The sequence below is a fragment of the Bufo bufo genome, chromosome 4, assembly GCF_905171765.1.
Source record: "Bufo bufo chromosome 4, aBufBuf1.1, whole genome shotgun sequence".
NCBI lineage: Eukaryota > Metazoa > Chordata > Amphibia > Anura > Bufonidae > Bufo > Bufo bufo.
The window spans coordinates 627,408,176-627,480,264 of NC_053392.1; the positions used below are offsets into that span (position 1 = coordinate 627,408,176).

Consider the following 72,089-nt stretch of genomic DNA (forward strand, 5'->3'; position numbering starts at 1 on the left):
CTGACAAGTCCTTGCTGGCACTGGTAATTACGGTGTGTGGTGCTCTACCTCTACAGTACAGGAATGAGGGTGAGTGTAGTGTCCCGCTCTATTTGCGTGGGCACTACACAAGGGTCAATTGGTGTGTGCGTTACTCCTACTCACAAAGGACAGGAATGTCATATGTAATTGTGCAATCAATGTATTTTCTAATGTGTTTTTATATGCAATGTTCCCCTGTATGATGCAATAGCAGGCCTAGTTGGGTGCAGTTAGACATCCCGGACACTAGAGGGAGATAGGGAGCCCCTAGTATAAATGTCCAGGCCCAGACAGGGAGAGGGAGTTCAGAGTCAGGAGTCTGCAGTGACAGAAGTTAGAAGGCACCAGCTAGTGATATTCTGAGGGCCTCCTCCTGACATGCAGCTAGACAGCCCAGGCTTCTAGTTGGTACCAGGGGGCTAGTAGAGGAATCCTAGCCTACCTGCGGATCAAGAGAGCCTCAGTTAGCTCTGGAGAGACCCCAGTTGCAGGACGTCACCTCCTGGGAGAAATCACAGCCTTTCAGCAACAAAGCAAGTATGTCACAGGCAAAGATTAGTAACCCTGATAGGCAGATGCTTTAGAGAGAAAAGCAAGGATTAAATACCAGAGGAAGATATATATATACCAAGGATATACGCCACCACTTAGGCATTCGGGCCTTGGGATTGTAAACCAGACAGGGGTTCTAGAAAAGAACAGTGTACACTATTTCCGAGGAAAGGTACAACCTGATTCTGCGTGCATTGTGGATTTGCCCTCTGAGTATCTTGCATAACTTATACCTGCCATCTTGTGGAATAGCCTGCTTGCAAAGTTGTAGTACAAAGGACTGTACAACTACCTTATTGTCTAAAGTTGAACTGTTCAGTAAAGAAACGTTTGGTTCACGATACCACCTGTGTACCTCCATTATTCCCACTATAAATCGGTGTGCCACCGTTACAGGCACTGGCGTCACGAATCCAAAAGGGACCTTGCCCCAGGCACTCAAAATACCTGTAACATCCAGGGCACCTCATCTACCATCAGGCCTGGTCCCCACATACGGAGTGTGCCCCAGAGGAACTGTGTCTACCTCTCCTTCACTGCTGTATGCCTGCCCAGGGTTTCCCTACAGAACTGTGAGTAACCCTCGCTTGCCATAACCGTGACCTCACAATCGCAATACCCTGCAGGTCTGGCGTACTGCATAAATTGGCGTCACGAACAGGATCCGAGCATATCTGCGCCATTGTTGGATTACAAAACTGTGTGCCATTATCCACCTAAAAAGTGACTAAGCCCTATTGCTTTATTTAAACATTGCTGGGCCAAAGAGAACTGTAATAATTTGCGGTGTGAAGATTATAGTGCATGGACTGTCTGCTGCTTGTTTGAGCCACCGCTTGCTGTCAGTGAATAGACAGCGTTTTGCTAAAGATGGCCGCTGAGCTTGCTTGAATATTACTGCTGCGTCATCTTCCTCCTGAATTGGCGGTAAAAGTTGGCGCCCTTTTTGCTGAAAAGAGCGGGAAAGGCTCTATGTCGGCGCCACCGCCCTGTCTGGACATTTGCATGTCTGCAGAAATGGACTCCGCCTTCCCCATACTGGAGTACCTGGGGGGCGGCCTCCCAGTGCAATGGGAGGATCTGTCTGAACTTATTGGCGCCACCCTGTCGCTCTCCAGAGAAGGATCGAGCATGCTGCAGAGTGAAGACTGCTCTGCTGAGATGTCCGCGCCTGATTTGTTGGAAATGGATGATGTTGGTGTAGAGCCAGAGGACGCTCCACCGGCCTACTCTCCGGGACCGGAGAAACCCGCCTGCCCGCCACCGAGTACGCAACCGGAGAACTATTATGGCTCCTGGAGGGACTTCTTCCAGCCCTCGTTCAAGTGGTCAGCGTTAATGGCAGAGATCCGGGAGGCCGCCATAAAGAAAAATACAAAAACGAAGATATTCTATGAGGAACTGGCAAAGTCCGTTCACGAGCGCCACACAGACACCCAACCCCACCTGGAAAGGAGAAAGGGGTTGGTTGTGGCTTTTGACAAAAACCGTGGCTACGGTTTCATACAGGACTATACTACCGGCAGAGATTTATACGTGAACCGGAGATCCGTCAAGCGGGGTTACCTCCCCGAGCATATGCATAACCTCCGCGAGGGAGAGGAAGTGGAATTCACCCCTGCCGAGGGCCTGCGGGGCCCATATGCTACTGCCGTGACCCGTCCCAAGAAAGAACCAGAGGACTGGGAGGTAGATGAGGACTACTCTGGCTGCGAGTGCAAACCAGCGCGCTCTCCAGAACCGGCCCATCACGCATTCCAAGAGCGGGGCTCTTTCATTGGCCCGAATGTTTTCTGGCAGCCCACAGTATTGGAGAAATGGGTGAGTCCCTATCCATCCCCCGAGCTGCCTCGCCGGGAGAAAACGATCCAAGAGATGGAGAATCTGAAAGGACTCCGCGTTACCCTGGAGAATATCCGGAGGGGTAAGAGACCTGATGCGTCACCGGAGCCTGCAGCGGCTGCGTCCGATGCACCATCTACTGTACCTGGGCCGGCGGCGACAGCGGAGGACAGCGATCCTGAGACCGAGAGAGCCTGGACGACCAGATCGTCCGTCTGGAGGAAAAGTTGCGGGAGTTACGCAAGATTGCCACCGCCAGGATCCAGACGCCGCCTAAGAAGGAAGAGGTAAGGGTGCCTGTCCCTACCCGCCGGCCACCTTCTGCTACCACAGCTGCGTTGAGGCCCCCAAGAAGGCCCTCTCACCCTGTGACTTGCTGCGCAGAGCCCCCCGGACCGCTTGCGGCGGCGGTACCTAGGCAAGCACAACCTGCGATTGTTATCCCTGCACCGGTGCGGTCAGCAACTGTTATCACCCCTAGGCCTATGGGGCCAATACCTATTAGGGGTCCCTTCATGCTGCAGCTGCCCCCTAATACCGTGTTGTGGGCACATCCGCCTGTGGAGGATTATTACAGGCCTCATTTGCCAGCAGAGCCAGGGTGCACCACTGAAGTACCAGGTGATTATGATATGCCCCTGTAAATTAGCCTGCTAGGCCCTTGATTTATTTTCTTTGCCAAGGGATTACTTCTGAAAATTTAACCCTTCCAGGACAGGAGTCCTTTGTTTTGGTCCTTTGTTGCTGCTGCCAGTTACCCACGGCTCAGTGGTAGTGGTCACCCACTGAAATAAAAATGTCAGCAAAACCATCTTGTTTCCAGGACCTCCTGCCTGCTTCTACTCTACTACACCAAGTTGTGCCTGTTCCTACGTTGCACCTTTAACCCTTTAACCCCCTTTTCAGGTTGAGTAAGGGTATTACAGCACTTGTTTTATATTATGCCATTTGAAAAGTGTGGGCTATTTTTTATGTGCTGTCATTTTATTGTGCAACTGAATTCTAAGGAAACGTGCCCAGTGATAGACTCAAAAGTACCTGAGCCTCTGAGATATTGCTCTTTTAAAGAAATGTGCCCAGAGATGGACTCCACTGTAAGCGAGCCTCTGTGATTTGCTACCTTTGCCTGGCTGGTGAAAGACACTCACTCAAAATAAGAAAGGAACCTGGGTACGGACTCATATTTGTTCCTTGAGCCTCCAAGAACTTTTAAATTGTTTACATTTTTCTGCTGTTCTATTAAGGACATTTTGCACTTATGGACTATCCTGGTAATAATGCTACGCTGCACCAGGTCAGCGCCCCTGTTCCCTCACACTATCCTGAGAGAAGAGAACGTCGCCCCTTTTCACCGTCACTTGGTCCTTAAGCCAGTGGAACTGCCTGATTTATACATATAATGTATTTCTGCAAATGTAGATGTATTTTTCCTGCTTTGCATTGTTTTCTCTTTTTCAGGTGCAGTATCCAGCTGGGCAGGGCCCCTCCATGTTGCGCCGAGGTCGGGCAACGTTATAGCGTGGGGGTATGTAGTGTCCCGCTCTATTTGCGTGGGCACTACACAAGGGTCAATTGGTGTGTGCGTTACTCCTACTCACAAAGGACAGGAATGTCATATGTAATTGTGCAATCAATGTATTTTCTAATGTGTTTTTATATGCAATGTTCCCCTGTGTGATGCAATAGCAGGCCTAGTTGGGTGCAGTTAGACATCCCGGACACTAGAGGGAGATAGGGAGCCCCTAGTATAAATTTTCAGGCCCAGACAGGGAGAGGGAGTTCAGAGTCAGGAGTCTGCAGTGACAGAAGTTAGAAGGCACCAGCTAGTGATATTCTGAGGGCCTCCTCCTGACATGCAGCTAGACAGCCCAGGCTTCTAGTTGTTACCAGGGGGCTAGTAGAGGAATCCTAGCCTACCTGCGGATCAAGAGAGCCTCAGTTAGCTCTGAAGAGACCCCAGTTGCAGGACGTCACCTCCTGGGAGAAATCACAGCCTTTCAGCAACAAAGCAAGTATGTCACAGGCAAAGATTAGTAACCCTGATAGGCAGATGCTTTAGAGAGAAAAGCAAGGATTAAATACCAGAGGAAGATATATATATACCAAGGATATACGCCACCACTTAGGCATTCGGACCTTGGGATTGTAAACCAGACAGGGGTTCTAGAAAAGAACAGTGTACACTATTTCCGAGGAAAGGTACAACCTGATTCTGCGTGCATTGTGGATTTGCCCTCTGAGTATCTTGCATAACTTATACCTGCCATCTTGTGGAATAGCCTGGTTGCAAAGTTGTAGTACAAAGGACTGTACAACTACCTTATTGTCTAAAGTTGAACTGTTCAGTAAAGAAACGTTTGGTTCACGATACCATCTGTGTACCTCCATTATTCCCACTATAAATCGGTGTGCCACCGTTACAGGCACTGGCGTCACGAATCCAAAAGGGACCTTGCCCCAGGCACTCAAAATACCTGTAACATCCAGGGCACCTCATCTACCATCAGGCCTGGTCCCCACATACGGAGTGTGCCCCAGAGGAACTGTGTCTACCTCTCCTTCACTGCTGTATGCCTGCCCAGGGTTTCCCTACAGAACTGTGAGTAACCCTCGCTTGCCATAACCGTGACCTCACAATCGCAATACCCTGCAGGTCTGGCGTACTGCATGAGAACCTCAATCATTCGGTATTAATTACTGACTGCCTTTTAATTAGCCTGATATTATGTGATAGTGTCAGCTGAGGAGAGCAGAAAGATAGCAGCTGACATTGAGACAAGAGGAGAAGGTGTCTGATTCCTAACAGCCAACACAGTCATAGGCTACTTGCTACAGCCCCAACAAGAGGGAGCTCAGGAGATTACTACATACAGATATATACAGCCACCACTAGAGGAAGCTCAGGAGATTCCAATATACAGATATATACAGCCCCCACAAGAGGGAGCTCAGGAGATTACTACATACAGATATATACAGCCACCACTAGAGGGAGCTCAGGGGATTACTACATACAGATATATGCAGACACCACTAGAGGGAGCTCAGGAGATTACTACACACAGATATATACAGCTACCACTAGAGGGAGCTCAGGGGATTACTACATACTGATATATACAGCCACCACTAGAGGGAGCTCAGGAGATTACTACATACAGATATATACAGCCCCCACTAGAGGGAGCTCAAGAGATTACTACATACAGATATATACAGCCACAGCTAGAGGGAGCTCAGGAGATTACTACATACAGATATATACAGCCCCCACAAGAGGGAGCTCAGGAGATTACTACATACAGATATATACAGCCACCACTAGAGGGTGTTCAGGAGATTACTACATACAGATATATACAGCCTCCACTAGAGGAAGTTAAGGAGATTACTACATACAGATATATACAGCCACCACTAGAGGGAACTCAGGAGATTACTACATACAGATATATACAGCCCCCACTAGAGGGAGCTCAAGAGATTACTACATACAGATATATACAGCCCCCACTAGAGGGAACACAGGAGATTACTACATAGAGATATATACAGCAATCACTAGAGGAAGCTCAGGAGATTACTACATACAGATATATACAGCCCCCACAAGAGGGAGCTCAGGAGATTACTACATACAGATATATACAGCTACCACTAGAGGGAGCTCAGGGGATTACTACATACAGATATATACAGCCACCACTAGAGGGAGCTCAGGAGATTACTACATACAGATATATACAGCCCCCACTAGAGGGAGCTCAAGAGATTACTACATACAGATATATACAGCCACAGCTAGAGGGAGCTCAGGAGATTACTACATACAGATATATACAGCCCCCACAAGAGGGAGCTCAGGAGATTACTACATACAGATATATACAGCCACCACTAGAGGGTTTTCAGGAGATTACTACATACAGATATATACAGCCTCCACTAGAGGAAGTTAAGGAGATTACTACATACAGATATATACAGCCACCACTAGAGGGAACTCAGGAGATTACTACATACAGATATATACAGCCCCCACTAGAGGGAGCTCAAGAGATTACTACATACAGATATATACAGCCACCGCTAGAGGGAACTCAGGAGATTACTACATACAGATATATACAGCCCCCACTAGAGGGAGCTCAGGAGATTACTGCATACAGATAGATACAGCCACCACTAGAGGGAGCTCAGGAGATTACTGAATACAGATATATACAGCCACCACTAGATGGAGCTCAGGAGATTACTACATACAGATGTATACAGCTATCACTAGAGGGAGCTCAGGAGCTTACTGCATACAGTTATATACAGCCACTACTAAAGGGAGCTCAGGAGATTACTACACACAGGTATATACAGCCACCACAAGAGTGAGCTCAGGAGATTACTACATACACATATATATAGCCACCACTAGAGGGAGCTCAGGAGATTACTACATACAGATATATACAGCCACCACTAGAGGGAGCTCAGGAGATTACTACATACAGATATATACAGCCCCCACTGGAGGGAGCTCAAGAGATTACTACATACAGATATATACAGCCACCACTAGGGGAAGCTCAGGAGATTATTACATACAGAAATACATAGCCACCACTAGAGGGAGCTCAGGAGATTACTACATACAGATATATACAGCCTCCACCAGAGGAAGCTCAGGAGATTACTACATACAGATATATACAGCCACCACTAGAGGGAACTCAGGAGATTACTACATACAGATATATACATCCACCACTAGAGAGAGCTCAAGAGATTACTACATACAGATATATACAGCCACCACTAGAGGGAGCTCAAGAGATTACTACATACAGATATATACATCCCCCACTAGAGGGAGCTCAAGAGATTACTACATACAGATATATACAGACACCACAAGAGGAAGCTCAGGAGATATACAGTCACCACTGGAGGGAGCTCAGGAGATTACTATATAGAGATATATACAGCCACCACTAGGGGGAGCTTAGGAGATTACTACGTACAGATATATACAGCCACCACTAGAGGAGCTCAGGACATTACTACATACAGATATATACAGCCACCACTAGAGGGACCTCAGAAGATTACTACATACAGATGTATACAGCCACCACTAGAGGGAGCTCAGGAGATTACTACATACAGATATATACAGCCCCCACTAGAGGGAGCTCAGGAGATTACTGCATACAGATATATACAGCCACCACTAGATGGAGCTCAGGAGATTCCTACATACAGATGTATACAGTCATCACTAGAGGGAGCTCAGGAGTTTACTGCATACAGATAGATACAGCCACCACTAGATGGAGCTCAGGAGATTACTACATACAGATGTATACAGTCATCACTAGAGGGAACTCAGGAGCTTACTGCATACAGATATATACAGCCACCACTAGAGGGAGCTCAGGAGCTTACTGCATACAGATATATACAGCCACCACTAGATGGAGCTCAGGAGATTACTACATACAGGTATATACAGCCACCACTAGAGAGAGCTCAGGAGATTACTGCATACAGATATATACAGCCACCACTAGAGGGAACTCAGGAGATTACTACATACAGATATATACAGCCACCACTAGAGGGAGCTCAGGAGATTACTACATACAGATATATACAGCCACAACTAGAGGGAGCTCAGGAGATTACTACATACAGATATATACAGCCACCACTAGAGGGAACTCAGGAGATTACTACATACAGATATATACAGCCACCACTAGAGGGAACTCAGGAGATTACTACATACAGATATATACATCCACCACTAGAGGGAGCTCAAGAGATTACTACATACAGATATATACAGCCACCACTAGAGGGAGCTCAGGAGATTACTACATACAGATATATATATCCCCCACTAGAGGGAGCTCAAGAGATTACTACATACAGATATATACAGACACCACAAGAGGAAGCTCAGGAGATATACAGTCACCACTGGAGGGAGCTCAGGAGATTACTATATAGAGATATATACAGCCACCACTAGGGGGAGCTTAGGAGATTACTACGTACAGATATATACAGCCACCACTAGAGGAGCTCAGGACATTACTACATACAGATATATACAGCCACCACTAGAGGGACCTCAAAAGATTACTACATACAGATGTATGCAGTCATCACTAGAGGGAACTCAGGAGCTTACTGCATACAGATATATACAGCCACCACTAGAGGGAGCTCAGGAGCTTACTGCATACAGATATATACAGCCACCACTAGATGGAGCTCAGGAGATTACTACATACAGGTATATACAGCCACCACTAGAGAGAGCTCAGGAGATTACTGCATACAGATATATACAGCCACCACTAGAGGGAACTCAGGAGATTACTACATACAGATATATACAGCCACCACTAGAGGGAGCTCAGGAGATTACTACATACAGATATATACAGCCACCACTAGAGGGAGCTCAGGAGATTACTTAAAAAATAAGGAGTTCTAGAGCTGTGTGTGGTTTTGTGGGAGTGATTGCAGGTGGCTGAGTGTGGATTGCAGCAGAGAACATTGAAAGTTAAGTGTTTGTATTTTGTACTTGCATTTAAAAGCGTTTTTTTTTTTTTTTTTTTTTTTTTCTCTGCTTAATTAAGGCGAGTGCCTGGGGCAACCAGGTGCTATAAATTGAGCCACTTATACTCTTCAGAGCCTGCTCTTTCTGAGGCTTGCTCTACTAAGTGGCTTCTTATTAAGTGGAGTTAAAAAATAAGGAGTTTAAGAAAAGGAGTTTGGAAACTAAGGTTGGATATAATTTCCTTGTGTGTTGTTGGCTTAATTTTACGTGGTCCTTCAACTACAGCAGACAGGGTCTAAATCATTTATACTGTTTTACTTTTTTACTGTTGTAATCCCCATTTAGTATGTGTTGCACAATTTACAACGCAGTCCAGTGCACATCTTGCATGATGTATGCAGTCCTGGAACAGCCGTTCGAGGGTGTATATCTTTGTTCTAGATGTGAGCAAATTACCCGTTTGGAATCGCAGATCGAGTCTCTAAATGGGCAAGTTGCAACACTGAGAGGCATTGATAATTTGCAAAAGAGTTTGCTTCTCACCGAGCAAGCACTCTTTGGGGTAGATGAGGGGGAGGGTGACAGAGAGGAGGCTGAGGAAAGTGAGGTAGCTAGCTGGGTAAAAGTTAGAAAGCGGGGTAGAGGGAAGAGTGCCAGGGAGGCTAGCCCTGATCTGACACACCCCAACAAGTTTGCACGTTTGGCAGATGAGGGGGATGTCAGTCCGGGGACGGCACTGCTGCAGCCAGACACTTCCTCTGCCAGTCAGGGGAATGTCAGCTCCAGTAAGCAGGGAACCAGGAGAGCAGGGCAGGCCAGACAGGTGCTGGTAGTGGGAGACTCCATTATTAGGGGAACAGATAGGGAAATCTGTCACAAAGACCGTGATCGCCGAACAGTGTGCTGTCTTCCTGGCGCTAGAGTTCGACACATCGCGGATCGGGTTGACAGATTACTGGGAGGGGCTGGAGAAGATCCAGCGGTCATGGTCCATATCGGAACCAATGACAAAGTTAGAGGTAGGTGGAGAGTCCTTAAAAATGATTTCAGGGATTTAGGTCAAAAGCTGAGGGCAAGGACCTCTAAGGTAGTATTTTCCGAAATACTGCCTGTACCACGAGCCACACAAGAAAGGCAATGGGAGATTAGGGAGATTAACAAGTGGCTCAAGAACTGGTGTAGGATGGAGGGGTTTGGGTTCCTGGAGAACTGGGCCGATTTTTCTATCGGCAACAGGCTCTATCGTAGGGACGGGCTGCACCTCAATGGGGAAGGGGCAGCTGTGCTGGGGAGAAAGATGGCTAGAAGGTTGGAGGAGTGTTTAAACTAGGGACTGGGGGGGAGGGTAATTACAATATAGAAGGGGAAGATAGTGCAGATAGAGACCGGGGGCAAGGTAGTGGGACTGGGGGAGGAATGGAAGGAGGGACTAGAACAGTACAGAAGGAAAGGTGTAGGGTAAAAAATATACATAAACCTCTCAAATGTATGTATACTAATGCCAGAAGCCTGACTAATAAAACTGGTGAACTGGAATTAGTGATGTGTGAGGAGGACTATGACATAGTGGGAATAACTGAGACATGGCTGGATGATAGCTATGACTGGGCAGTTAATGTACATGGTTACAGTCTGTTTAGAAAGGATCGTCAAAACCGGAGAGGGGAAGGGGTTCTCCTTTATGTAAAGTCCTGTCTAAAGCCCACAGTCCGAGAAGATATAAGTGAGGGACATGAACATATGGAGTCACTATGGGTAGAGATACATGGAGCTAAAAACAACAATAAATTACTAATAGGAGTTTACTATAAACCACCTAATATACCAGAGTCCACAGAAAATCTACTACTAAACGAGATAGACGAGGCGGCAAATCATAATGAGGTGGTTATTATGGGGGACTTCAACTACCCAGATATAGACTGGGAAACTGAAACTTGTATATCTCATAAGGGAAACAGGTTCGTGGCTATAACCAAAGACAATTACCTCTCCCAACTGGTTCAGGACCCGACTAGAGGGACGGCCATACTGGACTTAGTATTAACCAATAGACCTGACAGAACAACAGACGTGCAGGTCGGGGGACACCTGGGAAATAGTGACCATAAAGTAATAACCTTCCAATTATCATTCAAAAGAGCGTTTCTACAGGGAGGAACAAAAATACCAAACTTCAAAAAAGCTAAATTTAGCCAACTAAGAGAGGCCATAGGCCAAACTAACTGGGACAAAGTCCTCACAAATACAGACACAAAATGGGATATCTTTAAAAACATCCTAAAAACTCATTGTCAGAGGTACATACCGTATGGTAATAAAAGGTTAAGGAACAAAAAGAAACCAATGTGGATAAATAGAACTGTAAAGAAAGCAATAAATGACAAAAAGAAAGCATATAAAACACTAAAACAGGAGGGTAGCACGGAAGCACTGAAAAACTATAAGGAAAAAAATAGAACATGTAAAAAACAAATAAAAGCGGCCAAACTAGAGACCGAGAGATTAATTGCCAAAGAGAGTAAAACCAACCCTAAAATGTTCTTCAATTATATAAATGTTAAAAAGTATAAAGCTGAAGGTGTTGGCCCTTTAAAGAGTAATGAGGGGGGAGTCGCAGAGAGCGACGAGGAGAAAGCAAAGCTGTTAAATATTTTTTTCTCCAATGTATTCACTGAGGAAAATAAATTGTCAGATGACATGCAGAATGCAAAAATAAATTCCCCATTAAAAGTGTCCTGTCTGACCCAGGAAGAAGTACAACAGCGACTTAAAAAGATTAAAATAGACAAATCGCCAGGACCAGATGGCATACACCCCCGTATCCTAAAGGAATTAAGTAATGTCATAGCCAGACCTTTATTTCTGATATTTGCAGACTCTATACTGACAGGGAATGTCCCACAGGATTGGCGCATGGCAAATGTGGTGCCAATATTCAAAAAGGGTCCAAAAACAGAGCCTGGAAACTATAGGCCGGTAAGTTTAACATCTGTTGTGGGTAAACTGTTTGAAGGTTTTCTGAGAGATGCTATCTTAGAGCATCTTAACGGAAATAAGCAAATAACGCCATATCAGCATGGCTTCGTGAGGGATCGGTCATGTCAAACTAATTTAATCAGTTTCTATGAGGAGGTAAGTTCTAGACTTGACAGCGGCGAATCAATGGATGTCGTGTATCTGGACTTCTCCAAAGCATCTGACACTGTACCACATAAAAGGTTAGTATATAAAATGAGAATGCTCGGACTGGGAGAAAACGTCTGTATGTGGGTAAGTAACTGGCTGAGGGATAGAAAACAGAGGGGGGTTATTAACGGTACATACTCAGATTGGGTCACTGTCACTAGTGGGGTACCTCAGGGGTCACTGTCACTAGTGGGGTACCTCAGGGGTCAGTACTGGAGGGGTCACTGTCACTAGTGGGGTACCTCAGGGGTCAGTACTGGAGGGGTCACTGTCACTAGTGGGGTACCTCAGGGGTCAGTACTGGAGGAGTCACTGTCACTAGTGGGGTACCTCAGGGGTCAGTACTGGAGGGGTCACTGTTACTAGTGGGGTACCTCAGGGGTCAGTATTGGAGGGGTCACTGTCACTAGTGGGGTACCTCAGGGGTCAGTATTGGGCCCTATTCTCTTCAATATATTTATTAATGATCTTGTAGAAGGCCTGCATAGTAAAGTATCAATTTTCGCAGATGACACTAAACTGTGTAAAGTAATTTACACTGAAGAGGACAGTATACTGTATATATACTAAAGAGGACAGTATACTGTATATATACTACAGAGGACAGTATACTGTATATATACTACAGAGGACAGTATACTGTATATACACTACAGAGGACAGTATACTGTATATATACTACAGAGGACAGTATACTGTATATATACTACAGAGGACAGTATACTGTATATATATACTACAGAGGACAGTATACTGTATATATATACTACAGAGGACAGTATACTGTATATATACTACAGAGGACAGTATACTGTATATATATACTACAGAGGACAGTATACTGTATATATACTACAGAGGACAGTATACTGTATATATACTACAGAGGACAGTATACTGTATATATACTACAGAGGACAGTATACTGTATATATACTACAGAGGACGGTATACTGTATATATACTACAGAGGACGGTATAATGTATATATACTACAGAGGACGGTATACTGTATATATATATACTACAGAGGACAGTATACTGTATATATACTACAGAGGACAGTATACTGTATATATACTACAGAGGACAGTACACTGTATATATACTACAGAGGACAGTATACTACTACAGAGGGATCTGGATAGATTGGAGGCTTGGGCAGATAAGTGGCAGATGAGGTTTAACACTGATAAATGTAAGGTTATGCACATGGGAAGGAAAAATGCAAGTCACCCGTACATACTAAATGGTAAAACACTCGGTAACACTGACATGGAAAAGGATCTAGGAATTTTAATAAACAGCAAACTAAACAGCAAAAACCAGTGTCAGGCAGCTGCTGCCAAGGCCAATAAGATAATGGGTTGCATCAAAAGGGGCATAGATTCCCGTGATATGAACATAGTCCTACCACTTTACAAATCGCTAGTCAGACCACACATGGAGTACTGTGTACAGTTCTGGGCTCCTGTAAACAAGGCAGACATAGCAGAGCTGGAGAGGGTTCAGAGGAGGGCAACTAAAGTAATAACTGGAATGGGGCAACTACAGTACCCTGAAAGATTATCAAAATTAGGGTTATTCACTTTAGAAAAAAGACGACTGAGGGGAGATCTAATTAATATGTATAAATATATCAGGGGTCAGTACAGAGATCTATCCCATCAGCTATTTATCCCCAGGACTGTGACTGTGACGAGGGGACATCCTCTGCGTCTGGAGGAAAGAAGGTTTGTACACAAACATAGCAGAGGATTCTTTACGGTAAGAGCAGTGAGACTATGGACTCTTTACTGTAAGAGCAGTGAGACTATGGACTCTTTACTGTAAGAGCAGTGAGACTATGGACTCTATACTGTAAGAGCAGTGAGACTATGGACTCTTTACTGTAAGAGCGGTGAGACTATGGACTCTTTACTGTAAGAGCAGTGAGACTATGGACTCTTTACTGTAAGAGCAGTGAGACTATGGACTCTTTACTGTAAGAGCAGTGAGACTATGGACTATTTACTATAAGAGCAGTGAGACTATGGACTCTTTACTGTAAGAGCAGTGAGACTATGGAGTCTTTACTGTAAGAGCAGTGAGACTATGGACTCTATACTGTAAGAGCAGTGAGACTATGGACTCTTTACTGTAAGAGCAGTGAGACTATGGACTCTATACTGTAAGAGCAGTGAGACTATAGACTCTTTACTGTAAGAGCAGAGAGACTATGGACTCTTTACTGTAAGAGCAGTGAGACTATGGACTCTATACTGTAAGAGCAGTGAGACTATGGACTCTTTACTGTAAGAGCAGTGAGACTATAGACTCTTTACTGTAAGAGCAGTGAGACTATGGACTCTATACTGTAAGAGCAGTGAGACTATGGACTCTATACTGGAAGAGCAGTGAGACTATAGACTCTTTACTGTAAGAGCAGTGAGACTATGGACTCTATACTGTAAGAGCAGTGAGACTATGGACTCTATACTGTAAGAGCAGTGAGACTATGGACTCTATACTGTAAGAGCAGTGAGACTATGGACTCTTTACTGTAAGAGCAGTGAGACTATGGACTCTATACTGTAAGAGCAGTGAGACTATGGACTCTTTACTGTAAGAGCAGTGAGACTATGGACTCTATACTGTAAGAGCAGTGACACTATGGACTCTTTACTGTAAGAGCAGTGAGACTATGGACTCTATACTGTAAGAGCAGTGAGACTATGGACTCTTTACTGTAAGAGCAGTGAGACTATGGACTCTTTACTGTAAGAGCAGTGAGACTATGGACTCTATACTGTAAGAGCAGTGAGACTATGGACTCTATACTGTAAGAGCAGTGAGACTATGGACTCTTTACTGTAAGAACAGTGAGACTATGGACTCTTTACTGTAAGAGCAGTGAGACTATGGACTCTTTACTGTAAGAGCAGTGAGACTATGGACTCTATACTGTAAGAGCAGTGAGACTATGGACTCTTTACTATAAGAGCAGTGAGACTATGGACTCTTTACTGTAAGAGCAGTGAGACTATGGAGTCTTTACTGTAAGAGCAGTGAGACTATGGACTCTTTACTGTAAGAGCAGTGAGACTATGGACTCTATACTGTAAGAGCAGTGAGACTATGGACTCTTTACTGTAAGAGCAGTGAGACTATGGACTCTATACTGTAAGAGCAGTGAGACTATAGACTCTTTACTGTAAGAGCAGAGAGACTATGGACTCTTTACTGTAAGAGCAGTGAGACTATGGACTCTATACTGTAAGAGCAGTGAGACTATGGACTCTTTACTGTAAGAGCAGTGAGACTATAGACTCTTTACTGTAAGAGCAGTGAGACTATGGACTCTATACTGTAAGAGCAGTGAGACTATGGACTCTATACTGGAAGAGCAGTGAGACTATAGACTCTTTACTGGAAGAGCAGTGAGACTATGGACTCTATACTGTAAGAGCAGTGAGACTATGGACTCTATACTGTAAGAGCAGTGAGACTATGGACTCTATACTGTAAGAGCAGTGAGACTATGGACTCTTTACTGTAAGAGCAGTGAGACTATGGACTCTATACTGTAAGAGCAGTGAGACTATGGACTCTATACTGTAAGAGCAGTGACACTATGGACTCTTTACTGTAAGAGCAGTGAGACTATGGACTCTATACTGTAAGAGCAGTGAGACTATGGACTCTTTACTGTAAGAGCAGTGAGACTATGGACTCTTTACTGTAAGAGCAGTGAGACTATGGACTCTTTACTGTAAGAGCAGTGAGACTATGGACTCTATACTGTAAGAGCAGTGAGACTATGGACTCTATACTGTAAGAGCAGTGAGACTATGGACTCTTTACTGTAAGAACAGTGAGACTATGGACTCTTTACTGTAAGAGCAGTGAGACTATGGACTCTTTACTGTAAGAGCAGTGAGACTATGGACTCTATACTGTAAGAGCAGTGAGACTATGGACTCTTTACTGTAAGAGCAGTGAGACTATGGACTCTATACTGTAAGAGCAGTGAGACTATGGACTCTTTACTGTAAGAGCAGTGAGACTATGGACTCTTTACTGTAAGAGCAGTGAGACTATGGAACTCTCTGCCTGAGGAGGTGGTGATGGTGAGTACAATAAAGGAATTCAAGAGGGGCCTGGATGTGTTTCTAGAGCTTAATAATATTACAGGCTATAGCTACTAGAGATCCAGGGAGTTATTCTGATTGGAGTCGGGAAGAAATTTTTTATTCCCCTAAAGTGGAGAAAATTGGCTTCTACCTCACAGGGTTTTTTGCCTTCCTCTGGATCAACTTGTAGGATGACAGGCCGAACTGGATGGACAAATGTCTTTTTTCGGCCTTATGTACTACTATACTATGTTACTACATACAGATATATACAGCCACCACTAGATGGAACTCAGGAGATTACTACATACAGATATATACAGCCACCACTAGATGGAACTCAGGAGATTACTACATACAGATATATACAGCCACCACTAGAGGGAGCTCAGGAGATTACTACATACAGATATATACAGCCACCACTAGAGGGAGCTCAGGAGATTACTGCATACAGATATATACAGCCACCACTAGAGGGAGCTCAGGAGATTACTACATACAGATATATATAGCCACCACTGGAGGAAACTCAGGAGATTACTACATACAGATATATACAGCCACCACTAGGGGAAGCTCAGGAGATTATTACATACAGATATATACACAGTCTCCACTAGAGGGAGCTCAGGAGATTACTACATACATATATATTCAGCCACCACTAGAGGTAGCTCAGGAGTTTACTACATACAGATATATACAGCCACCACTGGAGGAAACTCAGGAGATTACTGCATACAGATATATACAGCCACCACTAGGGGAAGCTCAGGAGATTATTACATACAGATATATACACAGTCTCCACTAGAGGGAGCTCAGGAGATTACTGCATACAGATATATACAGCCACCACTAGAGGGAGCTCAGGAGATTACTACATACAGATATATACAGCCACAACTATAGGGAGCTCAGGAGATTACTACATACAGATATACACAGTCTCCACTAGAGGGAGCTCAGGAGATTACTACATACAGTTGTTGACAGTCACTCGTTTAACCCCTTAGATGCAATGGTCAATAGTTACCACAGTATCTAAGGGACAAAAAACCTGTCTGCCGACTAAGCCGTGGCTCTTCACGTGGAGGGATCTGCAGTTTTCATCTTATCTCCTTATAGGCTGGGCTCACACGGGGCATCTGTGTGATATATATGACTGCAGCCAAATGTAAAACTTGCTGTACTTTATGAAAATTGTGGCCCCCAGAGGTGTAACTTCAAATCCTGGGCCCCAATGGAAAATTTGTAGGAGGCTCTTATGTGCTGTGTGCAGCTTATAATAGTGATACTTCCTTATGTTGTGGCCCCTCAGACTCCAGGGCCGAGCGGCCACTGCTTCTCCTGCACCCCCCATTGATTTTTGTGATATTTTTTATTTATTTTTTCTCTTTTTGACTTCACATCATGTGATGTTAATAAACAGCTGAAAAGCATAATGTCTGACAGCGCCACGCGTCCGGGGAGCGAAGACTGACACGTCTGCATGATTTGTATATTAACAATTTAATTTTGGAGCTTATTATTTATTCACTTGAGCTGTTGTCTTCTAATAAATGTCTGTGCCCCCCTCTAGGAATTTGCTTCGTAGTTTAATTTTGTTTTTGTCTTTTTGACATGGGGCCCGAGTAAATGAGATTTCACAACATAAGGAGTTTGTGCTGTCTCATGTGAAAACTGCAACTCTTAATAATATTAAAAAGATTATAATAAAATTAAGAATTAATAAGTGCTAAAAGTTAAAACTAATAATAACAAATATAAAAACATCAATAATAATAAAAGGAAATAATAATACTTATATTAATAAAAAATAATAGTAATTAATAATAAATACGAATAGCAAATACTACTGCTAATAAATAATAATAATATAATTAATTGTAAAAAATAATATTAAATATTAAATAATAATAATAATAGCAGTACCACCTTTCACCACAACTGATGACAATATTTTCTATAGAGACCTATGCAATAGCGCCCCCAGCAGAAACAACCTATATGCAGACACCTGTGTACAGGACTGGCTATGTATCAGGACAGCGTTGTAATGTACCCTATATTGGGGCATATGGACACCATGGTGGGGCAGATTAGGCAAATACTGGGTAGATGCCCTGTTATACCATGCATAGCTGAGTTATCTGCTGCAGCCCTAGGCTCCGGGGACCACACTGGTCAATTCAAACCAATGGGTACCTATCTACCTACATAGCAGTGCCCCCTGGTGCCAGCTGATCACATGGGGTCTTAGAAACATCATCCCACTTCCCAATTGTCATAGAGGGACATACATCTGAAGATGGGGGTTGTGCAAACCAGACAGCACCTTAAAAATGTGTCTATTGGAAGAGATCCCACTGCGTCTGTAGATGTGAATGAAATGTGGAGCAGCCAGACATCTTTGTGGCGAAACCAACCTCGCCACTGGGTTTTGGAGAGGACTGGCTGCTGGCCTCTTGCCTCTGGATTATGGGCCATATACTAACTTTTAAACCCCTGAACCTATTCAAGTGAATTTTGGATAGGTTTGTCCCCAAGTTATACTGTTTAAATTGATGTTAGTTATATGTATGGCCAATGTAAACTAACAAAGTTGTAACAATTTATAATAAGTGTAACTTGTCAGCTTGGGAGGAATATGCGGGTGTGTTTCTATTGTGCCATTGTCCCATTGTGTGTTTAAATGGTGATGTCTGTTCTGTTGTCCTCACATGTTTATTGGCGATCTCCCTTTGTCCTCAGAGATAATTGGATTGCTCCTCAGGTTGTCTCCGGGACAGAGAGGAGGAGACCATGATGCATTGTGGGGATATGTTGTCCTATGTCACAGTCTTCATTCTGGTCCTCTGGGGGCGTGAACGATTGGTTGCTGTAGTTACATTGTATGTGTTGTAAATTACTTATTGGTTGTATTTCAAACCCCTGTGGGCAGTACTATGTTTGTGGTTCATGAATAAAAGAGGCTGTACGTGAAGCTTGGAAGAAAGACGAGACAGAGGGGAGATGATAGAAACTTTTAAATACATAAAGGGAATCAACAAGGTAAAAGAGGAGAGAATATTTAAAAGAAGAAAAACTGCTACAAGAGGACATAGTTTTAAATTAGAGGGGCAAAGGTTTAAAAGTAATATCAGGAAGTATTACTTTACTGAGAGAGTAGTGGATGCATGGAATAGCCTTCCTGCAGAAGTGGTAGCTGCAAATACAGTGAAGGAGTTTAAGCATGCATGGGATAGGCATAAGGCCATCCTTCATATAAGATAGGGCCAGGGGCTATCCATAGTATTTAGTATATTGGGCAGACTGGATGGGCCAAATGGTTCTTATCTGCCGACACATTCTATGTTTCTATGTTTCTATAAGCACAGTCAGTCCACTGCTTGACCCTCAACACGGAGCCTTGTCTCGTTATTGGGGGGATTCACTGTATGCTGTTAGAGGACCGATTGCCAGAAGTGTAAGCTGATCCCTGTTCGTCTGCTAGCAGCTATTCGTGAGGTTCCAGTTCGGAGTGCTATTTTGTATCCAGTTCGGGAGTTTGGTGTATCCTGCAGTAGCTGGGCCTGTCTCTCAGAAAAGGGGCATATCGCCTAAACGGATTTTAACCCCTTGTCTGCTGAAACGGACCGTTACATTGGTGGCAAGCAGCGGGATCGTTCCTACAGCCAGAAGGACAGCTACAGGAGACACCATTTCTGTGGATTCTACAATTTAAGGACAACGCATGTCCCAGTACAGCGTCCCTGACAGCACCAGGATGGAGCCAGCAGTGTTATACGAGGAGGAGGACCTTGATGGCCGGGATGCATTAAGGAAAGGCATCTGGTACCAGGCCCTGGATAATCTACAATATCAGCGGGGTGAGAGTCTCCCCAGTGAAGAGCAGCGGTTGCAGAAGCAAGTGGCCCTGCGGATGCCCTTCCTGGGAGAGCAGCCCATGGAGGAATGGGTGAAGGAACTAGAGCACCGGGTATGGCAGGAGCTATGGCTGGAGGATGCCTACCAGGCGCTTTGGTGGTATATGGCACAGTATATACCCTGGACAGCCGAACATGACAAGCCAGAGGGAGAGGAGTTTTATGGTCCTGGCTTGTTATGGGAGTCCTTTGCAGAGCCTGACTTCGGGAGCCCTGCACAGTCCAGACTTCAGGACATTTTTTATGAGAGGGAGGCTAGGCATGAGTGGGATGACCCCCATGAGGTAGAGCAAGACCTGGCTCACCTAGCAACCCTGGAGTGGGAACTGGAGCAGGACTACCGAGATCTCTTCCACTCCATTGAGAAGGCTCAGCAGGATGGTAAGGTGACAGACCCAGATCCAGACCCATTCAGCTGGGCAGATATTGTAGAGTGTTACTGGGAAGGACCCCAGGTGGCCGGTAGAGATGGGACCGAGGTCTCTCCGCCGGTCCTGCAGGGAATTGGGAGCCCAGTCTCCATTCCCCAGCGGCAGTGTGAAGTGCAGGGAGAGGAGAGCAGCGTCCTCCCTCCCCAGCGGCAGGCTGAGTTACAGGGGGCAGAGGTAGTTGTTCCTGCCCCCCAGCAGCAAAGTGATATGCCGGGAAGGCAGTGTGAAATGCAGGGAGAGGAGAGCAGCGTCCTCCCTCCCCAGCGGCAGGCTGAGTTACAGGGGGCAGAGGTAGTAGTTCCTGCCCCCCAGCAGCAGAGTGATATGCCGAGAAGGCAGTGTGAAATGCAGGGAGAGGAGAGCAGCGTCCTCCCTACCCAGCGGCAGGCTGAGTTACAGGGGGCAGAGGTAGTTGTTCCTGCCCCCCAGCAGCAGCATGATTTTTTGGGAATTGGGAGCCCAGTCTCCATTCCCCAGCGGCAGGCGGAGTTACAGGGGGCAGAGACAGTCGGTCCTGTCCTCCAGCGGCAGAGTGTCCAGCAGGGAATAGAGAGCCCAGTCTCCTTTCCCCAGCAGCAGGACACTGTATTGGGAGCGGAGACGGTCGGTCGCCCTCCCCAGCGGCTGGAAGTATGTATGGGAGAGGAGCTCGTTACCCCCTCTCCCCAGCGGCAGCTTAACACACCAGGGGGAGACAGTAAGCCCCACAACAGTGCAGATGGGACCGTGGTCTCTGCACTTACAGCACAGGGGGTAGAGACAGTCGGTCTCCCCTTCCAACAACCAGGCTCCAACCAGGCTTCTTCCGTGGTAGCGCTGGCACCAGGGTAGAGTACCGCTGATCCCTGCCCACAAAGCAACCTCCACTCCAAGCCAGGGAGCAACACAGAGACCGGGAGTACCAGCTTCCAACATAACCTTGGTGGACTCACTGGACAGAGACAGGCTACCAAATGCAATAGGTCCAGTATTGGGTTGTGGGTGGGCTGCCAGACTAACTCAGGTACCGACCGGCGTGAGGTCAGGTACCTGGTTAGTCTTCCCTGGGGGGGGGAGATGTGTGGCGAAACCAACCTCGCCACTGGGTTTTGGAGAGGACTGGCTGCTGGCCTCTTGCCCCTGGATTATGGGCCATATACTAACTTTTAAACCCCTGAACCTATTCAAGTGAATTTTGGATAGGTTTGTCCCCAAGTTATACTGTTTAAATTGATGTTAGTTATATGTATGGCCAATGTAAACTCACAAAGTTGTAACAATTTATAATAAGTGTAACTTGTCAGCTTGGGAGGAAAATGCTGGGTGTGTTTCTTTTGTGCCATTGTCCCATTGTGTGTTTAAATGGTGATGTCTGTTCTGTTGTCCTCACATGTGTATTGGCGATCTTCCTTTGTCCTGAGAGATAATTGGATTGCTTCTCAGGTTGTCTCCGGGACAGAGAGGAGGAGACCATGAGGCATTGTGGGGATATGTTGTCCTATGTCACAGTCTTCATTCTGGTCCTCTGGGGGTGTGAACGATTGGTTGCTGTAGTTACATTGTATGTGTTGTAAATTACTGATTGGTTGTATTTCAAACCCCTGTGGGCAGTACTATGTTTGTGGTTTATGAATAAAAGAGGCTGTACGTGAAGCACAGTCAGTCCACTGCTTGACCCTCAACACGGAGCCTTGTCTCGTTATTGGGGGGATTCACTGTATGCTGTTAGAGGACCGATTGCCAGAAGTGTAAGCTGATCCCTGTTCGTCTGCTAGCAGCTATTCGTGAGGTTCAAGTTCGGAGTGCTATTTTGTATCCAGTTCGGGAGTTTGGTGTGTCCTGCAGTAGCTGGGCCTGTCTCTCAGAAAAGGGGCATATCGCCTAAACGGATTTTAACCCCTTGTCTGCTAAAACGATCCGTTACAATCTTGTTTAACCTAAAGATTTTGAGTCTTTACCTTCCCTCTGATGGATTCTGTAAATGGGGATTGGACGGGCTCTTTCAGATTTACAGTCCTGTGTGAGCCAATCAAATGTTTCTGCTGATCCTCCTCCCCTCTCACAGCATGAGCCTAACAGACTGTCAGGGAGAGAAGCTGCAGCTGCCCCCCCCCCCCCCCCCCTCCTCCCTCTCTGTCATGTACTCTATTACACTACATGGATTTTTGGGGACTGAGGAGGGTGGAGAGGCGGGAAAATGAGACTGCAGGCAGGGTGTAGAGGGTGCAGGTGGAGATGAGACTGCAGACAGGGTGAGGAGACTACAGGCAGGATGTGGAGGCTGCAGGTAGGGAGATGAGACTGCAGGCAGGGTGAGGAGGCTGCAGGTGGGATGATGAGACTGCAGGCAGGGTGAGGAGACTACAGGCAGGGTGAGGAGGCTGCAGGTGGGCAGATGAGACTGCAGGCAGGATGTGGAGGCTGCAGGTGGGAAGATGAGACTGCATGTGGAGAGATGAGACTGCAGGCAGGGTGTGGAGGCTGAAGGTGGGAAGATGAGACTGCATGTAGAGAGATGAGACTGCAGGCAGGGGTAGGAGGCTACAGGTGGGGAGATGAGACTGCAGGCAGGGGTAGGAGGCTACAGGTGGGGAGATGAGACTGCAGGCAGGGTGATGAGACTACAGGCAGGGTGAGGAGGCTACAGGTGGGGAGATGAGACTGCAGGTGGGGAGATGAGACTGCAGGCAGGGTGAGGAGGCTGCAGGTGGGGAGATGAGACTGCAGGCAGGGTGAGGAGGCTGCAGGTGGAGAGATGAGACTGCAGGCAGGGGTAGGAGGCTACAGGTGGGGAGATGAGACTGCAGGCAGGGGTAGGAGGCTACAGGTGGGGAGATGAGACTGCAGGCAGGGTGATGAGACTACAGGCAGGGTGAGGAGGCTACAGGTGGGGAGATGAGACTGCAGGTGGGGAGATGAGACTGCAGGCAGGGTGAGGAGGCTGCAGGTGGGGAGATGAGACTGCAGGCAGGGTGAGGAGGCTGCAGGTGGGGAGATGAGACTGCAGGCAGGATGTGGAGGCTGCAGGTGGAGAGATGAGACTTCAGGCAGGGTGAGGAGGTTGCAGGTGGGGAGATGAGACTGCAGGCAGGGTGTGGAGGCTGCAGGTGGGGAGATGAGACTGCAGGCAGGGTGAGGAGGCTGCAGGTGGGGAGATGAGACTGCAGGCAGGATGTGGAGGCTGCAGGTGGAGAGATGAGACTCCAGGCAGGGTGAGGAGGTTGCAGGTGGGGAGATGAGACTGCAGGCAGGGTGAGGAGGCTGCAGGTGGGGAGATGAGACTGCAGGCAGGGTGAGGAGGCTGCAGGTGGGGAGATGAGACTGCAAGCTGGGAGAGGAGACTACAGACAAGGTGAGAAGGCTGCAGGTAGGGAGATGAGACTGCAGGCAGGGTGAGGTGACTACAGGTGGGGAGATGAGACTGCAGGTGGAGAGAGGGGGCTGCCAGCTGCTGTGGGATGAGGTGGAGGACACTGTCCCCCGATCACATATATTACATTTCCATATATTCACATGTACTACTGATTTATACATCATTGCTCATTACCCATAGTAGTGATCAGGTGGGTGGTGGGAAGGATCCGGCGTCCAGACTACATGACTGATGCACTGATCTCCTCGCACTTCTTGTCCTTCTCTCTTCTGATGACTATTTTCTGGGCAGCAGCAGCTCTGACAGATATAAATGGAGGCTTATTCTGTGGTCCGGGAGAGAGATTATTTTTATACTTTCCACGGTTGGGGCACCTGCGGCTCTAGTATGATATTACTATCTCATAGATGTGGCCACTGATTAATATTACACCCAATGGCAACATTACTAATAAAGTGCAGTGACCCAAGCCACAAAGCTCACTGCACATACAATGATGCCTATGATCCGGTGGTGACAAAGTCCAGGGTCCTAAATGTTTATGTAGTGTCTCCAGCCTTGTACAGGCAGGCAGGATGATGAGGGACCGAAGGTGAAATTTGGGGGTGCACTTAAAAATGTTCAGGAGGTCCAGGATTCAGCAACATAGAAACTTACTGTCACGGACATTCCCGTGGTAGGTACCAGGAGATCGGAGAGACTGGCAACTCGTGGGTTAAATTGACAAGTTCACTGTGGCTCTTATTGTGTCTGTGTTTTGGTGACTGCCACATCCCTTGCCTCAGGTGTTGCTTGTTGGTAATTTACCTTTCCCATAAGTAGCCGCTTCTCACTCTTGGAGGTGCGGTTTATAGATTTTCTTCCTGCCTTCTAACTAGCTGGTCGGTTGTACTCTGTGGTGCTTCTGGAGTTGCCATTTTTCTACTTTCAGATAAGTCTTGTCTGTTCTTATTGTTTTGTGTTTGTTATATTCCCTGTTGTTGTATCTGGGCCTGAGACAGAGACTTCAATTCGTCCATCTGAGGAGGAATGCGTTGTCTCTGGTCCTAACCTCATTCCAGGGCCTTATAGGGAAATCAGGGCCTAGCTATACAGCATATGAATATTCCTACCTTCAAGGTCTATTCATATTGATAGGTGGTTAGGGCCCGTAATAGGGTTGTTTAGGAGGTGACCTGTTCCTTCCCTAGTTTCCAGGCTCAGTTACTGTTCCCCTTCCCTCCTGTGTTCAGTGTGGAGTTTTCCCCCACACTGATCGTGACACTTACTGGCTGATATAGTTCAGAGGTAGAAAAAAGAAAAGGCATAAACTGGAAGATTGAAGGACATGGAGGAAGATAGTCAGGACATCGAGGAAGAGAGACAAAAAAGGATAGAAGAGAGGTAGGATATAGAAAAGGGACAGGACCAGAAGGAAGAGAGACTGGACTTGTAAAAAGAGTGTCAGGACATGGAAGAAGGGAGGCAGGATATTGAAGGGAGGCAGGACATGGAAGAAGGGAGGCAGGACATGGAAGAAGGGAGGCAGGACATGGAAGAAGGAAGGCAGGACACTGAAGAAGAGAGGCCGGATATGAAAGAAGCGAGGCAGGACACAGAAGAAGCGAGGCAGGACATTGAAGAAAGGAGGCAGGACATAAAACAAGCGAGGCAGGACATGGAAGAATAAACAGAAAATTGAGGAAGGGAGACAAAAAGGAAATTATTAAAGGGAGGACATAGAGGAGGAGATAAAATACAGGAAGGAAGAGAGGCAGGACATAGTGAAATAGAGTCAGGATAAGGAGGAAGGGAGTCAGGACATGGAGGAAGAGAGACAGGAGCTTGAGGAATAGAGGCATGACACTAAGGAAGAGAGACAAAACAGGACAGAAAAGAGATAGGACAGGAAGGAAGAGAGACTGGACATGGAGGAGGAGAGCCAGGACATGGAAGAAGAGAAACAGGGCAGGAATGAAGAAAGGAAGGACGTAGTGGAAGAAGGGAGGAGGTACATGGAAGAACAGAGGCAGGATATGGAGGAGAAGAGACAGGACTTTGAGAAAAAGAGGCAGGACACTGAGGAAGAGAGGTAGGACAGGAATAAAGAAAGGTAGGACATAGTGAAAGAGTGACAAGGCACAAATGAAAATAGGGCATGGAGAAAGAAGGACAGGAAGGAAGAGAGATAAAGCAGGAAGGAAGAGACATTGAGGAACAGACACAAGTAAGACTGGAAGAAACACAAGACAGGAAGGCAGAGGGATAACACATGGAAAAATGGAGGCACTGCATGGAGGCAAAATGGAAGGACATGGAGGAAGAGAAAAAAAGACAGAAAGGATGAAGGAAGGCAGGACAGGAAAAGAGGAAGAAAATGGAGGAAGGGGACCAGGACATGGAGGAATAGATGGAAGGAAGAGAGATAAGACATGGAGGAAGAAAGGTGGAACATGGAGCAAAAGTAGCAGGACAGAGCAGAGGAGAGGCAGGACAGGAAGGAAAAAAGGCAGGATATGGAGGACCAGAGAAAACACACCAAAGTAAAGAGACAGAACATGGATCTGTATAATCTGTGGGAGAGGTGGGTGGAGAATTACTGCCTAAACAGAAACAATGTTGCAATATTAATGTCATATATTTGTATAAAGTTTAATGCAAGTCTATGGGAATGACTTTTTCCAGACATAGACAAGTCTTCAGACGTAAACCAGAGAGTCAGAAGGTCGGTGTGTCTGTTTTTTTCCCCAACAAAACTTTGCATAGGCCCTTATGGTAACTATAGAAGAAAGTCTGAATGTACAGATAGAAAGTCCTAAAGTCTCTCAGTATTAGCTGGCTGTGCACTAACTCTTTCCACAGTGCAGTGCAAATACAGTGTAATAACAGTGCAAATTAACAGGATACATTACAATAAAGATAGAAATGCAGTTCAACAAAATAAAACAGTACAAGTGTACACAACAGAAGAAATCACACTGCAAGTTACCCCTTCAAAGTGCAATAAAGTAGGGAGTTGTTGGCATTGTGTAGTAGCAATAGGGGCAAATGTCCACAAACGTCCATAGTCCAAAGTATCCTTGCTTTAGGCACTATAATAACAATGATTATAAATAAGCTTAATATTTTGGCTTCAGAAATGATCCCCTGAAGAAACCAGACTTAACGCGAAACTCGAGTTGGGTGATGAAGTAACCATCAGTCCACCCCTAGCACAAGCAGAAGATGGGAAAATAGGAAGGATAAGGAATGAAGAGCCAAGACATGGAGCAGTGAGCGGAAATAGACTGAATAAAGGCAAGATGGAAGGAACAAAGGGAGGTCAGGGAGAAGGAAGAGAAAAGACAGGAGGATCAGAAAGAGGACATGGAGAGAAGACAGGAGAAACAGAGGGATGACTGGAAGAATGGAGAGATAAGACAGGAGGAACAGAGGGAGGACAGGAAGAAGAAAGAGAAAGGACAAGAGGAACAGAGGGAGGACAAAGAGAAGGAAGAGAAAAGAAAGGAGGAACAGAGGGAGGACAAAGAGAAGGAAGAGAAAAGAAAGGAGGAACAGAGGGAGGACTCGGAGGACAAAGAGAAGGAATAGAAAAGACAGGAGGAAAAGAGAGATGACAAAGAGAAGGAAGAGAAAAGAAAGGAGGAACAGAGGGAGGACTTGGAGAAGAAAGAGAACAGACAGGAGGAACAGACGGAGGACAAAGAGAAGGAAGAGAAAAGACAGGAGGAAAAGAGGGAGGACTTGGAGAAGAAAGAGAAAAGACAGGAGAAACAGAGGGAGGACAAAGAGAAGGAAGAGAAAAGAAATGAGGAACAGAGGGAGGACAAAGAGAAGGAAGAGAAAAGAAAGTAGGAACAGAGGGAGGACAAAGAGAAGGAAGAGAAAAGAAAGGAGGAACAGAGGGAGGACTTGGAGAAGAAAGAGAACAGACAGGAGGAACAGACGGAGGACAAAGAGAAGGAAGAGAAAAGACAGGAGGAAAAGAGGGATGACAAAGAGAAGGAACTAGAGAAAAGAAAGGAGGAACAGAGGGAGGACAGGAAGAAGAAAGAGAAAGGACAAGAGGAACAGAGGGAGGACAAAGAGAAGGAAGAGAAAAGAAAGGAGGAACAGAGGGAGGACAAAGAGAAGGAAGAGAAAAGAAAGGAGGAACAGAGGGAGGACAAAGAGAAGGAAGAGAAAAGAAAGGAGGAACAGAGGGAGGACTTGGAGAAGAAAGAGAACAGACAGGAGGAACAGACGGAGTACAAAGAGAAGGAAGAGAAAAGACAGGAGGAAAAGAGGGATGACAAAGAGAAGGAACTAGAGAAAAGAAAGGAGGAACAGAGGGAGGACAGGAAGAAGAAAGAGAAAAGACAGGAGGACAGACGGAGGACAAAGAGAAGGAAGAGAAAAGAAAGGAGGAACCGAGGGAGGACTTGGAGAAGAAAGAGAAAAGACAGGAGAAACAAAGAGAAGGAAGAGAAAAGACAGGAGGAACAGACGGAGGGCAAAGATAAGGAAGAGACAAGACAGGAGGAGCAGAGGGAGGACAGGGAGAATGTAGAGATAAGACTGGAGGATACAAGGAGGACAGGAGGGAGACAGAAACAGGAGGAATAGAGTAAATAAACAGAAGGAAGAGACAAGACAGGAGGAACAGAGGGAGGACAGGGAGAAGAAAGGGAAAAGACAGGAGGAGCAGAGGGAGGACAGGGAGAAGAAAGGGAAAAGACAGGAGGACCAGAGGGAGGACAGGGAGAATAAAGAGAAAAGACAGGAGGAACAGAGGGAGGACAGGAAGAAGAAAGGGAAAAGACAGGAGGAACAGAGGGAGGACAGGGAGAAGAAAGGGAAAAGACAGGAGGAGCAGAGGGAGGACAGGGAGAAGAAAGGGAAAAGACAGGAGGACCAGAGGGAGGACAGGGAGAATAAAGAGAAAAGACAGGAGGAACAGAGGGAGGACAGGAAGAAGAAAGGGAAAAGACAGGAGGAGCAGAGGGAGGACAGGGAGAAGAAAGGGAAAAGACAGGAGGAACAGAGGGAGGACAGGGAGAAGAAAGAGAAAAGACAGGAGGAACAGAGGGAGGACCGGAAGAAGAAAGAGAAAAGAAAGGAGGAAAAGATGGAGGACAAAGAGAAGGGAGAGATAAGACTGGAGGATACAAGGAGGACAGGAGGGAGACAGAGACAGGAGGAATAGAGTAAATAAGCAGAAGGAAGAGACAAGACAGGAGGAGCAGAGGGAGGACAGGGAGAAGAAAGGGAAAAGACAGGAGGAGCAGAGGGAGGACAAAGAGAAGGAAGAGAAAAGACAGGAGGACCAGAGGGAGGACAGGGAGAAGAAAGAGAAAAGACAGGAGGAACAGAGGGAGGACAGGAAGAAGAAAGGGAAAAGACAGGAGGAGCAGAGGGAGGACAGGGAGAAGAAAGGGAAAAGACAGGAGGACCAGAGGGAGGACAGGGAGAAGAAAGAGAAAAGACAGGAGGAACAGAGGGAGGACAGGAAGAAGAAAGAGAAAAGACAGGAGGAACAGATGGAGGACAGGAAGAAGAAAGAGAACAGACAGGAGGAACAGATGGAGGATATGGAGAAGAAAGAGAAAAGACAGGAGGAAAAGATGGAGGACAAAGAGAATGTAGAGATAAGACTGGAGGACAGGAGGGAGACAGAGACAGGAGGAATAGAGTAAATAAGCAGAAGGAAGAGATAAGACAGGAGGGACAGAAGGAGATTGAGGAGAAGCTGCATTGAGTGAGCTGAATGTCAGATACTAGGTAGCAGCGCTGCTCCTTGCGCCTGTTCACACCAGTCTGTATTGGGTCTGAGGCGGCTCAGAGAGGCAGATATCTGCACCATGCCTGTCCTCATTACTACGAGCTGCTGCAGGAGATGAAATGAGTTTTATGGCCGGTCCTCCAGGACAGTCAGCAGCAGCTAAATGATTCGTAAATGTAAAGAAAATTAAACGGGGGAATAATGGATTTTCCCAGCGTTCTGGTGGTAATGGAGCAGAAATAATGATTACTACGAGCCGGGCATTTAACCTCTCTACATCCCAAAGTTTACTTAAGAAAAGTGGCTGTGAGCGCAGCATAAACAAGAAGAGCGGTTAAAACACTCAGCACAAGTGCGAATACAAACATCATAATACACACACAGCTGTTAGCGGCGTGCAGAACAGTGAGTGCAGCTCTGGAGTATAATACAGGATGTAACTGAGGATCAGTACAGGATAAGTAATGTATGTACACAGTGACTGCACCAGCAGAATAGTGAGTGCAGCTCTGGAGTATAATACACGATGTAACTCAGGATCAGTACAGGATAAATAATGTAATGTATGTACACAGTGACTGCACCAGCAGAATAGTGAGTGCAGCTCTGGAGTATAATACAGGATGTAACTCAGGGTCAGTACAGGATAAGTAATGTATGTACACAGTGACTGCACCAGCAGAATAGTGAGTGCAGCTCTGGAGTATAATACAGGAGGTAACTCAGAATCAGTACAGAATAAGTAATGTATGTACACAGTGACTGCACCAGCAGAATAGTTAGTGCAGCTCTGGAGTATAATACAGGATGTAACTCAGGGTCAGTACAGGATAAGTAATGTATGTACACAGTGACTGCACCAGCAGAATAGTGAATGCAGCTCTGGAGTATAATACAGGATGTAACTCAGGATCAGTACAGGATAAGTAATGTATGTATACAGTGACTGCACCAGCAGAATAGTGAGTGCAGCTCTGGAGTATAATACAGGATGTAACTCAGGATCAGTACAGGATAAGTAATGTATGTACACAGTGACTGCACCAGCAGAATAGTGAGCGCAGCTCTGGAGTATAATACAGGATGTAACTCAGGATCAGTACAGGATAAGTAATGTATGTACACAGTGACTGCACCAGCAGAATAGTGAGTGCAGCTCTGGAGTACAATACAGGATGTAACTCAGGATCAGTACAGGATAAGTAATGTATGTACACAGTGATTGCACCAGCAGAATAGTGAGTGCAGCTCTGGAGTATAATACAGGATGTAACTCAGGATCAGTACAGGATAAGTAATGTATGTACACAGTGACTGCACCAGCAGAATAGTGAGTGCAGCTCTGGAGTATAATACAGGATGTAACTGAGGATCAGTACAGGATAAGTAATGTATGTACACAGTGACTGCACCAGCAGAATAGTGAGTGCAGCTCTGGAGTATAATACACGATGTAACTCAGGATCAGTACAGGATAAATAATGTAATGTATGTACACAGTGACTGCACCAGCAGAATAGTGAGTGCAGCTCTGGAGTATAATACAGGATGTAACTCAGGGTCAGTACAGGATAAGTAATGTATGTACACAGTGACTGCACCAGCAGAATAGTGAGTGCAGCTCTGGAGTATAATACAGGAGGTAACTCAGAATCAGTACAGAATAAGTAATGTATGTACACAGTGACTGCACCAGCAGAATAGTGAGTGCAGCTCTGGAGTATAATACAGGATGTAACTCAGGATCAGTACAGGATAAGTAATGTATGTACACAGTGACTGCACCAGCAGAATAGTTAGTGCAGCTCTGGAGTATAATACAGGATGTAACTCAGGGTCAGTACAGGATAAGTAATGTATGTACACAGTGACTGCACCAGCAGAATAGTGAATGCAGCTCTGGAGTATAATACAGGATGTAACTCAGGATCAGTACAGGATAAGTAATGTATGTATACAGTGACTGCACCAGCAGAATAGTGAGTGCAGCTCTGGAGTATAATACAGGATGTAACTCAGGATCAGTACAGGATAAGTAATGTATGTACACAGTGACTGCACCAGCAGAATAGTGAATGCAGCTCTGGAGTATAATACAGGATGTAACTCAGGATCAGTACAGGATAAGTAATGTATGTACACAGTGACTGCACCAGCAGAATAGTGAGCGCAGCTCTGGAGTATAATACAGGATGTAACTCAGGATCAGTACAGGATAAGTAATGTATGTACACAGTGACTGCACCAGCAGAATAGTGAGTGCAGCTCTGGAGTATAATACAGGATGTAACTCAGGATCAGTACAGGATAAGTAATGTATGTACACAGTGATTGCACCAGCAGAATAGTGAGTGCAGCTCTGGAGTATAATACAGGATGTAACTCAGGATCAGTACAGGATAAGTAATGTATGTACACAGTGACTGCACCAGCAGAATAGTGAGTGCAGCTCTGGAGTATAATACAGGATGTAACTCAGGATCAGTACAGGATAAGTAATGTATGTACACAGTGACTGCTCTAGCAGAATAGTGAGTGCAGCTCTGGAGTATAATACAGGATGTAACTATGGATCAGTATAGGTTAGTTAATACAATGTACACAAGTGGACAAATTGCAGTACAACAGAATATAAAAAAAACCTTGAGACTGGTCTGGACAAAAATAATGGTTCCCCTAGAAAAGATTGAAAATAATTTGACCACAGGGACTAAGGTGTGTCTGTCATTACATCACAGGTGTGTTCGGACTTGTTATCAGTCCATCGGCCTGTTTACAGGGTGAAAAGTAGTCCCTGTGCTGTTTGTTATCATGCTGGGCACCACACTGAACACGGGCCAAACAAAGCCGAGAAGAGTGTTGTCTCAGGAGATTAGAAGGAAAATGTTGTAGGTAAAGGCCATGAGATCATCTCCAAACAGCCTGATCTTCCTGTTACTACAGTAGCACATATTGTTCAGAAGTTCAAGGTCTACTGGACTGTAGTCAACCTCCCTGGACATTGCCGTAAGAGGAAAATTGATGACAAATTGAGGAGATTGATAATACAAATGGTAACCAAAGAGCCCTTAACAAATTCCAAAGAGTTTAGAGGTGAACTCCAAGATCAAGGTACATCAGTGTCAGATTGCACCATCCATCACCGTCTTAGCCAAAGTGGACTTAATAGAGGACGACCGAGGAGCAAACCACTGCTGAATGCAAATCAGTCCAATCCTGCATAACGCAAACCGGACGGATCTGTTTTGCAGCTCATAGACTTCTATTACGAGGGATGCATTCCGTCATAGAATTGCGTTAGAATCGTAACCGGAAATTCGCTCATCTCTAATAATGACCCAAAGCTCTAAGAACGGCTGAGAACGAAGCACTGGATTATTGTGAAGTGGCCCCTAGGAGCCCGGATCTGAATCCTACTGAACATCTGTGGAAGGAGATGAGACCTGCCGTCTGGAGAAGACACCTTCACACCTGAGACATCTGGAGCAGTCTGCCAAAATACCTGTAGACGGGGGCAGAAGTCTCACCGAGAGTCACAGGAATCGCCTCAGAAGGTTGGGCAATACAATATTCTGCATCATCTGTGTCCCGGCCGGCGCCATCTGTCTTATAAATGACTGCGCTGAACCGCAATTCAGAAGCAACGTCTGATCCTCAGGAGCTGATTTCAGTACATTTTTACTTCTCCTCACACTGATACCTGTCTTTTTGGTAAATCCAGAAATCTGCTGGAGTTCCTGTATCTGGCATAGACGGGCACCACCGGGCACCACCAGATCCTCCTTCACTACAGGGGGAACCGGTGCAAATCTGGTGGGTTTTCGGCATAAATCCAGCTTTCTGTCTGAAAAGTCCTGCGGCATGCAGTGAATGGGCATCGGGCGGTGTGCCGGAAACGCTACCAGATTTACCAAATGAGATGAGAAGGTCAGAAGGTCGCCTGACGTCATGGCAAAAACCGCACAGACACGTACAGACTAGAGAAGTTTTTTGTTCATGCTTTCCATATATTTCAATAGGAGAATTAGCGCGGATTCCGCCCGCAGACCGGGCGCGCTGCTTCATTTCTTCCAATGCTGCTTCCCCTTGAATGAATGAGAGGCGCTGTACATGCAGCGCGACACGGCGCACGGATTTTCCTGACGTGGAATAATTCCGACATCCCTGTCCTCGGATCTTCCTATCATTCTGGAGTTGGATGCGGAACTGTTGAGACTGAAGAAACAGATGGAAATGACGCGGCGTCTCCGGATTCTGCAGATAAATGGTTATTGCCAAATCCAGTGGAGTTTTCAATGTTTTTGTAAAGATCAGAACAATGTAACGACATTTACCTGCCCTGAAACAATGTAACGACTGCTCTATAAATCTCCCTTACAGCGGAGCCCAGGCTGGGGGGGGGGGGCACATTTACCTGCCCTGAAACAATGTAACGACTGCTCTATAAATCTCCCTTACAGCGGAGCCCAGGCTGGGGGGGGGGGCACATTTACCTGCCCTGAAACAATGTAACGACTGCTCTGTAAATCTCCCTTACAGCGGAGCCCAGGCTGGAGGGGGGGGGGGCACATTAACCTGCCCTGAAACACTGTAACGACTGCTCTGTAAATCTCCCTTACAGCGGAGCCCAGGCTGAACCCGGACACAACCTGATCTGACCATGAATGAGTGGAGCATCGGGGGCTGTTTTTACAGGTTAGGGCAGCGCTAAAGACCGCCCGTCAGAGCCGGGGACGTCACCGGGATCACTGCTAGGTGGAAACCTCCACCTACCTTACCTATAGAAAGCCTGGTAAGTCACCCGATCTACAGAAAAAGCCCTTGTCCGATTCAGCGCAGGGCAAAGGGGGAGCATCGGAGCTGGAAAAACGGAGATGCTTCACTCATTCATGGTGAATGACTGCACGTCGGGTTGTGTCCGCGTTCAGCTCTGAACCCGTGTGCACACTCACTGCTCCAATTACTCTGCTAGATTCTCTTCAGCCTGACAGCTCAGGGGGGTGGCCTTTCTGCTGCACCTCTCTTCATATCACCGCTCAGGGGGGTGGCCTTTCTGCTGCACCTCTCTCCATATCACCGCTCAGGGGGGTGTCCTTTCTGCTGCACCTCTCTCCATATCACAGCTCAGAGGGGTGTCCTTTCTGCTGCACCTCTCTCCCTATCACAGCTCAGGGTCCATGTCCTTTCTGCTGCACCTCTCTCCCTATCACAGCTCAGGGGACATGTCCTTTCTGCTGCACCTCTCTTCATATCACAGCTCAGGGGGGTGGCCTTTCTTCTGCACCTCTCTTCATATCACAGCTCAGGGGGGTGGCCTTTCTGCTGCACCTCTCTCCATATCACCGCTCAGGGGGGGGTCCTTTCTGCTGCACCTCTCTCTCTATCACCGCTCAGGGGGGTGTCCTTTCTGCTGCACCTCTCTTCATATCACAGCTCAGGGGGGTGGCCTTTCTGCTGCACCTCTCTCTATATCACCGCTCAGGGGGGTGGCCTTTCTGCTGCACCTCTCTCCATATCACAGCTCAGAGGACATGTCCTTTCTGCTGCACCTCTCTCCCTATCACAGCTCAGTGGGCGTGTCCTTTCAGCTGCAGTTCTCTCCCTGTAACTGTCACAGCTTCTAACAGAACATATGGCTGGTGGCAGGTGAAGATTTAAACAGAGTGTGTGCGACCACCTCAGTGAGACGGACAATAAAAAGAACAAACAGCAGGTGGCGCTGTACAGATACACTTTATTGAATAGATCACTGGCTATACTTAGTTTATAATTACATGCAATTACAGAAGTGTTCAGATCCAGGTGCTGGATGGAAAAATTTAGAATATTCTTCATGACACAATTCGCGATGGATTTTTCGCGTCGCAGTCGCAGCATGTCGCATTGCGACACCATAGACTATCATTATAAAAATTCTTCATGACACAATCACTTAACACAAATGGCATTTTTTTTTGCCAATGACACAAAGATAGACAGAAGGAAATCCTACGTACCATGGGATTGGTTAAAACACAAAGTGCGGTAACTCAATACGTGAAATTCCTAACTATATTGGATGGTTCCTAAATTTCTATGTTACATTTGGGTGGTTTTTTTTTCCAATACTTTCACTATAGGATCCTGGCATCGAATTCAGATCAGCTTCTCCTCCCTCTCTCTGCAGATGTCACAGAGCATGCCCACCACACTGTCCATAGGTGCCCGCGGGAGGCAAATTTCTGGATCTCTGCTGTGGGAGAAGCATGGACAAGATATGCCCCCATTGTCTGAGATGAGAATACCCCTTTAATATACAGTAACTCGATAATTACAATACAGAGAATCTCAGCATCTGACGCCATCGGGACCGTTATATATGGAAGACGCCTGCCGTCCCCGCGGACTCTGCCCTATTTTTTCTGCGCCCCAGTTTTAATAAATGACCCTCCATTCATTCCTGGGAGAGTTATAAATGACGGCATTATCATTTCTGTATCTCCACAAATCGTTCCCGGGATCCAGATGTTGAGGATTTTTCCCTGGAAAGTTCTCTTCCCTGAAATGATCTACAGTGACTCTTCATCCATCTGCAGAGTCAACTTCAGCCTCATCCACAGAGGATAACGCAAGGTCGGGCTCACTCGTCCCGGATGCTGCGCGTTCTGGACCATTTGCCATCTGCATTGGTTCCAACTGGGATGAGAGGTTTGCAATGTACGCCATTATAGTTTATCTTTGTGGATCCCAAATTCCGTGCTGACTTATTTCCTAATATATAAATGTAATGATATAGAGCTCCAAACCCCCTGTATAGGTGTAGAACTATAATTCTGCAGACACCACCAGAGGGAGCTGAGGAGCTTTCTGCATACACTAAGTGCAATTATAACAGAATGCATGCGGCTCCACCTAGTGGTGGATGTATAATGTGTATTCAGTGAGCTCCCACTAGTGGTGGCTGTATAATCTGTATGTAGTGAGCTCCCTCTAGTGGTGGCTGTATAATCTGTATGTAATGAGCTCCCTCTAGTGGTGGCTGTATAATCTGTATGTAGTGAGCTCCCTCTAGTGGTGGCTGTATAATCTGTATGTAGTGAGCTCCCTCTAGTGGTGGTTGTATAATCTGTATGTAGTAAGCTCGCTCTAGTGGTGGCTGTATAATCTGTATGTAGTGAGCTCCCTCTAGTGGTGGCTGTATAATCTGTATGTAGTGAGCTCCCTCTAGTGGTGACTGTATAATTTGTATGTAGTGAGCTTCCTCTAGTGGTGGCTGTATAATCTGTATGTAGTGAGCTCCCTCTAGTGGTGGCTGTATAATCTGTATGTAGTGAGCTCCCTCTAGTGGTGACTGTATAATTTGTATGTAGTGAGCTCCCTCTAGTGGTGGCTGTATCATCTGTATGTAGTGAGCGCCCTCTAGTGGTGACTGTATAATCTGTATGTAGTGAGCTCCCTCTAGTGGTGGTTGTATAATCTGTATGTAGTGAGCTCGCTCTAGTGGTTACTGTATTATTTGTATGTAGTGAGCTCCCTCTAGTGGTGGCTGTATAATCTGTATGTAGTGAGCTCCCTCTAGTGGTGACTGTATAATCTGTATGTAGTGAGCTCCCTCTAGTGGTGGCTGTATAATCTGTATGTAGTGAGCTCCCTCTAGTGGTGGCTGTATAATCTGTATGTAATGAGCTCCCTCTAGTGGTGGCTGTATAATCTGTATGTAGTGAGCTCCCTCTAGTGGTGGCTGTATAATCTGTATGTAGTGAGCTCCCTCTAGTGGTGGTTGTATAATCTGTATGTAGTAAACTCGCTCTAGTGGTGGCTGTATAATCTGTATGTAGTGAGCTCCCTCTAGTGGTGGCTGTATAATCTGTATGTAGTGAGCTCCCTCTAGTGGTGACTGTATAATTTGTATGTAGTGAGTTTCCTCTAGTGGTGGCTGTATAATCTGTATGTAGTGAGCTCCCTCTAGTGGTGGCTGTATAATCTGTATGTAGTGAGCTCCCTCTAGTGGTGACTGTATAATTTGTATGTAGTGAGCTCCCTCTAGTGGTGGCTGTATCATCTGTATGTAGTGAGCGCCCTCTAGTGGTGACTGTATAATCTGTATGTAGTGAGCTCCCTCTAGTGGTGGTTGTATAATCTGTATGTAGTGAGCTCGCTCTAGTGGTTACTGTATTATTTGTATGTAGTGAGCTCCCTCTAGTGGTGGCTGTATAATCTGTATGTAGTGAGCTCCCTCTAGTGGTGACTGTATAATCTGTATGTAGTGAGCTCCCTCTAGTGGTGGCTGTATAATCTGTATGTAGTGAGCTCCCTCTAGTGGTGGCTGTATAATTTGCATGTAGTGAGCTCCCTCTAGTGGTGGCTGTATAATCTATATATAGTGAGCTCCCTCTAGTGGTGGCTGTATAATCTGCATGTAGTGAGCTCCCTCTAGTGGTGGCTGTATAATCTGTATATACTGAGCTCCCTCTAGTGGTGGCTGTATAATCTGTATGTAGTGAGCTTCCTCTAGTGGTGACTATATAATCTGTAAGTAGTGAGCTCCCTCTAGTGGTGGCTGTATAATCTGTATGTAGTGAGCGCCCTCTAGTGGTGGCTGTATAATCTGTATGTAGTGAACTCCCTCTAGTGGTGGCTGCATAATCTGTATGTAGTGAGCTCCCTCTAGTGGTGACTGTATAATCTGTATGTAGTGAGCTCCCTCTAGTGGTGGCTGTATAATCTGTATGTAGTGAACTCCCTCTAGTGGTGGCTGCATAATCTGTATGTAGTGAGCTCCCTCTAGTGGTGACTGTATAATCTGTATGTAGTGAGCTCCCTCTAGTGGTGACTGTATAATCTGTATGTAGTGAGTTCCCTATAGTGGTGGCTGTATAACCTGTATGTAGTGAGCTCCCTCTAGTGGTGGCTGTATATTCTGTATGTAGTGATCTCCCTCTAGTGGTGGCTGTATAATGTGTATGTAGTGAGCTCCCCTAGTGGTGGCTGTATAATCTGTATGTAGTGAGCTCCCTCTAGTGGTGGCTGTATAATCTGTATGTAGTGAGCTCCCTCTAGTGGTAGCTGTATAATCTGTATGTAGTGAGCTCCCTCTAGTGGTGGCTGTATAATCTGTATGTAGTGAGCTCCCCCTAGTGGTGGCTGTATAATCTGTATGTAGTGAGCTCCCTCTAGTGGTGGCTGTATATTCTGTATGTAGTGAGCTCCCTCTAGTGGTGGCTGTATAATCTGTATGTAGTGAGCTCCCTCTAGTGGTGGCTGTATAATCTGTATGTAGTGAACTCCCTCTAGTGGTGGCTGTATAATCTGTATGTAGTGAGCTCCCTCTAGTGGTGGCTGTATAATCTGTATGTAGTGAGCTCCCTCTAGTGGTGGCTGTATAATCTGTATGTAGTGAGCTCCCTCTAGTGGTGGCTGTATAATCTGTATGTAGTGAACTCCCTCTAGTGGTGGCTGTATAATCTGTATGTAGTGAGCTCCCTCTAGTGGTGGCTGTATAATCTGTATGTAGTGAGCTCCCCATAGTGGTGGCTGTATAATCTGTATGTAGTGAGCTCTCCCTAGTGGTGGCTGTATAATCTGTATGTAGTGAGCTCCCCCTAGTGGTGGCTGTATAATCTGTATGTAGTGAGCTCCCTCTAGTGGTGGCTGTATAATCTGTATGTAGTGAGCTCCCTCTAGAGGTGGATGTATAACCTGTATGTAGTGAGCTCCCTCTAGTGGTGGCTGTATAATCTGTATGTAGTGAGCTCCCTCTAGTGGTGGCTGTATAATCTGTATGTAGTGAGCTCCCTCTAGAGGTGGTTGTATAATTTGTATTCCGGGAGCTCTCCCTAGTAGTAGCAAGAATTTTAAATGGTTGTCTGTGCAGAAGGTTTGGTGCTCTGTGTCAGAAATATTGAGCTACAATTATTATAAAGTTATACAGAGGACACATTCGACACGGACCGGTATTATTTGGTCACTGTTTTCCATCAGTGATTTTGAGTTAAATCCAGGTGCGGCTCTAAACACAGAACGGGTGCAGATCTTCCCTTTATACCTTATGTCTGTGGAGGCTCCAATCCTGGTTTTGGCTCTCAATCACTGACCGAACACTGACGTCTGAATGAGCCATTGCCCTTTCAGTAATCATTGCCATTTTTGCATTATATTTATGAACCAGAAAGCCCAGGATGAAAAATTCTTCTTGGCACAGAGGAAAGTGACTTGCTGTTGCCTGGTCTTCTGGGTTCTGTATCAGCTGGTGCTATGAGGACGCCTGGTCTATAAGACGCGGTGCTCGGGCCGTTGTCTGGTCGTGGACACAACGTGGAAACTTCTGGCATTTCTGTAGAAAGTCGTCAGTTAATAAAGGGATGATTGATCGCTCCGTGTGGTCATTAGCGCCTGGTGCTCTGTAATTAACTTGTAATAATGGATTAATAAGCTTCTTCAGCTGATAGGGAGATGATTAACAGGCGCCACTCAGTATTTGTTGGGCCGCGGTCACACAGTGCGACATGTTCAGGGAGCTTGGTTTTCCAGTGTCCACATGTGCAGCTGGTGCCAGTGGTTCAGCAGGTCCAGGGGGCTCCTATTACAGGGGTTCAGGAAGGAGATGGGGGCAAGCTATGGCTGTAGTTCAGGAGGCACAACATCTAAACTGTACAGGATGGGGGTTGTAGTCTGGAGGACAGGGGTGTGCACTGCAGAATGTGAGGAAGAAGGCATTCTCCAATAGTGAGGGCTAGGTCGGTGGGATCAGGGTCTGCGGGTCAGCACCGAGCCGGTGTAATATGGGGTATGGACATATAATACTGCCAGGCCATGTTCCCTACAAATATGATGTCACCATGCATTCCGGCCCCTGATGATGTCACACTTACATGTTCTGTTTCCTGATGATGTCGGATGATTGGAGTCTCATCCTCTTTATTCTGATGCATGTCATACAGAATATGGGCAGTGGTACTCGGGGTTCGGGAGCTGCTGCTGTCCGGGGGTCCGCTGTATCTCCAGGGTATCTTGTAATCTATTGTATAGGATATCTTAGGCTGGTGTGTGATTTCTGTCCCGACATCCCTCTTGTGGGTGCAGTGATTTGTGGGTGCAGTGATTTGTTGGTGCAGTGATTTGTGGGTACAGTGATTTGTGGGTGCGGTGATTTGTGGGTGCGGTGATTTGTGGGTGCGGTGATTTGTGACCGCGGTGATTTGTGGGCGCAGTGATTTGTGGGCGCAGTGATTTGTGGGCGCAGTGATTTGTGGGCGCAGTGATTTGTGGGCGCAGTGATTTGTGAGCGCTGTGATTTGTGGGCGCAGTGATTTGTGGGCGCAGTGATTTGTTGGTGCAGTGATTTGTGGGTGCAGTGATTTGTGAGCGCAGTGATTTGTAGGCGCAGTGATTTGTGAGTGCAGTGATTTGTTGGTGCAGTGATTTGTGGGCGCAGTGATTTGTGGGCGCAGTGATTTGTGGGCGCAGTGATTTGTGGGTGCATTGATTTGTGAGTGCAGTGATTTGTGGGTGCAGTGATTTGTGGGTGCAGTGATTTGTGGGTGCAGTGATTTGTTGGTGCAGTGATTTGTGGGCGCAGTGATTTGTGAGCGCAGTGATTTGTGGGCGTAGTGATTTGTGGGTGCAGTGATTTGTGAGTGCAGTGATTTATGGGTGCAGTGATTTATGGGTGCAGTGATTTATGGGTGCAGTGATTTGTTGGTGCAGTGATTTGTGAGTGCAGTGATTTGTTGGTGCTGTGATTTGTGGGTGCAGTGATTTGTGGGTGCAGTGATTTGTGGGTGCAGTGATTTGTGGGTGCAGTGATTTGTGGGTGCACTCATAGTGGGTACTTTTCACGGTCCCTGACGTATCCAGCCCTGTCCACACAGACATGCAGCCACCTGTTCTGTATCTGTCACCTCCAGAGATTTGCTTTCACCATGTGACAAAGCGGCTGCACCCAGTAATCAGGACGGCTGATGATGTGGTGATGGGTGAGATGTCACCTGCCCTCAGGGATCCGCACTCTCTGTCCCCTCCATCTCCAGGGTGAGAATTAGATCAGTCCCTTCTATATATACAGTACAGATGGTTATATATATATATATACTAGCTGAAGGACCTAGCTTCACACGTGTATACTGTATACTGTATAGTCCCCTTAACAGTGACCTCTACCATTCCTGGCCCCTTTAACAGTAACTGCCACAGTACCCCGCTGCCTTAACAGTGACCTCACAGTACCCCGCTGCCCCTTTAATAGTGGCCTCCACAGTCCCCTCCTCCCTTAACAGAGACCTCCACACCGACTGCCCCTTTAACAGTGACCTCCACTGTACCCCACTGCCTTAACAGTGACCTTACAGTACCCCGCTGCCCCTTTAATATTGGCCTCCACAGTCCCCTCCTCCCTTAACAGTGACCTCACAGTACCCCGCTGCCCCTTTAATATTGGCCTCCACAGTCCCCTCCTCCCTTAACAGTGACCTCCACAGTGCCCGCCCCTTTAACAGTGACCTCCACAGTGCCCGCCCCTTTAACAGTGACCTCCACAGTGCCTGCCCCTTTAACAGTAACATCCACAGCGACCTCCTCCGCTGTGCAGGTCTTTCTCTTCATATGGGATATGAAGAGAAAGACCTGCAGGCTTTTATTGGCTAATGTAGGTCATGGTGCCATATTTGCAGGTGATGGTCTCTGTTAAGGGGGCAGGGGATGGTGGAGGTCACAGTTAAGGGGACGGACGGCTATGGAGGTCAGTGTTAAGGGGTGGGGTGCTGTAGAGGTCACTGTTAAGGGGGCGGAGTGTTGTGGAGGTCACTGTTAAGAGGGGCGGGTTATTGTGCAAATCACTGTTAAGGAGAACGGGTACTGTGGAGGTCACTAATAAAGGGCCGGCTGCTGTGGAGGACACTGTTAAAGGGGTGGGAGCTGTGGAGGTTACTGTTAAGGGGGCAGGGGACTGTGGAGGTCACTATTAAAGTGGCAGCTGCTGTGGAGGTCACTAAAGGGGCGGGTTATTGTGCAAATCACTGTTAAGGAGACGGGGTTCTGTGGAGATCACTAATAAAGGGACGGCTGCTGTGGAGGTCACTGTTAAAGGGGAGAGCGCTGTGAATGTTACTGTTAAGAGGGCGGGCACTGTGGAGGTCACTGTTAAGGGAGGAGAGGACTGTGGAGGCCACTATTAAAGAGGCACTGGGGTACTGTGAGGTCACTGTTAAGGCAGTGGGGTACAGTGGTAGTCACTGTTAAAGGGGCAGTTGCTGTGGAGGTCTCTGTTAAGGGGGCCGGGAATGGTGGAGGTCACAGTTAAGAGGACTGTAACCTATGGTTAGTGTTTAGGGGAGGGTGCTGTGGAACTCATTGCTAAAGAGGCAGGTTGCTATGAAGGTCAAAGCTAAGGGGGTGGGCTTCTGTGGAGGTGCCATTTTAAGGAGGCGGGGCTGTGGAGGTCACTGTTAAGGAGACGAGGCACTGTGGGGGGTCAGTGTTATGGAGGCAGGGCACTGTGGGGGGTCAGTGTTATGGAGGCAGGGCACTGTGGGGGGTCAGAGTTATGGAGGCAGGGCACTGTGGGGGGTCAGAGTTATGGAGGCAGGGCACTGTGGGGGGTCAGAGTGATGGAGGCAGGGCACTGTGGGGGGTCAGAGTTATGGAGGCAGGGCACTGTGGGGGGTCAGAGTTATGGAGGCAGGGCACTGTGGGGGGTCAGAGTTATGGAGGCAGGGCACTGTGGGGGGTCAGAGTTATGGAGGCAGGGCACTGTGGGGGGTCAGAGTTATGGAGGCAGGGCACTGTGGGGGGTCAGAGTTATGGAGGCAGGGCACTGTGGGGGGTCAGAGTTATGGAGGCAGGGCACTGTGGGGGGTCAGAGTTATGGAGGCAGGGCACTGTGGGGGGTCAGAGTTATGGAGGCAGGGCACTGTGGGGGGTCAGTGTTAAGGAGACGAGGCACTGTGGGGGGTCAGAGTTATGGAGGCAGGGCACTGTGGGGGGTCAGAGTTATGGAGGCAGGGCACTGTGGGGGGTCAGAGTTATGGAGGCAGGGCACTGTGGGGGGTCAGAGTTATGGAGGCAGGGCACTGTGGGGGGTCAGTGTTATGGAGGCAGGGCACTGTGGGGGGTCAGTGTTATGGAGGCAGGGCACTGTGGGGGGTCAGAGTTATGGAGGCAGGGCACTGTGGGGGGTCAGAGTTATGGAGGCAGGGCACTGTGGGGGGTCAGAGTTATGGAGGCAGGGCACTGTGGGGGGTCAGTGTTATGGAGGCAGGGCACTGTGGGGGGTCAGTGTTAAGGAGACGAGGCACTGTGGGGGGTCAGAGTTATGGAGGCAGGGCACTGTGGGGGGTCAGAGTTATGGAGGCAGGGCACTGTGGGGGGTCAGAGTTATGGAGGCAGGGCACTGTGGGGGGTCAGTGTTATGGAGGCAGGGCACTGTGGGGGGTCAGTGTTAAGGGGGCAGGGCACTGTGGGTGGTCTGTCACGAGGGTGTCAAGAGCCACGCCTGACTCCGTTATACCCGGGGTCAGGAGGTCGCAGCGGGTGGCTGCGCGCTCTATGTCTAAAAACAGTGCTGTTTATTAATGGTAGCTTTCTGGGTTTGCCTTGCAACCCTTTTTGGCTCACTCAGGGATCCGTAGCTCCTTCTCCTCAGCTGTTTCTTGTCCAGCACTCCCAGACCTCCTTATATTCCCCTCTCCCACTTCTCTGGTTGCCAGATATAGAGCTTCCTGCCTGGACTTCTATACTGACCCACTGGAGCTGTGTAGCTGAGATTCCTGGTTGTTGTTCCAGAACGTTACCCTCCGGATCCCTGTTGAGCCTTGGTGGTCTGCTGTTGTCGCCCACCTGGGATTATATGTTTGTCTGTATTGTCTGTCCTCTCCTTGGTGTTTTCCTCTTAGTGTCAGTGGTGCGGACTAGCGATCCCACCGCCCCGTTCACTACATAGGGCTCATCATAGGGAAAGCCAGGGTTTAGGCACGTGATCGCCGCACGGGTGAGGAACCCGTCTAGGGACGTCAGGGCAGTCAGGTGCCAGCCGCAAGGTGAGTCAGGGGTCACCACCTTTCCCTCTCCCTTGGACAGGGCCTTCCCATTTCCCTCCCTTTGCGTGACGCCGGTCATTACAGGGTCAGTGTTAAGGAGGCAGGGCACTGTGGGGGGTCAGTGTTATGGAGGCAGGGCACTGTGGGGGGTCAGTGTTATGGAGGCAGGGCACTGTGGGGGTTCAGTGTTATGGAGGCAGGGCACTGTGGGGGGTCAGTGTTATGGAGGCAGGGCACTGTGGGGGGTCAGTGTTATGGAGGCAGGGCACTGTGGGGGGTCAGTGTTATGGAGGCAGGGCACTGTGGGGGGTCAGTGTTATGGAGGCAGGGCACTGTGGGGGGGGGTCAGTGTTAAGGGGTGCGGGGCTGTGGAGGTCACTGTTAAGGAGATGGGGCACTGTGAGGGGTCACTGTTTTGGTGGTGGGGTGCTGTAGAGGTCACTGTTATAGTGGATACTGTCGATATCTTTTAATGACACACACAAACATTAAATGAAATAGATTAAATTTACCTGAGCGAAGCCGGCTCCTTCTGCTAGTATATATATATATTCAGCCTGCAATCCCAGTCTTATGATGTAACACATAACACAAAAGTGTCCGGACCTGCAGACACCCACCCTGACCCCACACCTGACCCCACACCTGACCCCAGACCTGACATCCCATCAGCCAATCTATCATATTCTATATCCAGGGACGACATAACACTACAACCCCCATCAACTGATGATCATATAGACCTAATAGACCCCACTTATAAGCATCTGCTACAGTTGCATCCAGTGTGGACAATCCTCTGTGGGGCAAACCTATCAGCAGCACAACCCTCCTGTCTTTATTGTTTGTTACAATGTATCAGTCTGTGGTCTAGACTGGAGAGGATGTAGCAGAGGCTGAAAACCTCCCTAACACCCAATATCTAGGGGTTTGTTACAATTGTATCCAGTCTAGACAATCCTCTGTGATGTAAACATTCTGGGCTCCAGACTGATACATGTTATCTGCACTGATACATTGTATCCAACAAATCAGGACAGGGGAGATCTGAGCTGCTTCTGCATTCACCTCACAGAGGATTGTCTGCACTGATACATTGTAACAAACCCTCAGTATTATTAGGGCAAGATGGGTCTTCAGTCTCTAGGTATAACCAAGAATGATCACATTCACTGACAGCAAGCAGAAATCTCCAAAATGATGATGAATTGATGCTCAAACTCTATTAGAAAGTTGCAGAAAGTCTGATTAGATGATGATTAAGCGTTATTTACTGGCAGATTCCCTCGTACAGAATGTATTTGCAGAGCCGCATATTAGACTATTCCAGCGTATAAATGAGGGACGTCTCCCAACAATGAGTGTCGCGGGCGGCGCTGGCTGCTGGCAGCTTGCTGCGTTAATGACCTCAGTGCGCAGCCTCTAGCATGTTACATGGGAATCTACCAAGCGGAAAGAAATGTTCTGAAATGTTTGGGTAGAAGAAATGAAAAGAAGGAAAAATGTAAATAATATTAATTGCCATCTGCTCCCGGCTGCAGACGCGCCAGTCACATTTAGCCTCCCCACTTTCTGTTTTTTCCTATTAATCCTCCAAGCTGTTCAGAATTCCTTATTTTAATTACAGCCTAAGAACCAAAACACAGAAAAAAAATGGAGATTTTTTGAATTTTGCCGATGACTGTTTTCCTGTCGGAACGGTGGCGGCGTCTCCGCTCTTGTTCGTGATTTCACTGCTTCGCTCTGTGTAGTAATGTTGTCCTTCTGCTTCCTATGTGGGGGGCGCTGTCAATGGGAAAGTCTCCCCTGTACACAGTAAGTTAGGAGACATGGTGCCTGTTCTTCAGATGGAAACCCTGAGAATGACCTGGAGGACATTCTCATCACTGTACAGGTGTAAGCTTCTGGCCCCAATGCAAAACCTGTAATCATTCCCCCCCCCCCCCCCCTCACCCATGTGTCACTTATCATACTGGGGTCTTCTTATGTAGCAGTAAGACCCCCTCAGCTACCAGGGTCTGGGTGCCACTGCCAAGGTAAAGGGAGCCCATTCTGATCAGTGAAGGAAGGAAACAGGAGGCTGAATGATCATTGCCACTAATGGAGATCTCCTGACTACCTGGAATACTGACTTCATCTCTGTCCTAGAAGACCACTGGGACTATACATTTACCTCTGCACTGCCCTACAAAACCACTGATACACAAAACCCTTTACTGCCCTTGACCACCATGGATGCTAACATTAATGGCATCTCTGCTCTACATCTCCTGGGATACACAATTACTATTGAACTGCACTAAAACACCAGGGAAGCATTCATGAATGTCTTACCTGATGTAGACCACCAGGAAAACTTATGTTAAACCCATTACTGCCCTAGATCACCAGGGATACAGATATTGACCCCATCACTGCCATAGATCACCAGGGAAGCATACATGAATTTCTTACCTGACGTAGACCACCAGGAAAACGTATGTTAAACCCATTACTGCCCTAGATCACCAGGGATACAGATATTGAACCCATCACTGCCCTAGATCACCAGGGAAGCATTCATGAATTTCATTACTGCTCTAGACCACCAGGAAAACGTATGTTAAACCCATTACTGCCCTAGATCACCAGGGATACAGATATTGACCCCATCACTGCCCTAGATCACCAGGGAAGCATACATGAATTTCTTACCTGACGTAGACCACCAGGAAAACGTATGTTAAACCCATTACTGCCCTAGATCACCAGGGATACAGATATTGACCCCATCACTGCCCTAGATCACCAGGGAAGCATTCATGAATTTCATTACTGCTCTAGACCACCAGGAAAACGTATGTTAAACCCATTACTGCCCTAGATCACCAGGGATACAGATATTGACCCCATCACTGCCCTAGATCACCAGGGAAGCATACATGAATTTCTTACCTGACGTAGACCACCAGGAAAACGTATGTTAAACCCATTACTGCCCTAGATCACCAGGGATACAGATATTGACCCCATCACTGCCCTAGATCACCAGGGAAGCATACATGAATTTCTTACCTGACGTAGACCACCAGGAAAACGTATGTTAAACCCATTACTGCCCTAGATCACCAGGGATACAGATATTGACCCCATCACTGCCCTAGATCACCAGGGAAGCATTCATGAATTTCATTACTGCTCTAGACCACCAGGAAAACGTATGTTAAACCCATTACTGACCTAGATCACCAGGGATACAGATATTGACCCCATCACTGCCCTAGATCACCAGGGAAGCATACATGAATTTCTTACCTGACGTAGACCACCAGGAAAACGTATGTTAAACCCATTACTGCCCTAGATCACCAGGGATACAGATATTGACCCCATCACTGCCCTAGATCACCAGGGAAGCATACATGAATTTCATTACTGCTCTAGACCACCAGAGAAACACATGTCAAACCCATTACTGCCTTAGACTTCTAGGAATACAGACATTAACCATGCTGACTGCCCCCGACCGCTACAGAAGCAAACATGAAACCCTGCACTGCTCTAGACCACCAGGGATGCTGACATCAACCTCATCTCTGCCCTAAACCGCTAATCTGGGCTTTAAAATTCTCAGTTGTAAATTAGATAACATAAGTAAAAAAACGGCTTCAACTCTGAAACGTCTGGAGTAAAGAAAAGGTGGAGCAGCTAAATTGTGACTGAAGCTTTAGATGTGACTGGAGTAGAGGATGGGATTTAACTCGAGAAGAACATAAATTCACTCCACATGTTATGCACGTTCAGCCTCCGTTGTGCTATCAGGCTCCTGTGCTTTGGAGTCATGTGACGTTCTTGGTGCCTGGCCCTTTAAGACCTTCGTTACCATGTTCTTAGCAATTACAATTAAACAGTCTTATTCTCGGAGACGCAGGTTCTTATATAAATTCCCAGCCAGCGGGGGGTGCTTTTATCTTCTCGGTAATGTGGCATCAGTCTGAATTAGCCGGATAATTTTTGAGACATTAATTGCCCTCATTACAGTTATTTTGACATATGTTTCGCCCACCTGTGTTCTGTCTGCGCAGAGGGTAACGAAAACACCGAGCGGGCGACCAAGAACTGTCCGAGGCGAGGAGGAACGTGCAGCAGAAGACCCAGCGAGGAGACGAGGATGGTCAGGACTGTATCCAGTCACAGCAACACCAATCTGGCTTCTGTCCTGATCATTTGTTACAATGTATCAGTGCAGGTAAGCCTACTTTCACACGGGCGTCTTGGCTTTCCGTTTGTGAGATCCGTTCAGGGCTCAGCGGTCCAAAACAAATCAGTTTTGCCCTAACGCATTCTGAATAGAAAAGGATCCGCTCAGAATGGATCAGTTCCGTCTCCGTTCCGCTCTGGAGGCCGCCTGCAGCGTTTTGGTGTCCGTCTGATGAAACTGAGCTAAACGGATCACAATGTAAGTCAATGGGGACGGATCCGTTTTTACTGACACAATCTGGCACAATAGAAAACGGATCCGTCCTCCATTGACTTTCTAAGGAGTTCATGACGGATCCCTCTTCGCTATGTTACAGATAATACAAACGGATCCGTTCTGAACGGACGCAGACGTTGTATTATCTGAACGGATCCGTCCATGACGCGAGTGTGAAAGTAACCTTAAATGTATCAGTCCGGACTTCACGGAGAAGATTTTGTAGACTGGATACAATTGGAACGAAAACAAACCCAACCAAACAACAAAACTGTTACTTTGTTTCTATTGTATAAAAGATACAAAAATAAAATAAATAAAAATCTATTGGAACGAACTCTCTGCTGTGAGAAATACTCGGTGAGGCCAAAAAGGTCATCCTCTACTACAAATGTATCAGTTCTAGCCCGGAATCCAGACTGATACATTGTAACAAACTATAAGGACAGAGGAGATGTATTTACCTCACAGAGGATTTTCTAGACTAGTTACAATGGTAACAAATCCTCAGCTGTGAGAATCACTAAATTTATATGAGCTTTTAACCTCTCAATGTAAATAGGAAAGTTCCCATTCACTGACAGCAGGCATAGGTCTTGAAAAAGGGGGTCATTTACTAACAGATATACATCACTTTTTGGTGTATACTTTTCCCCTCTCACGTCAGGGCAAAAAAAGGGGGGGGGGGGGCGCGGGCAGGGAAGGGGGCGCGGGCAGGGAAGGGGGCGCGCCGGCAGGCCCATCTCATTCATCATTTTCCACTACTGTTTTAGGCATAGAAAATGTTCTAAATCTACGGCAGCAAGGAAGCCGACATAGATTAGTCCGGCGGTGGATGCGCGAGACCGGCACCTTTTACCGGATCCACCGCCAGCTAAAGGTGTATTAAGACTGGCGATTAAAATGCTGGTTTTAATAAATGACCCCCAAAGTCTATTACAGAATTGCAGAACTTTATATTTAATGTTTTTCTCCAAGATTTTGTAAAATCGATCGTACTGATGACGTCACATTCATGGGTCCACTGACTGCTGCAGCCAGTCAGTGGCCTCAGCTGTCACATGAAGGGCACCTCACAGCGATGTACAGCCCAGTAGGGATAGGAGTAGAGGGAACCAGAGCGGGATCGGCATTTTAAAGGATTGTTTTTTGCCAAATGACAAACTCCTCTGCACTGTATCTGGATTTTGCAAACACAGTTTCTAAAAGTATCAAATTCTATGGTCTCCCCTGAACTATCAATTCTCAATTTATGTGCTGAGGTTAGTGTCGCCAGGTTCTGGTTATGGCGCTGCGGTGTCAGGTGTGGTATTGGGCAGTATGTTGTCAAGTGTGGTATTGGGCGGTATGTTGTCAGGTGTGGTATTGGGCAGTATGTTGTCAGGTGTGGTATTGGGCAGTATGTTGTCAGGTGTGGTATTGGGCGGTATGTTGTCAGGTGTGGTATTGGGCGGTATGTTGTCAGGTTTGGTATTGGGCGGTATGTTGTCAGGTGTGGTATTGGGCGGTATGTTGTCAAGTGTGGTATTGGGCGGTATGTTGTCAGGTGTGGTATTGGGCGATATGTTGTCAAGTGTGGTATTGGGCGGTATGTTGTCAGGTGTGGTTTTGGGCAGTATGTTGTCAGGTGTGGTATTGGGCAGTATGTTGTCAGGTGTGGTATTCGGCGGTGCAGTGTCAGGTGTGGTATTCGGCAGTATGTTGTCAGGTGTGGAATTGGGCAGTATGTTGTCAGGTGTGGTATTGGGCAGTATGTTGTCAGGTGTGGTATTGGGCGGGGCGGTGTCAGGTGTGGTATTCGGCGGTATGTTGTCAGGTGTGGTATTCGGCGGTATGTTGTCAGGTGTGGTATTGGGCGGTATGTTGTCAAGTGTGGTATTGGGCGGTATGTTGTCAGGTGTGGTATTGGGCGGGGCAGTGTCAGGTGTGGTATTCGGCGGTATGTTGTCAGGTGTGGTATTCGGCGGTATGTTGTCAGGTGTGGTATTGGGCGGTATGTTGTCAAGTGTGGTATTGGGCGGTATGTTGTCAGGTGTGGTATTGGGCGGTATGTTGTCAGGTGTGGTATTGGGCGGTATGTTGTCAGGTGTCGTATTGGGCGGTATGTTGTCAGGTGTGGTATTCGGCGGTATGTTGTCAGGTGTGGTATTCGGCAGTATGTTGTCAGGTGTGGTATTGGGTGGTATGTTGTCAGGTGTGGTATTCGGCGGTATGTTGTCAGGTGTGGTATTCGGCGGTATGTTGTCAGGTGTGGTATTCGGCGGTATGTTGTCAGGTGTGGTATTCGGCGGTATGTTGTCAGGTGTGGTATTCGGCGGTGCGGTGTCAGGTGTGGTATTCGGCGGTGCGGTGTCAGGTGTGGTATTGGGCGGTATGTTGTCAGGTGTGGTATTTGACGGTGCGGTGTCAGGTGTGGTATTCGGCGGTGCGGTGTCAGGTGTGGTTTTGGGCGGTATGTTGTCAGGTGTGGTATTGGGCGGTATGTTGTCAGGTGTGGTATTTGGCGGTGCGGTATTCGGCAGTATGTTGTCAGGTGTGGTATTGGGCAGTATGTTGTCAGGTGTGGTTTTCGGTGGTGCGGTGTCAGGTGTGGTATTGGGCGGAGCGGTGTCAGGTGTGGTATTCGGCGGTATGTTGTCAGGTGTGGTTTTCGGTGGTGCGGTGTCAGGTGTGGTATTCGGCGGTGCGGTGTCAGGTGTGGTATTCGGCGGTGCGGAGTCAGGTGTGGTATTCGGCGGTGCGGAGTCAGGTGTGGTATTCGGCGGTGCGGAGTCAGGTGTGGTATTCGGCGGTGCGGTGTCAGGTGTGGTATTCGGCGGTGCGGTGTCAGGTGTGGTATTCGGCGGTGCGGTGTCAGGTGTGGTATTCGGCGGTATGTTGTCAGGTGTGGTTTTCGGCGGTGCGGTGTCAGGTGTGGTATTCGGCGGTGTGGTATTCGGCGGTGCGGTGTCAGGTTTGGTTTTCGGCGGTGCGGTGTCAGGTGTGGTATCTGGCGGTGCGGTGTCAGGTGTGGTATTCGGCGGTGCGGAGTCAGGTGTGGTATTCGGCGGTGCGGAGTCAGGTGTGGTATTCGGCGGTGCGGAGTCAGGTGTGGTATTCGGCGGTGCGGTGTCAGGTGTGGTATTCGGCGGTGCGGTGTCAGGTGTGGTATTCGGCGGTGCGGTGTCAGGTGTGGTATTCGGCGGTATGTTGTCAGGTGTGGTTTTCGGCGGTGCGGTGTCAGGTGTGGTATTCGGCGGTGTGGTATTCGGCGGTGCGGTGTCAGGTTTGGTTTTCGGCGGTGCGGTGTCAGGTGTGGTATTCGGCGGTGCGGTGTCAGGTGTGGTATCTGGCGGTGCGGTGTCAGGTGTGGTATCTGGCGGTGCGGTGTCAGGTGTGGTGTCAGGTGTGGTATTCGGCGGTGTGGTATTCGGCGGTGCGGTGTCAGGTGTGGTGTCAGGTGTGGTAGTAGGAAGTGTGGTGCCGGTGTGTTGTTTGTGTAATGCGGTGCCAGGTGTAGCGCTGGCACAGATGGCAGCCCCTGGTCCCCATGAACGCGCGGCTCTTGATGAAATGAGACTTCTCTGTATTTTCGGTCCACAGCTGCAGAGTCTGCGGAGCCTCCAGCTTGGATTTAATCAACTCCATCTCGGTGACCATTAGAAGAGAAGTTGTGACTGGAGGTAAAACACTGAACAATGCCGGGACACGTTCTCGCCTCATGTCCTCTGTCTACAGCTGAATGAACAGAAATGGCTTTCCTTCACTCGGGCTCCGGGGCGCGTGTCCTGAAAATCCTTCACTACAATGTGCGGGGTCATCACTCCTGCATCCAGACACCGAGGTTTGTCAAGATTGGAAGACGGTGATGGACGCCCTCGAGAATAATAATCCCATCACTTTCCTCTGCCCCGAGCTCAGTCTCTACTGAATAATTTCCCAATAAATGCAAACAAATTTACTCATAACTGAGATGTAGCAGAGCCGACACAGCTCTAAGGCGGCCTGGAGCAGTCACCGTGTACATACATTACTTATCCTTTACTGATCCTGAGTTACATCCTGTATTATACTCCGGAGCTGCACTCACTATTCTGCTGGTGCAATCACTGTGTACATACATTACTTATCCTGTACTGATCCTGAGTTACATCCTGTATTATACTCCAGAGCTGCACTCACTATTCTGCTGGTGCAGTCACTGTGTACATACATTACTTATCCTGTACTGATCCTGAGTTACATCCTGTATTATACTCCAGAGCTGCACTCACTATTCTGCTGGTGCAGTCATTGTGTACATACATTACTTATCCTTTACTGATCCTGAGTTACATCCTGTATTATACTCCGGAGCTGCACTCACTATTCTGCTGGTGCAATCACTGTGTACATACATTACTTATCCTGTACTGATCCTGAGTTACATCTTGTATTATACTCCAGAGCTGCACTCACTATTCTGCTGGTGCAGTCACTGTGTACATACATTACTTATCCTGTACTGATTCTGAGTTACATCCTGTATTATACTCCAGAGCTGCACTCACTATTCTGCTGGTGCAGTCACTGTGTACATACATTACTTATCCTGTACTGATCCTGAGTTACACCCTGTATTATACTCCAGAGCTGCACTCACTATTCTGATGGTGCAGTCACTGTGTACATACATTACTTATCCTGTACTGATCCTGAGTTACATCCTGTATTATACTCCAGAGCTGCACTCACTATTCTGCTGGTGGAGTCACTGTGTACATACATTACTTATCCTGTACTGATCCTGAGTTACATCCTGTATTATACTCCAGAGCTGCACTCACTATTCTGCTGGTGCAGTCACTGTGTACATACATTACTTATCCTGTACTGATTCTGAGTTACATCCTGTATTATACTCCAGAGCTGCACTCACTATTCTGCTGGTGCAGTCACTGTGTACATACATTACTTATCCTGTACTGATCCTGAGTTACATCCTGTATTATACTCCAGAGCTGCACTCACTATTCTGCTGGTGCAGTCACTGTGTACATACATTACTTATCCTGTACTGATCCTGAGTTACATCCTGTATTATACTCCGGAGCTGCACTCACTATTCTGCTGGTGCAATCACTGTGTACATACATTACTTATCCTGTACTGATCCTGAGTTACATCTTGTATTATACTCCAGAGCTGCACTCACTATTCTGCTGGTGCAGTCACTGTGTACATACATTACTTATCCTGTACTGATTCTGAGTTACATCCTGTATTATACTCCAGAGCTGCACTCACTATTCTGCTGGTGCAGTCACTGTGTACATACATTACTTATCCTGTACTGATCCTGAGTTACACCCTGTATTATACTCCAGAGCTGCACTCACTATTCTGCTGGTGCAGTCACTGTGTACATACATTACTTATCCTGTACTGATCCTGAGTTACATCCTGTATTATACTCCAGAGCTGCACTCACTATTCTGCTGGTGGAGTCACTGTGTACATACATTACTTATCCTGTACTGATCCTGAGTTACATCCTGTATTATACTCCAGAGCTGCACTCACTATTCTGCTGGTGCAGTCACTGTGTACATACATTACTTATCCTGTACTGATTCTGAGTTACATCCTGTATTATACTCCAGAGCTGCACTCACTATTCTGCTGGTGCAGTCACTGTGTACATACATTACTTATCCTGTACTGATCCTGAGTTACATCCTGTATTATACTCCAGAGCTGCACTCACTATTCTGCTGGTGCAGTCATTGTGTACATACATTACTTATCCTGTACTGATCCTGAGTTACATCCTGTATTATACTCCAGAGCTGCACTCACTATTCTGCTGGTGCAGTCATTGTGTACATACATTACTTATCCTGTACTGATCCTGAGTTACATCCTGTATTATACTCCAGAGCTGCACTTACTTTTCTGCTGGTGCAGTCACTGTGTACATACATTACTTATCCTGTACTGATCCTGAGTTACATCCTGTATTATACTTCAGAGCTGCACTCACTATTCTGCTGGTGCAGTCATTGTGTACATACATTACTTATACTGTACTGATCCTGAGTTACATCCTGTATTATACTCCAGAGCTGCACTCACTTTTCTGCTGGTGCAGTCACTGTGTACATACATTACTTATCCTGTACTGATCCTGAGTTACATCCTGTATTATACTCCAGAGCTGCACTCACTATTCTGCTGGTGCAGTCACTGTGTACATACATTACTTATCCTGTACTGATCCTGAGTTACATCCTGTATTATACTCCAGAGCTGCACTCACTATTCTGCTGGTGCAGTCATTGTGTACATACATTACTTATACTGTACTGATCCTGAGTTACATCCTGTATTATACTCCAGAGCTGCACTCACTATTCTGCTGGTGCAGTCACTGTGTACATACATTACTTATCCTGTACTGATCCTGAGTTACATCCTGTATTATACTCCAGAGCTGCACTCACTATTCTGCTGGTGCAGTCACTGTGTACATACATTACTTATCCTATACTGATCCTGAGTTACATCCTGTATTATACTCCAGAGCTGCACTCACTATTCTGCTGGTGCAGTCACTGTGTACATACATTACTTATCCTGTACTGATCCTGAGTTACATCCTGTATTATACTCCAGAGCTGCACTCACTATTCTGCTGGTGCAGTCACTGTGTACATACATTACTTATCCTATACTGATCCTGAGTTACATCCTGTATTATACTCCAGAGCTGCACTCACTATTCTGCTGGTGCAGTCACTGTGTACATACATTACTTATCCTGTACTGATCCTGAGTTACATCCTGTATTATACCCCAGAGCTGCACTCACTATTCTGCTGGTGCAGTCACTGTGTACATACATTACTTATCCTGTACTGATCCTGAGTTACATCCTGTACTATACTCCAGATCTGCACTCACTATTCTGCTGGTGCAGTCACTGTGTACATACATTACTTATCCTGTACTGATCCTGAGTTACATCCTGTATTATACCCCAGAGCTGCACTCACTATTCTGCTGGTGCAGTCACTGTGTACATACATTACTTATCCTGTACTGATCCTGAGTTACATCCTGTATTATACTCCAGAGCTGCACTCACTATTCTGCTGGTGCAGTCACTGTGTACATACATTACTTATCCTGTACTGATCCTGAGTTACATCCTGTATTATACCCCAGAGCTGCACTCACTATTCTGCTGGTGCAGTCACTGTGTACATACATTACTTATCCTGTACTGATCCTGAGTTACATCCTGTACTATACTCCAGATCTGCACTCACTATTCTGCTGGTGCAGTCACTGTGTACATACATTACTTATCCTGTACTGATCCTGAGTTACATCCTGTATTATACCCCAGAGCTGCACTCACTATTCTGCTGATGCAGTCACTGTGTACAGACATTACTTATCCTGTACTGATCCTGAGTTACATCCTGTATTATACTCCAGAGCTGCACTCACTATTCTGCTGATGCAGTCACTGTGTACAGACATTACTTATCCTGTACTGATCCTCAGTTTTACAGCAAGACACGGAGGCTTCATATTGCTTTCTCCTTCTTTACTGAACCACCAATAGCAGCAAAGAGAAAAAATTTACATACAAGGAACCATAGCAACCAAGGTCCCTCCCCACTGGCCCCTATAATAGGCCGCTCTTCCTCTGTAACTTCCTCTTTCTTTGCTGCTGCCAAGATAAGTACACTGAAAATTTCTTTATCTGTGATATGTATTTTATCATGGCTTTGTACTTTTATATATGTGCGCTTTTTACCCAGGGTGACTAACCCTGTTTTGCTTATAGCGCTACCCTCTTGCTTTGCGTTCCGTTTTATTGCCAGCTGCGCTTATTCCCGCGCTTTATTGTGCCTCTGCTTGCGCTCCCCGGCGACCCCCCCCCCCTTCTCTAATAGCTGTCGCTCTCTACGGCGACTCGGTTTGCCGGCGCGGCGCTTCCCCTCACACACCGGAACATTCTCACCTCGTCCCTGGACATTTGGGAGACGATAGCTCCATCCCGGTCTCCAGCGGCACCTATCTTGAACTCCTCCGGTGGTCAGGACGGCCGCGGGATCTTGCGAGATCTCGGCGGCCATCTTGGTATACCTTCAGTGACCCGGCCGGCCGCGAGATCTCAGCAGCTGTTCTGTAATAGCTTACCGCATTTCGCGGGCTTTGCAGCAGGACTTCCTTTACCTGCGTCACTTCCGGCCCAGCTTACATCTGCTCCTGTGCCCTGCGGTCGGCGGCTCCTGCTCGGCCCTAGCTCCGGTCACTGCTCATATCAGGTGCTATTAGTTGCAGCTAGCGCATACCATTGACAGGATTGTTTCATTCTCTGGAAGTTATTGTGGGATCATGTCTACCCCTATTCCTCCTACTATCAGTATGCCCCCCTCCCCCCCTGAGGGTCACAATCCCACGGATGTGGATGCACAGGCGCTGGCTTTACAGCGCTCTGTATCAGACGCTATCACGGCGGCCATGGGTTCTATGTCGACTATATTGTCGCAAACCATTACCCAGGCTCTGTCCGCCCAGCCAGCTAGTAGGTCCTTGCCAGACCATAACACCACTCCGCAGCCTACCTCCAATGAACCTCCTGTGCCACAGGAGACTTTGACTGGTGCGCATCATGCCACCCCAGAGACCGTGCATAGTTCACGGATGTAACGGATCACCTGGCACCCCGACCGGGTACCTCCGTTGAATGAATGCTCCTAGTGCTTTCCGAGGACTCCAAGCACTCCACTTGACACCGTACGCACTGCAGACCCCACGAACTGCCGAAGCTTGGTTGAGGTCTCACCGTCTCCTACACACCCTGGACCTACGACAAGGCTCCAGGCTCCAGTGGGTGGACCTCTCCTAAAACCAGAGATCAGGAACAGCCCTTAAAAGAGCTAGTAGTTATAGCCAGGGGAGTATACACGTATAGCAATCCCCACACACATGAGACGAGGCTCTATGTTGAAGGTGAAACAGGAACTGACTGTACTTCACGTACAGCCTCTTTTATTCACAAACCAAAAACATAGTACTGCCCACAGGGGTTTGAAATACAACCAATCAGTAATTAACAACACATACAATGCAACTACAGCAACCAATCGTTCACGCCCCCAGAGGACCAGAATGAAGACTGGGACATAGGACAACATATCCCCACAATGCATCATGGTCTCCTCCCCTCTGTCTGGAGACAACCTGAGGAGCAATCCAATTATCTCTCAGAACAAAGGGAGATCGCCAATACACATGTAGATACAACAGGACAGACATCACCATTTAAACACACAATGGGACAATGGCACAATAGAAACACACCCAGCATTTTCCTCCCAAGCTGACAATTGTTACAACTTTGTGAGTTTACATTGGCCATACATATAACTTACATTAATTCAAACAGTATAACGTGGGGACAAACCTATCCAAAATTCACTTGAATCGGTTCAGGGGTTTAAAAGTTAGTATATGGCCCATAATCCTGGGGCAAAAAGCCAGCAGCCAGTCCTCTCCAAAACCCAGTGGCGAGGTCGGTTTCGCCACACATCTCCCCCTCCCAGGGAAGACTAACCAGATACCTGACCTCACGGTCAGTACCTGAGTTAGTCTGGCAGTCCAACCACAACCCAATACTGGACCTGTTGAATCTTGGGGCCTGGCTCTGTTCTGTATGTCCCCAGCTGTTGAGTGGGCATCTGCTACTCCTCGCTTCCTTGTGGTTCTCCAGCTTGGAACTGTCGGTACTTGGTGGGCAGAGGCCGACTGCGCTCTGCCCAGATGCCAGCTCTTCCGCTGGGGTAGCCTGTGGGAAGTCCGGCTCTGGAGAAGAGGATAGGGGAGGGCAGAGGCCGACTGCGCTCTGCCCAGATGCCAGCGCTTCCGCTGGGGTAGCCTGTGGGAAGTCCGGCTCTGGAGAAGAGGATAGGGGAGGGCAGAGGCCGACTGTGCTCTGCCCAGATGCCAGCGCTTCCACTGGGGTAGCCTGTGGAAAGTCAGCCTCTGGAGAAGAGGATAGGGGAGGGCAGAGGCTGACTGCGCTCTGCCCAGATGCCAGCCCTTCCGCTGGGATGTGGTCAGGGAATCCTATCCCCAGGACCTTGTTGCAGATCGGCTGTGGAGAGGAGGAATCGCTTACCTCCTCCTCCTCCTGGCATTCCTGCAGGGTTGGTGGGGGATCTGAACCGGCCGTCCAGCATCCCGGTAGGCCTGGTGCAGAGACCGCGGTCCCATCTGCACCATCGGAGTTAGGGGTGCTGTCCCCCTCCTCCTCCTGGTATCCCTGCGGAGATGGCTGGAGATCTGGACCGACCGTCCAGCATCTCTGTAGGACTGGTAGAGAGACCTCGGTCCCATCTCCACCTGCCATCTGTGGGTCCTCCCAGGACCAGTCTGTGAGGTCCCTCAACATTTGCGAGTAAGGACCACCTGCGTCCACACCTGGCAACTCCGGCTGCTGTTGAGGGTCTGGGCCAGCTGCCCAGCATCCCGGTGGAGAGACCTCGGTCCCGTCTCCCCCTGCCTGTTGTGGTTCCTCACAGGACCAGTTTATGAGGACTTCTACCTCTGTAGCTGGTACTGAAGCAGGGGATACTTCAGTCGGGTCTTCCCAGCTGTAGGGTTGTAGGTCTGGGACTGCCACCCAGCTCTCTGGCAGTGTATATTGGGACCGAATTGAGCTGAAGAAGTATTGGTAGTCCTGCTCCAGCTCCCACTCCTTTGTCACTAGAGATGCCAGGTCTTGTCTCACCTCTCTCGCTGTAGCCCAATCATGCATAGCCTCCCTGTAGTCATAGATATCCCAGAACCGGGACGCTCCAGCATCTCCGAACTCCGGTTCTGCGAAGGCCTCAAACAACAGGCCAGGGCCATCAGAATTCTCACCCTCGGGTCTGTCGTGCTCAGCCATCCAGGGGGAGTGCCGAATCACATACCACCAGAGTGCCTGGTAGGCGTCATCTAGCCAAAGCTCCTTCCATACCAGGCTCTCCAGTTCTGTCACCCACTCATTCAGGGGCTTCTCTCCCAGAAGGGGCATTCGCAGGGCCACTCGCATCCGCAACTGCTGTTCCTCACTGGGGAGACACTCGCCCCGCCGCCGCTGGGCATTTTCCAGGGCATCATACCAGACGCCTTTCCGGACTGCATCCCTCCAGTCCGGGTCATCCTCATCCTCGTAGTGGAACGCTGTTTGAAGACTAGCCGATTCCATCCTGCTGTAGCCAGGGGCGCTGTACGGATACTAGCGTTACCCTCAATTTAGTAAATCCACGAACGGTGTCTCCGAGCTGCTTCTCCTCACACTAGGACGCCATCCCACTGCTTGCCACCAATGTAACGGATCACCTGGCACCCCGACCGGGTACCTCCGTTGAATGAATGCTCCTAGTGCTTTCCGAGGACTCCAAGCACTCCACTTGACACCGTACGCACTGCAGACCCCACGAACCGCCGAAGCTTGGTTGAGGTCTCACCGTCTCCTACCCACCCTGGACCTACGACAAGGCTCCAGGCTCCAGTGGGTGGACCTCTCCTAAAACCAGAGAGCAGGAACAGCCCTTAAAAGAGCTAGTAGTTATAGCCAGGGGAGTATACACGTATAGCAATCCCCACACACATGAGACGAGGCTCTATGTTGAAGGTGAAACAGGAACTGACTGTACTTCACGTACAGCCTCTTTTATTCACAAACCAAAAACATAGTACTGCCCACAGGGGTTTGAAATACAACCAATCAGTAATTAACAACACATACAATGCAACTACAGCAACCAATCGTTCACGCCCCCAGAGGACCAGAATGAAGACTGGGACATAGGACAACATATCCCCACAATGCATCATGGTCTCCTCCCCTCTGTCTGGAGACAACCTGAGGAGCAATCCAATTATCTCTCAGAACAAAGGGAGATCGCCAATACACATGTAGATACAACAGGACAGACATCACCATTTAAACACACAATGGGACAATGGCACAATAGAAACACACCCAGCATTTTCCTCCCAAGCTGACAATTGTTACAACTTTGTGAGTTTACATTGGCCATACATATAACTTACATTAATTCAAACAGTATAACGTGGGGACAAACCTATCCAAAATTCACTTGAATCGGTTCAGGGGTTTAAAAGTTAGTATATGGCCCATAATCCTGGGGCAAAAAGCCAGCAGCCAGTCCTCTCCAAAACCCAGTGGCGAGGTCGGTTTCGCCACAACGGAAAAGAGCCTTTTCCCGCCAGGCAGAACGGGCGCGGACATGGAAGTGCGCTAGAGCACAATCACCGGAAATGTCTGACTCTGATAGAGCTTCAGACGAGGAGGCTATTGCGGACTTTGACTACGGGTCAGAGGAGGATGTCGCCCCCCCAGTGCAGGGTCCTTCTACTTCCGCTACTGCGGCCTCCTCTGCCAAAGATGCGGCATCCTATGCTAACGCTAATCGCTCAGAGGCTCTACTAGATGCGTCAGGCGAACCCATGTTCGACCCTGAAGCTCTGCATCACCCGCGCTCGGCGGAATGGCTCCCCACTGAACATGTGGGGTCCTATTTAGAACATTGGGTACGCCACCCTCTTAACTGTGAGACACGGAACATGCTTAGGGCCGAGTGCCCCAGGCCGATTGTGCCTAACAAAGTGTGTGACACCCCCATAGTTGATCCCAAGATGTCACAATTCTTGGCCAAGACTGGCTGGAACCCTAAGAAGGGCCTGGATTCAGCTCTGCGCAGCTGCCAGGACAAGGTCTTGGATATCTTTGGCCCGCTGGCAAAGATTTTTGAATTAGCTGAAGCAGCTAGAAATGAGGGCTCTCCAATAGACCCCGAGGAACTACGGGGTTGGACCCAGAGGGCAATTTGTATTGCCGGTAACGCCAATACCTCCTTGGCAATCGAGTGGCGCAAAGCCATCTTGTTTAAGATAGACCCCAAGTTGGCAAATTTAGCTCTCACTGAGGCGGGTAAGGACGCCCAGGGTCTCCTCTTTGGAGACTCTTTCATTAAGGATATGAGCCGTTTCGTGGGTACTTTTACCGCACTTGACAAGGCCCAAGCTAATTTGCGCAGAGTATTTCAGGGACGGGTCTCTCATCGGGCCGGCAGTAGTAGGGGCCGCCTGTCCGGCCGTGCAAACTTTCAGGCCCGTGGCACGAACAGAGGTTCTGGTGGTCAACGACTGTCTTTCCAGGACCAGCGTAACCCGTCACCCTTCTTCTCCACCAGAGGAAATCAATGGAGGTCTTGTTCCTTCAGAGGAAATCCAAGCTACCGCAGACCCTTGGGTAAGTCCTCCCCAGATCGGGGATTCTATGGTCCCTTGTGTAGGGGGCAGACTCCATCTCTTTTCGCATGCTTGGGGCCTCATCACCTCAGATCCATGGGTACTTTCCACGGTCAGGGGATTTCACATAGAACTCACGGGTTCCACCTCCCTAATTCCCTCCCCTCCACCCATACCTTTGTCGCGCCCAGATTGCACTCTGGTGGACACGGAACTGGTTTCCCTCAGGCAAAAACAGGCGATAGAGCGAGCGCCCCCTTTTGGGAGAGGGGTGGTCAGCAACATCTTCCTCGTCCAGTTAAAAGGGGGTCAGATGAGACCTGTCATCAACCTCCGCGCCCTCAATTCGGTAGTACGCTACCGGCATTTCAAGATGGAGGGGATCCACCTCCTTCGGGACTTGTTAGTTCCCGGGGACTGGATGGTAAAGCTGGATCTGAAAGATGCTTATCTGACGGTCCCAGTGGCCTTGCATTCCAGGGATCTTCTCCGGTTCCGGTGGAGAGGAGAAATCTGGAAGTTCACCTGTCTACCATTCGGACTGTCATCGGCTCCTTGGTGTTTCACCAAGTTGCTACGTCCGGTTGTGTCATGGTTGAGGACACCCCAGAACGGGACCACCAACACCACATCCGCCCGGTGACGTTGGACCTGTAGGAGAGTCCTCGGAATTATCGAGAAAGAAGGAAAAGCATAAAGGCGGGCTACCGACCAATCTTGGAGAAACGCATCCACCGCCACCGCTTCCGGATCTGGACGCCAGCTGAAAAACCGGACGAGTTGCCTGTTGAGCCGAGAGGCAAATAGATCGACCGACATCGTATGCCTTATCATCTACCTGGACGACATCTTGCTGATGCACGAGTCCAGGTCGGGATTACTGGAACATCTCCAGTGGACGGCGAACCTACTTTCAGATCTACTTTGGACGGCGAACCTACTTTCAGATCTCGGGTTCCTCCTCAACAAGGAGAAGTCTTCTCTCATCCCATCCCAGAGGATGGAATTCCTGGGATTCATGGTGGACTCGCTCTCGGAGTCCCTCAGCCTGCCGGCGGCAAAGTTACAAGCCATCCGCAAGGAGTTGAGGCATGCTCTTCTCGTCCCCAGCCTCTCATTGCGTCACCTAGCTCGCATCATCGGTTTGCTGGCCTCATCGATTCAGGCGGTGTTTCCGGCCCCGTTACACTACCGGGCTCTTCAACGGCTGAAGATCGCCCATCTTCGGACCGGTGCCTCCTTTGCGGACGCGGTGGTTCTGGACTTGGAGGCCCGAGAGGAGTTGAGTTGGTGGATCGCCAATCTGGGGGCGTGGAACGGCAGAGCAATCTTCGGATTTCTGCCAGAATTGACCATCAAATCGGATGCGAGCCTACAGGGCTGGGGCGCCCATTGCAATGGGGTCTCCACCGGGGGAGCCTGGTCGACGGAGGAATCCCTCCTCCATATCAATGCCTTGGAACTACTGGCCGGTTCATTCACAATATATTGGCGGTCCGGTATGTCAATCGTTTGGGAGGTACCCACTCGGCAACCCTAGCTCGGTTGGCCAAGGACTTTTGGTCGTTTTGCCTATCCAGAGACATCATGGTACAGGCAGAATACTTGCCGGGGCTGAGCAACGTTCGTGCGGACTGGAACTCACGCTACCTAGCGGATGGCAGCGATTGGCAGTTGGATCCACAGATCTTCTCAGCAATCTCGGAGATATGGGGTCCGATGTCGGTCGATCTATTTGCCTCTCGGCTCAACAGGCAACTCGTCCGGTTTTTCAGCTGGCGTCCAGATCCGGAAGCGGTGGCGGTGGATGCGTTTCTCCAAGATTGGTCGGTAGCCCGCCTTTATGCTTTTCCTCCGTTCTCGATGATTCCGAGGACTCTCCTACAGGTCCAACGTCACCGGGCGGATGTGGTGTTGGTGGTCCCGTTCTGGGGGTCTCAAGTCTGGTTCCCTTCACTGATGAGGATCCTGGTGGAAGTACCTCTTCTCCTCCCGACCCGTCTGGATCTCCTACGCAATCCTCAGGGGCTACACCATCCACTTATCCTAGATGGATCCCTACGGTTGTTGGCGTGCCGGATCTCCGGACACCTGGAGCTGTCGAGGGCATTTCGGCAGCGACTCGACAGTTACTGGATAACGCATGGGCTCCCGGTACCAGAAAGTCTTACCGGGCAGCCTGGAGAACTTGGGCTAATTGGTGCGTGGAACGGGACCTGGATGCCATTTCGGCACCTGTAGCCCACCTACTGGAGTTCCTCACATCTCTCTTTGAAGCGGGAAAGGCGTATCGGACCATTAACCTTTTCAGGTCCGCTATTTCTTCTTCCCATGCGGGGTTCGAGGGTGTGCCGGCTGGTCAACATCCTTCTGTGTCTCGCCTTTTGCGTGGGTCACGGTTGGCTCGACCTCCTCGACCTCGTTTTTCCACTACATGGGATGTCTCTCTGGTCTTATCCTTTTTATCCTCTTGGCCCGAGAATTCTGCCCTTACAATTAGGCAGTTATCCGCAAAGTTGTTGGCATTGTTTTGCCTTATTTCTTGTAAAAGGGTCTCGGATGTGAGAGCCCTTGACTACGACGCTCGTTCGTTTACCCCGGATGGCGTCACCTTTAACATTTCGCGTCGAACCAAGACTAACATTAGGTCTGTCTCCTATCCCAGTTTCCCTTCATCCTCGGTCTTGTGCCCTGTGGCTTGCCTTAAGGAGTACGAATCCAGGACTTTGTCACGCCGGTCTTCAGCCATTTCCCAATTGTTTCTTTCAATCCGACATCCTTTTGGTCCAGTTTCTAGCCCTACGTTGGCGCGTTGGCTCAAGTGGGTCATGTCTCTTGCAGGTATCGACACTTCTATCTTCACGGCCCACTCTGCACGGGGTGCCTCTGCCACTGCCTTGGCGGTTTCGGGGGCCAGATTGGAGGATGTCATGCGTTTGGCGGATTGGTCGAGTGTTACCACATTCAGTGAATTTTATTTTCGCCCTCCGTCTAATCTGTTTGCTTCTATTATAGACAGGCTTTGAACTTGCAATACGAAGCCTCCGTGTCTTGCTGTAAAACTAAATGATTTTCCTATTCCATGACGTAAAGTCATAGTTTTATTAAAGACACGGAAGCGAGTATTGCCCACCCTATTCCCTCCCTTGGGGTTTTTCTCGCGTTTTTTTGTTACAGGGGTCATGTATCATTACCTCTATGTATTATTAACCTTTTAAGGGCTCTTTCACACTTGCGTTCTTGTCTTCCGGCATAGAGTTCCGTCGTCGGGGCTCTATGCCGGAAGAATACTGATCAGGATTATCCTAATGCATTCTGAATGGAGAGAAATCCGTTCAGGATGCATCAGGATGTCTTCAGTTCCGGAACGGAACGTTTTTTGGCCGGAGAAAATACCGCAGCATGCTGCGCTTTTTGCTCCGGCCAAAAATCCTGAACACTTGCCGCAAGGCCGGATCCGGGATCAATGCCCATTGAAAGGCATTGATCCGGATCCGGCCTTAAGCTAAACGTCGTTTCGGCGCATTGCCGGACCCGACGTTTAGCTTTTTCTGAATAGTTACCATGGCTACCGGGACGCTAAAGTCCTGACAGCCATGGTAAGTGTAGTGGGGAGCGGGGGAGCAGTGTACTTACCGTCCGTGCGGCTCCCCGGGCGCTCCAGAGTGACGTCAGGGCGCCCCAAGCGCATGGATCACATGATCACATGGATCACGTCATCCATGCGCATGGGGCGCTCTGACGTCATTCTGGAGCGCCCGGGGAGCCGCACGGACTGTAAGTATACTGCTCCCCCGCTCCCCGCTCCTACTATGGCAACCAGGACTTTAATAGCGTCCTGGGTGCCATAGTAACACTGAAAGCATTTGGAAGACGGTTCCGTCTTCAAATGCTTTCAGTACACTTGCGTTGTTACGGATCCGGCAGGCACCTCCGGCAACGGAAGTGCATGCCGGATCCCAACAACGCAAGTGTGAAAGAGGCCTAAGTTATTTTGTTTTAGGTATTTATTATCCTAATGTTTGTTTCATTGCCATTGTATTTCATGTTATTTTTTGCAATTTATATTGTCTTCTGTCACTTGACACCTGTTGAGTCAGTTGCGTAGATGGCTTCCGGACATTCTGTCCTGACATCTTTGTTTCACCTAGGCCTATGGTCTGTTTTATTTTCCAGGATGAAGTTATTTCCGTTATAGGATGCCGTGTTACCGGATGATGTCTTCTACAGTTTAGCCAGGTTGGCTAGTTGGTTGCGCTTCTTGGGCGTTGGACTTTCCGTTCCAGTTAAAGTTCGGAGTTATCGTTGGGATGTTCGGGATGTCAGCACCAGTTTTCAAAGAAAGAGGAAGTTACAGAGGAAGAGCGGCCTATTATAGGGGCCAGTGGGGAGGGACCTTGGTTGCTATGGTTCCTTGTATGTAAATTTTTTCTCTTTGCTGCTATTGGTGGTCAGTAAAGAAGGAGAAAGCAATACGAAGCCTCCGTGTCTTTAATAAAACTATGACTTTACGTCATGGAATAGGAAAATCATTTAGTTACATCCTGTATTATACTCCAGAGCTGCACTTACTATTCTGCTGGTGCAGTCACTGTGTACATACAATACTTATCCTGTACTGATCCTGAGTTACATACTGTATTATACTCCAGAGCTGCACTCACTATTCTGCTGGTGCAGTCACTGTGTACACACATTACTTATCCTGTACTGATCCTGAGTTACATCCTGTATTATACTCCAGAGCTGCACTCACTATTCTGCTGGTGCAGTCACTGTGTACATACATTACTTATCCTGTACTGATCCTGAGTTACATCCTGTATTATACTCCAGAGCTGCACTCACTATTCTGCTGGTGCAGTCACTGTGTACATACATTACTTATCCTGTACTGATCCTGAGTTACATACTGTATTATACTCCAGAGCTGCACTCACTATTCTGCTGGTGCAGTCACTGTGTACATACATTACTTATCCTGTACTGATCCTGAGTTACATCCTGTATTATACTCCAGAGCTGTACTCATTATTCTGCTGGTAGTCACTGTGTACATACATTACTTATCCTGTACTGATCCTAAGTTACATCCTGTATTATACTCCAGAGCTGCACTCACTATTCTGCTGGTGCAGTCACTGTGTACATACATTACTTATCCTTTACTGATCCTGAGTTACATCCTATATTATACTCCAGAGCTGCACTCACTATTCTGCTGGTGCAGTCACTGTGTACACACATTACTTATCCTGTACTGATCCTGAGTTACACCCTGTATTATACTCTAGAGCTGCACTCACTATTCTGCTGGTGCAGTCACTGTGTACATACATTACTTATCCTGTACTGACCCTGAGTTACATCCTGTATTATACTCCAGAGCTGCACTCACTATTCTGCTGGTGCAGTCACTGTGTACATACATTACTTATCCTGTACTGATCCTGAGTTACATCCTGCATTATACTCCAGAGCTGCACTCACTGCTGGTAGTTGTCTTCACGCTCTGTAGTCTTCTGCTCTCTCACACCATCTCATTACCTCTCTGCGCCCCTTTCACATTTTGCTCGAGGTGTCCCTGGAAGATTCTCTTAGAGAAAGTTTTTCCTTCTGTAAGTTTTCTGTGAAAGTCTCCTAATCAGACGGGGGCGGAGCGCCTCCTGCCTGGTGACCGTCAGCAGATGACAAGTGACAGCGCCGCGCTGCTTTCTTCCGAGCTGTCTCTCCTCCACCTGTGTGCGCTCTGCCAGGCGAATCCCACCAGCTCCACAGCATCAGCAGTTCTGCCGCCTTTGATGAGCGCTGACTGATGGCGTGTGCGTCCTTCTCACGTAGCCGGGATCGGTAGAGTCTGAGGAGCTGAGCATGATCATGTGACACAGTCTAAAGGGGCTCTCCGGATGTATGCAAATAAGTACTGAGTAATGAAAGGTGAATAAAATGTAATAGACTTTGTTCAATTTCCTCGCCATTTTCAAACCCTCTGCTTGCTGTCAGTGAATTGGAAGATTCTTGTTTATATCCAGAGGCTGAAAACCTGTACAGACCTAATGCTTTCACAGCTGATGGGTTGTTACAATTTTATTTGGTCAAGACAATCTCAATGAGCCAAACAGTCTGGATCAGGGGCGTCATATGAAAACTACCCCGTACCCCTTTACTAAGAGCGCCCCCACATGTAGCCCGGGCAACTGAGGACCTGCTTTATGTGTTGTTTCATTTTATTTATTTGTATAGCAGAGCGCCACTGAATTGATAACTAATTATTGCTGTAACCACTAGGGGGAGCTCACTGTGTATCTATAAACCACCACTAGGGGGAGCTCACTGTGTATCTATAAACCACCACTAGGGGGAGCTCACTGTGTATCTATAAACCACCACTAGGGGGAGCTCACTGTATATCTATAAACCACCACTAGGGGGAGCTCACTGTATATCTATAAACCACCACTAGGAGGAGCTCACTGTATATCTATAAACCACCACTAGGCAGAGCTCTGTATATTTGTAAACCACCACTAGGGGGAGCTCACTGTATATCTATAAACCACCACTAGGGGGAGCTCACTGTGTATCTATAAACCACCACTAGGGGGAGCTCACTGTGTATCTATAAACCACCACTAGGAGGAGCTCACTGTATATCTATAAACCACCACTAGGGGTAACTCACTGTGTATCTATAAACCACCACTACGGGGAGCTCACTGTATATCTGTAAACCACCACTAGGGGGAGCTCACTGTATATCTGTAAACCACCACTAGGGGGAGCTCACTGTATATCTATAAACCACCACTAGGGGGAGCTCACTGTGTATCTATAAACCACCACTAGGGGGAGCTCACTGTGTATCTATAAACCACCACTAGGGGGAGCTCACTGTGTATCTATAAACCACCACTAGGGGGAGCTCACTGTGTATCTATAAACCACCACTAGGGGGAGCTCACTGTGTATCTATAAACCACCACTAGGGGGAGCTCACTGTGTATCTATAAACCACCACTAGGAGGAGCTCACTGTATATCTATAAACCACCACTAGGGGTAGCTCACTGTGTATCTATAAACCACCACTACGGGGAGCTCACTGTATATCTGTAAACCACCACTAGGGGGAGCTCACTGTATATCTGTAAACCACCACTAGGGGGAGCTCACTGTATATCTATAAACCACCACTAGGGGGAGCTCACTGTATATCTATAAACCACCACTAGGGGGAGCTCACTGTATATCTATAAACCACCACTAGGCAGAGCTCTGTATATTTGTAAACCACCACTAGGGGTAGCTCACTGTGTATCTATAAACCACCACTAGGGGGAGCTCACTGTATATCTATAAACCACCACTAGGCAGAGCTCTGTATATTTGTAAACCACCTGTAACGGGGTTCCGAAGGTGCACTCGGTCCCCCATTGCCCGCAGAACTGTTGCTTAGCTTTGGGAATGAGGATCTGTGTTTGACCTCATTCCCAGGGCGGCTTTACTGCTGGGTGGCTCCCTGCTCCTAAATCTGCCTTGAGCGCCGAGCTGATCACTCGGTGCTTAACTGGTTGGTCTGTCGGTCATGTGACGCTGGCCACGTCACATGACCCTCACTCCCCACTATAAATACAGGCAGCCTGCTGGCCACAGGTTGCCTGTTAATTTCTAGGTTCCTGGCTATTTGTTGGACTACTGAATACTCACCTGATCCTGTTCCCTGACGATCCTGACGACACATGTCATCGAATCTCATGTGTCTCATGTCAAACAAGTATTAGAGGTGTTGAGGGAGAACCAGCTATCCGCTAAGCAAGAGAAATGTGTCTTTGGTGTACAGGAGATACTGTTTCTAGGGCATGTTTTGACTCCTCACGCCTTTAAGATGGATCCTGGTAAGGTTTTAGCAATTAAGGAATGGGTAAGGCCTTCATCCTTAAAGGCTTTACAGCGGTTTTTGGGTTTCGCTAATTACTACCGTAAATTTATCATGAATTTTTCTGTAATTGCTAAGCCATTGACCGATCTTACTAAGAGAGGGGCGGATTTGGAGAATTGGTCTACCAAGGCCATTTCTTCATTTGAAACATTAAAGAAGGCATTCAGTAGCGCTCCCATTCTGATCCAGCCTGATCAGGAGAGACCCTTTATTGTGGAGGTGGATGCGTCCGAGGACGGCGCAGGAGCAGTCCTTTCACAAGGTCCTGCTAGCCTCACTAACCTGAGACCGTGTGCCTTCTTCACCAGGAAATTCTCTCCCACGGAGAGAAACTACGACATAGGGAATAGGAGAAGGATAATAAGGATTTGGAGAAGGGGCAGAGGGATAGCAGAGCAGGGAGAGGCTGGTGCTGCTACTAGGGGGTCATACCATGGGGGAGTAATAAAACCCACCATAATGCCCCCCAGTAGAAAGAATTCTCTTTATAATGTGCAAAACACACCCCCTTGTAATGCCCCCAGTTGAGCTAATGTCCCCCATAATGTGCCAGTATAAAATACCCCTATATAGTGCCCCAGTAAATGGCTCCATAGTGCTCCTCTCCCCCCTTCCTGCTAGTGCCCCCCATAATGTACCAGTATAAAATGCCCCATATATCGTGCCCCAGTAGATGCCCTCAGTGTCCCCCATAATTTGCAAGTATAAAATACCCCTTCTTAGTGCCCCCCGTAGATGACTCCATAGTACTCCTGTCTCCCCTTCTCCATAGTACCCACCATAATGTGTCCCAGTATAAAATGCTACTGTACAGAGCCCCCCATATAAAACACCCCTTCTTTGTGGCCTCAGTAGATGCCCCTATAGTGCCCACCAATAATGTGCCAGTAATAAGTGCCCTCAATAACGTGCCACTGCCAGTAACAAGAGCCCCCCAATGTGCCAGTAACAAGAGCCCCATCACGTGCCAGTAATAAGCCCCCCATCACGTGCCAGTAATAAGCAGCCCCATCACGTGCCAGTAATAAGCCCCCCATCACGTGCCAGTAATAAGCCCCCCATCACGTGCCAGTAATAAGCCCCCCATCACGTGCCAGTAATAAGCCCCCCATCACGTGCCAGTAATAAGCCCCCCATCACGTGCCAGTAACAAGAGCCCCATCACGTGCCAGTAATAAGCCCCCCATCACGTGCCAGTAATAAGCCCCCCATCACGTGCCAGTAATAAGCCCCCCATCACGTGCCAGTAATAAGCCCCCCATCACGTGCCAGTAATAAGCCCCCCATCACGTGCCAGTAATAAGCCCCCCATCACGTGCCAGTAATAGGCCCCCCATTACGTGCCAGTAATAAGCCCCCCCATTACGTGCCAGTAATAAGCCCCCCATTACGTGCCAGTAATAAGCCCCCCATTACGTGTCAGTAATAAGCCCCCCCATTACGTGCCAGCAATAAGCCCCCCATTACGTGCTTGTAATAAGCCCCCCATTACGTGCCAGTATTAAGCCCCCCCATCACTTGCCAGTATTAAGCCCCCCATGATGTGCCAGTATTAAGTCCCCCCATCATCATGTGCCAGTATTAAGCCCCCCCCATCATCATGTGCCAGTATTAAGCCCCCCCATCATGTGCCAGTATTAAGCCCC

General features: G+C 47.8%; 1 pseudogene; it reads left to right on the forward strand.

Annotated features, from left to right (window-relative positions):
* Positions 1–25,903: 25,903 nt before the first annotated feature.
* LOC120999395 lies at positions 25,904–29,650 on the forward strand (annotated as a pseudogene).
* The last annotated feature ends 42,439 nt before the right edge of the window (positions 29,651–72,089 follow it).